The 72,089-nt window shown below is 32.2% G+C and overlaps 1 protein-coding gene and 1 long non-coding RNA gene across 6 annotated transcripts; both read right to left on the bottom strand.

The window, feature by feature from the left end:
- Positions 1-16,421: 16,421 nt before the first annotated feature.
- On the bottom strand, positions 16,422-43,964 carry LOC134271791 (transcription factor AP-2-epsilon-like). Of its 5 annotated transcripts, none has more exons than XM_062754010.1 (8): positions 43,833-43,964; positions 42,466-42,564; positions 28,664-29,131; positions 24,048-24,108; positions 21,288-21,489; positions 20,142-20,260; positions 17,771-17,915; positions 16,422-17,652 (listed from the first exon to the last, which is right to left on the bottom strand). In XM_062754010.1, the coding sequence occupies exons 2-8, from the start codon at positions 42,502-42,504 to the stop codon at positions 17,349-17,351; spliced, it is 1,338 nt and encodes a 445-aa protein (XP_062609994.1). In that variant the 5' UTR covers positions 42,505-42,564; positions 43,833-43,964; the 3' UTR covers positions 16,422-17,348. The 5 variants fall into 5 exon arrangements, with proteins under 5 accessions (XP_062609994.1, XP_062609996.1, XP_062609995.1 ...); XM_062754012.1 differs by lacking the exon at positions 43,833-43,964 and adding an exon at positions 43,478-43,598; XM_062754011.1 differs by lacking the exon at positions 43,833-43,964 and having other exon boundaries at positions 42,466-42,750.
- Positions 43,965-52,712: 8,748 nt separating this feature from the next.
- LOC134271783 (uncharacterized) lies at positions 52,713-58,301 on the bottom strand. The gene is made up of 4 exons (XR_009993091.1): positions 58,216-58,301; positions 57,936-58,055; positions 55,716-55,839; positions 52,713-53,188 (listed from the first exon to the last, which is right to left on the bottom strand). It is a non-coding gene; the product is annotated as an uncharacterized LOC134271783 (long non-coding RNA).
- Between the last annotated feature and the right edge of the window lie 13,788 nt (positions 58,302-72,089).

A 72,089-nucleotide genomic window follows, 5' to 3' on the forward strand; every position in this document is an offset into this window, starting at 1 on the left:
GGATTATGTATGTGAAGTATGAAAGTCCTAGCCATTACCGTTCAAAAGTTATGGCCAAGGTTAAAGTTTATTCATAAGTACGTAAATCTTTAAGGTCAATGTCAAAGGTGTTGATATCCAATTAACAGGTCGAGACCACTAGATTTTCTGACGTCAGAATAAATTTGCATGTAAATTAGCTAATATGTTTACTTTACCTACAGCTGAATGAGCCGCAATGCATTGTGGGCTACTACAAGTACCTGGCTGTGTTGAAAATTAAAGGCAATTTGAATTGTCCATTGGAAACTTATTTTCTATTTTTTTTTTGAAATTTTTGAAAGAAATATTTAAAATGATGTATAATCTTTCATTTTTATGCTCACATTTACAAAATTTGCTTTTTGAAGCCTTATATCAACTTATAATACATCAGCCTAGTATACCATTGTTCAAAGAGACGTATAAGTGCTATCGTGTCGATAAAACATTGAGTTTTTTTCACGTGATATACGTGTATATAGCTTTCGCAGGTAGTATATAGGTCCTTGTTTTTAGACAGCAGGAGAAAGTGTGCGATTATTATTCACCCTTAAATATTATCAGAAAGTGTTTTATGTATATGCAAAAGTCAAAGCGTAAGTACGATATTCGAAGCAACTGTTAATCATCTAAAACAACTCCAATATTAAATGTGAGCATGGAGCAGTGTCTTCAGAATATAATCTTTCAATTTCGGTCTAATAAAGTTATAAAGAAGCTCTACAGTTTTTCCGGTGACGAGTTAAATTTTGTGCAGTAAACCGACGAAAACCACGTGTAGCCATTGAATCGTAAACACGTGGTAGACTGTTATGCTTTGGGAATCTTTCACTTGATTGGAGAATGGGCGTGACGAAGACATCGTCACGTGTTGAAAATTGCCTTCCATATAATGTAGTGGTCTCGACCTGATTAAAGCTCCTGCCACAAAGAATATATATGTGAAATATGAAAGTCTTATTATCTATCGTTCAAAAGTTGTGACCAAAGTTAAAGTTTTTTAAAAGTAATGAAAACTCCAATGTCAAGGTCAAAGGGTGAAAGTTGTTGGTATCCAATGAAAGTTCTTCCCAAAGGATTACATATGTGAAGAGGAAAGCCCTAGCTCTCACATTTCAAAAGCTATGGTCAAGGTTAAAGTTTATTCAAAAGTACGTAAATCTCAAAGGTCAAGGTCAAAAGGTAAAGGTTGTTGGTATCCAATGAAATGTCTTGACTCAAAGAATACATATGTGAAAAATAAAAGTCCTAGTATCTACTGTTTAAAAGTTGTGACCAAGGTTAAAGTTTAAAAAGTAGTTAAAACTCCAAGGTCAAGGGGTAAAAGTTGTTGGTATCCAATGAAAGGTCTTTTTACAAGGATTACATATGTGAAGTACGAAAGCCTTAGTCCTCACCGTTCAAAAGTAATGGTCAAGGTTAAAGTTTTTTCAAAAGTACGTGAAACTCCATGGTCAAGGTCAAAAGGTCAAGGTTGTTGGTATCCAATGAAAGGTCTTGCCACAAAGAATACATATGTGAAACATGAAAGTCCTAGTACCTACCATTCAAAAGTTATGGCCAAAGTAAAAGTTTGGAATTTTTGTGTAAAAGTGGGTTAAACTCAAAGGTCAAGGTCAAAAGGTCAAATTTGGTGGTACCCAAAGAAAGGTCTTGTTACAAGGAATACACATGTGTAATATGAAAGTCATAGCTCCACTAAATCAAAAGTTATGGGCAAGGTTAAAGTCTTTGTGACGGACAGACTTACAGACTGACAGACAGACGAATGAGATTTAATGTCCCCCCGCTTTCGCGAAAACTGGGGACAAAAACAACTGTTTTACATTCAAATCCGTTTTTTTACCACTTTTAGCTAAAAAAATAGTTTCTATTCACATGTTTAAGATCATTTCTGCTGTACTTGTATTAAACATCCATCTTTTATTTCTTTAATCATATTTACAGGGGGAAAAATTATTAAGAATTTCCAGAAATCAGTGAAAAATGTGTTATATTTGTATTGACCCCAAAATGTCTTAATAGTGGTTTTTTCATCAATATATGTCTGAAAAGGTGTGATTCAATCATAATTCGTTTAATATTTATAATATTTGGTCCATTATGGTTGGGGCATATTTAGGGCCTTAATGCCCCTGATTCTTTATCCAAAATCAAAAATGAAGACACTTGCTGTGGCTTTCAACTCGACATTTAGATATATCGACGACGTATTGTCAATTCACAATGGCTATTTCCATTCGTATGTCGATACGATATATCCCGGTGAGCTTATAATAAAAGACACCAAAGAATCGGACACATCTGTTTCATAATTTGATAATTTACTTGAAAGAAGGATATGGAGATAACGAACAGTATTCAGTCTCAAAGTCCATAAAACAATACAAAATAATAGCAGAGCAAACACGGACCCCCGAAGCATCCCCTGCCGACCGGTCACACCCGCCGTGTGCTCCTTGTCATGATCAGGAAATAACGGGAAAAATCCGTCGTCAATTCAGTGTATAAATAATGGACTAACAATTGGTATGAAAAACGTCAGTCAGCATTTGACTTAATGATAAATTGTATTTGCTGACAAAGTCATTGTATCGACCATAGAACTTACGAAATGATGACTTTAATAAACGAGACTGCTGATATTCTTGTTTCATCAACTTGCTTGTCAATATTTTACCTCGCTTTAGAAATTGTTCATATATACGTAGAACAAGTACTTGCGTATCGAAGCAGCTGAGATATATACACTCCGTATGCAGGTGATGAAGGTATATTGCTTCATAAGTAAGGAAAGTTGACGATAGAAAAGTTTAAGTTATTATGTTCATCATATAACATGGTTCTTAGATTACCATTTACCTCCTTTTCAAGTAAAATATCCAAGTTTGAAACAGTTGTGTCAGACTCTGTGGTATCTTTTATCTCAGGCTCTCCAGGATACATCGTATAGACATAGGTATGGAAATTACCATTGTTAATTGACAATACGTCGTCGATATATCTAAATGTCTAGTTGAAGGCCACAGGAAATGTTTCCTTCTTTTCATGCATAAGATTTTGCACAAATTCTACTTCATATGAATACAAAAATAGGTCTGCTAATAACGGAGCGCAATCAGTACCCATGGGGATTCAAACAGATTGTTGGAAGACCTGGTTTCCAAAAACCACATAGATATTGTCAATCAGAAACTCAAGCATCTTTTTGATTTCAACTTCAGAGTACTTGTGTGTGCAATCAGAATGTGTTTTTGCAAAATTATTTTGCAAATGATCAATGACCAATTACGACCAATAACGAGTTCTATTTTTATATGAAAAAGCAGCTGTAAATGATATCAAAAAGCCTGGACTTTAATTTATCGTGGGGAATGGTTGTGTATAAAGTGGAAAAGTCGTAGTTTTTAAGCTGTTGATTTTGGAAAAATCTCGTGATTTCAAATTGTCTAAAAGTTCTTTGGAATTTTTGAATATCCACATCTGATTCACACCACTTGTTGCACAGTGCTCTTGAAGTTTTGCCTTCACTTCTGTCAATATCTTAGTGAGGAGTAACGAAAGTGCTTTATTATAAACTTTTCAATCGTTGAATTTCCTTACCTATGCTGCATTATACATTCATCATCTGCACATGGGGTTTATATATCTCGGTTGATTCGATACGTAAGAGGATGTTCTACGTCGTTACAATTTCTAAAACGAGGTAAATTATTGACAAACAAACAACATCACCATTCTCGTTTGAAGTCGTCATTTCGTAAGTTCTATGGTCAATGCAATGACCTTGGCAGCAAATACAATTTATCATTAAGTCATATGCTTACAGGTTTTTATACTAATTGTTAGATCACCCTAACTAACCAACGGATTTTCCGTTTTTTCCCGATCATGACAAGGAGCACATAAAGAGTGTGACGGGTCGGCAGGGAATGCTCACTCCTCCGTGGCACCTGATCCAATTACCTCTGATGTTTTTAAGGTTAATATTGATTGCTCTGCTCCTATTTTATATTGTTTTATGGACTTTTAAGCTTGAATACTGTTCGTTCTCTCGATATATTTCATTCTGTATACCAATAAAAGATACTCGCTGTATGGATATTCATATACACTGTACTAGTTTTTACCGGTACGACAAAACAAAATAAATAGATCATCTATACCAACACAGAACCTCGCCCCAGCTGACAAGGATGATAACAATATCATTTTTGTTTGCAAGGATTATTTATATGACTGTATGAAACACAAGGAGATAAAGAAAAGTTTTCAAGATCAAAAGTCCATAAAACCATGAAAACAATACAAAAGGAAAATTGTTTTTTCATTTTACTTTGGAAATCTAACCAATACTCACAATTAACCTTCTAATTATGAGTTTTCAAAAAGCCAGTGTTTTATGTTCCTATTACTAAAGGTGAATTCAATCTACCCTACCGATATTGGTTCCTTAATTTCAAACCAAATATTCATGGTATTACTAATAGAAATAAATTGCAAGGTCAAGCAAATGTTCTATTAAACCCCTTCTCTCTTAATTCTCTCCGTGTCAGAAATCACAGAGGGCCTGAACATTGGTTCGGTCTGAGGCTGCACGGCGTGCTTTGTTCCATGAGTTCCAGCCTGCATTATTTCGCTCTCCTTACACCATTCGTCTCCATGTTATCTTGGTATGGCCTCGCTTCCTTCTCCCTTCAGGTGTCCACCCGAGGGCCATGATACAGTTATCTGTTGTATCCTTCTAAGCACATGACTGATCCAATTCCATCTCCTCCTCCTCCTCACTTCTTTACTGATGTTTTCTACGTCTGCCATTACCAGGACTGTCTTGTTTGGGATATGCTGTTGCCATCTGACCTTAAGAATCTTTCTGAGGCACTTGGTATGAAAACGATCAACCTTCTTTTCCTCTGTCTTGGTAATCTTCAAAGTCTTCAGCTTCATACCAATTTTTGCTGAATTTTCTTCTAATCCTCTTGTCTTGGACTGAGGATGGTTCATTGCTAATGATAATGTTCCTGAGGATGAATATCTGATTCACTCTCCCTCTCCGAAACCCTGCCTGCTCTTTCCGAAGGGTGTGGTCAACTCCAGCCTGTATTCTGTTGACGAGGATTCTGTTTAATGCTTTGCTGGCTAGGGGCAGCAATGTCACCCCTCCAGTTCTTGCAGTCCTGTAAGTTGCCTCTCTTGGGAAATTTTCAGATCAGTCCTTTGGTCCATTCTTTGGACTACCTCTCCTCCTTCCATATCTGGTCAAAGGTCTGCTTTAGTTTCAGGCTGTTATTGTTCAAGTCTGCCTTTAACATTTCTGCAGTTATTCGATCTGCACCAGGGGGCTTCGCATTCCGAAGAGTCTTCAATGCAGTCCTTAATTCCTGTGCTGTGGGTGGCTCAACTGATATGTCTAGTTCTTCTCCCTCCTCCTGTTCATCTTGTGGAGGTGATTCAGGAGTATTCCTGTTGAGCACTTCCCCAAAATGTTCCTTCCATCTGGCCAGTCTTGCTTCTTTATTTTTCAGCAGCGAGCTGAATCTTTCTCCATCTTTGCTTTTCACCGCTGCTGTTTGACTGTTACTCTTACTTACTAAACCCCTATCCTTACCAAAATATTAACTGCTGTTAAGGATAAACTTTAGACGTACTGTGCTGCAGTATATTCTGAAGTGTTGAAAATGTGTTCTGGATTTTCAAAAACTCAATAGAAATTCAAGGAAATTTAAGATCGCCATTTTTTTTCCCAAAAGACAGTAACATAAAAACGTATGACTTTTCTACACTTCATAAAAACTAGGTTTTTGATATTAAAGACAACCAGTTCTTCAATAAATTAGTAAAACGGAATTTTCTCTATCTTGTTATTAGTCATCGACAACATTATTTTGTGAAAGATTGTCCACACACAAGTACTTTAATTTTGGTATAGTATCCTGGAGATCCTCCCTGACAACACGAAGTCTTAGGTGACCAAGTCCATGAAACATCTTAAGCTAAATTAAGTTAAAATCTCTGTTTGATAGTAAAATGCTGTAGAAGCCAAACAGATCAATTTTGTTTTCATTATTGCTTCTCATAAGTGTTGTTATCTGCACTTATCGAGATAAATTCCGTAATTAATGAATATTTTATAGGAAATTGAAAATTTGACTTAAGTCTAAGTTTCAGGTCTTCAAACAAATGGTTGGATTCAACTTTGCACTGACTACGCTTGTGCATTAATTGACATAGCTGTTTTACACTCCCAAGAGTTGCCCGCGTGGCGCGGTGGTTAGAGCGTCTGCTCTAGAGTCGCGAAGAAAGAAAATGATCCTTACGTCGCAGGTTCGAATCACACTGTGGGACATAGAGACCGGCCCTTCGGATGAGACCGTGTAAACCGAGGTCCCGTGTCGCAGTGGGTGCTGACACGGAAAAGAACCCACACTGCTCAATGGTCCTGAGTGCGAAGTATAGGACAAAATGTGTAGCTCTCCTCCGGCAAGTGGTGGCGTCTCCATATGAGTGAAAAATTCTCGAGAGGGACGTTAAACAACATACAATCAATCAATATACTTCTATGATGTAGAATATAAACCCACAAACTTATCTACATGAGGAAAAAACCACTTGCGTTTGACTTTATATACGTTGACGATGCAAAAGCAAAAGTTACTTACGTTCACATGTCTACTCGATATATCACAGTAAGCTTGAAATTAAAAACAACACAGAGTTTGTCACATCTTTTCTATTTTTGGATGCTTTACTTAGTACAGGCGATGAGGGCCAACTAGCAACTTATCTTTATGACAAACGAGATGACTTCAACTTTTCAAATGTCAACTTTCTTATTTATTGAGTATTATCTGCATATGGTGTTTACATCTCCTAGCTTATTCGATACTGAAGAGCATGCTCCGAGAACGATAGATTTTAAACAGAGACAGGCTAATGACAGATAAGTTGATGTTACAGGGGTTTCAACAACCTCGATTAAATTCGGCATTTCGTAAATTCTATAATCGTTTTAATGACCATATTAGTAAATATAACCCATTATGAGACTTTTTTCATACCAGTTGTTTAGACCTTTAATAATTTTTAAATCAAGAAATTGAATTTGATTTTTGGAATGTTTCGTCAATGTATAGGGCTCACATTGAGTGTGACTAGTCTACAGAGGATGCTAACTGCCGTTTCCTTCTCTTGAATTTCTAGTGGCCCGAGTTTAATTGCCCTTTTCTGATTCATTTTGATTAGAGAATTATTGAGATCGATCACTGTTATAAAGCTATGCCTTTCTCTTGAATATATTTACTGGTGCAACAATTTAGATCACACAATATATTGTACTATTGATGTGTAAATTTCAGATGTATCTCAAATGTAAGTCTACTGAATATATTGTTTTCTATATTACAGTGTATTAGGTTTATGCAATTACTTTACAATTTAAGAAAATAAATTACTTTTGTCATTTTCTTAATTTTTTTAGGTAAATGCAAAAAAGAAAAGAAAAGAATTCAAAAATATATCACAGTTTATTACCAAGGCCAAATCTGATATAGGATAAAAGCAAGCCTATACAGAAAACAACAAACAATCATTATGGCCCTGTCATAAACACTGTTGATTGATTTAGTTACGCATTATCTCCTAGTACAGCTATTTTATAGAAAATTCCCTTTGAACGGAAGCAATCAGATAAATGGACATCGTTTAAAATGATATGTCCATTTTCATTAAACAAGTGTCATTGCTTGTACACTGATGGCCTCTAATTGAAAGACAAAACCCTCTGCATTCTAAAAACGAATATCACAGAGACGAATTACGTTCGCTAATGTTGCGACATTTGCACTGATTATCTATGGGTTTTAACCTCTTGTGATCGGCCTTAAACAAGAACTTGTTACGGGTCCACATCCATAGGCCAATAACGGTCTAAGAGCCGTATGCACAGCTTGGTTCAGATGGGATGAACAGTCATCAAAATGGAGATCATTTGATTAAACCAGATCCGCGCCAGAAGATAAGCGCCCAATCATTCTAACATATTTTCGATTGCCTTAATTGACAAGTGACTGTCTAGCACACAAAAGGATGCCAAATCGCTCTCTCTATATCTTGTTGAATATTACTTCATAAGGCTCTACGCCGGCCTCTATTATCTGATGAAGCTTTCCTTTTTTGCAGGCCTAATTGTTTATCCTCCGCGTGAACGGTGAACTGTATAAATAACGTGCGCCTTTTTACGACCTCGATCAGACAGTGCTCAAGATATTGATGCAACCGATAGCATATGGATGTGATCTATCGTATGGAAATATTTCTGATCCGAACATAGCCGATGATAAATATCAAATAATGAAAATTGAATTCCAAATGATCCTGCATGTAATATTGCGCGTGCCCCTCGTTGATCACACGTCTGCACCGGAAGTCGTCCTCACCACCATCTTATCTTTTTATTTTACTCAATTTTAAAATCATTTTCATTGTTTCGTTTTTGTTACATTACTGAATTCATTTGCATGCATACCATGGGTGGCTCTAAACTTAACAATGCTAAATTCAAATTAGCACAGCTAAAATTCTCTTTAAGAGATGGTTTTCTATTTGCATTTTAATCACAATACATGTATAATTTATTCGTTCATAGAAAGTACACAGGGAAAAGCCCTTGTGACATTGTTTGATAGGTTGAACCCCACTTCAATTGTAATAACTAATCTACATTCAATAATTACATAATGAATATATTATCTGATCTTAAAATGGAAAGGTTTGATAAATGGACTGAAAAAAAAATGATTGAAAGGATATATTAAACATCCTAAAATGTAACAATTGATATTCTATGGACGAGAGTAATACTACATGCAATAACGGTAAACATTTAAAACATTTACAGTAGGTTGTATAAAATGATACTGTCGACATCGGAAAAAATATTCCCTCTCTTTCCTTATTCTGCTACTGTGTCATCAGGAAAGTTACTCAAATGGACATGGAAAATGAAACAAATATATATAGTTTAATACACAATTATAATATTGAAAAAATAGATAGAGAAAATGCCTTAAAATTCAATGAAAAGGAGTTAAAAAGGAAATCAGAAATGGAAATGAACAAAAGCTCGAGAAGATCTCAAGATAATATTTCATTTGACCAGGCAGTAATATTTCAACATTTCTTCCAAATACGTATATGCCTCATATGCCACAATATCTTTTTTCGATTACTTTTTTCATCTTTTAAACTAGGTGAATTTTCTTAAAATTTTTTAAACACATTTTCTGTCTTAGTTCTGTTCACTCTTTGGGGAACATAGGGCCACAAAAAACATTTTCTGGTTTGATTATATAATTATTTTCACGAGGAATTTCTCTGTAAAAAATCTGAATATGTTTGTAACAATGTGTACTAAAAAGTTATGCATACATTTACTTGAAGGCTAATTTTTACACAATTCAACTTTCCAAAATTTCAGAGACAGACATTGATTGAGCCCTGGGTTAATTAAAGTCGCTTCTTGTGTTAAACACCGTAAGTATTAAGGCTTTGAAGTGACTTGAAGGAACACAGTCTCATTTTTCACTGCAGAATGAATCATCGTGTTCTACCTTAATTCATTAAAAGAAAATTAATAATTTGTTATTTTAACGAATCAGTAAATTTTCATTGTTTTGTTTTTCAGACAAGTACTTTCAATTGAACATGCGCCACAAAAATATCCCAAGATGCATTTTATAAAGTAAAGAGGGTGAATTGCATGAAACTTATGGATCTGGAGCAGAGCAAACATCAGAAGTGGGATCAGGTGCCATGGAGGAGTGAGTATCCCCTGTAGAGTGCTAATTGGCATGATCGGGAAATAACGGGAAATTCATCCTCATTTCAGTGTGTAAATTATGGCCTAACAATTAATATGAAAATGTCAGTAAGCATTTGACTTTATGATAGATTGTATTAGCTGTCAAGGTCATTGTTTCGACCATAGAACTTATGAAATGATGACTGCTGATATTCTTGATAGAGGTATGTCAATTACTGACCTCGTTTTAGATATTGTCCATATGTATAGTATGTTCTTGCATATCGAATCAAGTGTGCGATATTAACTCCGTTTGCGGATGATTAAATAAATTGCTGCTTTAGTTAGGGAAGATGAAGATTGAAAAGTTTAAGTCATCACGTTTATTATAAAGCGTTGTTGTTTGATTACCAATAACCCTATTACATATAATGTACTTGCATATAATGTATTACTTTTTTCATAAATACTTGACTAAAGATTCGTGTATGCATCTGTGGCTGAATTGTGTTAGATATATTTTGAACTCCTGCACTATGTGGGTCGTGAAAATTCATGTATGATGTGGCTAAAATATCTTATCAAAGAGATATTTTACTTGGGTGAAAATTCATCTTAGTACGTAATCAAATAACAGGATATTTTTTAAAAAGCAACATTTTATGACCTTAAGTATGCAATTCAACTTCTTAGAGATTTTTATTTGTTCTTTTGTAATGTATTTGGATTCAAAAGTAATGCAAAGGAAAAAAAATAAGCAAGTCACAAAACCACAGTTAAGGAATCTTGTTTTGGTAGATCGCCGTCATCAGACCCAAACGTACGCTAAATCCCAATTCAAATTGAAAATAACAAGCTGGTCTTATAAGTATGAACCAAGAAAGTTACATTAGGCACAATTTAAATTTAAAATAATTCCTTTATAGTTACTGATTTCTTGCGAAATTTTTCGGCATCTTTGAATGTTTTACACTTAGACACAATTTACAAATGCAGATGAATAAAATGTTTTTTTCCTTCATTGACTTTTTAAACTTTTTAATAAAACGTTAGAGGTACTGAAACTGGAAAACTGGCAATTCAAGTGATTGGTTCACTAAATACCTCTCTGGTCTTTGATCATATCTGTAAGCATGTCTATAAATTGATACAACTAAACATCTTTCATTTCGAAGCATTTTATTTATCAAAATATGATTGAATAATCATTATATTATAAAGTTGGGTCAATTTTTTAAAATATCACATGCACACATATGTTTGCATGTTAATTTGATATATAATATATAATTTTTATGAAACATATTACAATTATAACAATGGCAAAGATGCTTGAGTATTGTGTTTATTGTATTAAGATTCTTATATATGAATGATAGGCAGTAGATTTGGCTCTCTCGTTTTTAACACAGTTTACTTAAAACGTTTACTTTTTTGAAAGAAATAATTCATAAAATGACTTAATTCAACTTTTTATTGCGAACTTCACATATTTATTATAGGATTAAACGTTCTTTTTGAAAAATTTATCGATGTGTAAACTCTTGACATTTTACTCACAAACTAAATAAAAGTGCGAAGCACTTTTATGTTAAGTTTGTGAGTAAAATGTCAAGAGTTTACACATCGATAATTTTTTCAAAAAGAACGTTTAATTCTTATAATTCCAATATCGAATTTTAAAATATATTTAAATTATTTCTCTTTGAGGCCTCCATACAATCCGTTATTTCTGGACGGCGTAGGAATACATTTTATCGCAAAGGAACGTAATCGAGATGAATTTCGATAAAGTTCATCTTTAAGTTGTCAAAACAATCGATAAAGAAACTTATAAAGACTTATCGAATATTGTTTAAGTCAACAAATATCGTAATTATGAGTTTACTTCAGAATAGTTCGTCCTTGACCATGGCCATGTTGACATGAACGACAACTCTCATAGCGAAAGTTGCAGACCGACGATTTTTTATTTGCACTTGTTTGTTAAAAGATTGCGGAACAATGTAGAAAGTAAATATGAATTTGATGCTAATATGGCAAGAGTTTGAGGTACGTTTCGTTTCCCTGTCAAAACGATACAAACTGAGCTAATTTTCTTCGTATTATGAACGTCGAGACAGCGTTTTTTTTAAATTCACACTGCATGGTGATCGGACAGTGACATAAACATTTTCATGGCGTCCGTCAGCTGGGCAATCCAGTTTTTCGCCAGTTTTGTTTTAATTAATTAAATTTGAAGTTTTTTGTATTCATAATTTAGCCAAAACAGACCAGAAATAACTGCTTTCATTCAATCATTGTTTATACGATAACCTAGAAGCTTTATCAAGAAAGTAGTTCTCATTGAAAAATTTTATCGATGTGTAAATTTTTTCTTAAACGTGTTCTCGTCCAATCAAAACACAGGAAATCAATACATAAAATGAAGATTGGAATTATGAAGCAATATACCATTCTCACCTGCCAATGTCCAATTATTTCGATACGCAAGAGTACTGTATGCTTTACCTACAATTTCCTAAAAGATGAAAACTATTGACAAATACAGAAAGTCGATGACACAAGAATATCAAATGTCTCTTTTAAAGTAAACATTTAGCAAAGACTATGGTCAATACAAGGTCTTGTCATCAAATAAAAATCTAGCATTAAGTCAAATGTCAACTGACATTTTTCATACAATAGTTAGTACGTATTTATTTCAAACTGAATTGTTTGTAGACGGATTTTTCAGTTTGTCTGATCACGACAAATCCTGCACGACGGGTGTGACTTCTTGACAGGATAGTTTACTCCTCCATGGCACCTGATCCCATGTCTGGTGTTTAAGAAGGTTGTTTTTGCTCTGGTACCGGTTTATGTTGTTTTAACAGATTTTTGAGCCTGATTACTGCTTGTTATTTCATACTTCATTTGATCACTTTTGGTCTTAACATATCATATTTGGTAATAAACGAGTTTCTTTCATCTTTAAACTTGCTACAACTTAAAATATATTGATGTAGAAGCATCTATCATTTTCAAACAAAAAGCATATTGAATTATCTCTTTCAATACCTTCTCATCCCAGTTTCAACTGAACAAATATGATTTGGAGATCTGATTCTAGATTAACTATTTATTTCTAAAGACAACTCAAGGTAAAATATACATAAAATTGTTATCCAGATTTAATTTTTTTCTGAGGCATTAATAGACAGTGGAATAACAAAATACAAATCTGAATCTGATTCCAGTTATACTATTAAATTATCTTCAGGGAAAAGTAAATTGAATATTTATGAAAAAGAAGATATATAATACGCCTAAAAACATGGCTAAAGATATATAAAGACAGGGTGTTTCATCAGTAAGACATATGAGAGTTAATTCCCCTTTCCTGCCTTATTACACTTATTAAAACAATAATAAGCCCACTTGAATTGCGAATTTTGTCTCTCAATATTGTATTAGGCTCATTGCAGAGCAGCAAACTGCATGAGAATGGCGGTGTAGGGCTGTTATTGGAGGGATGATTATTTCCCGTCTCACCTCCCCAGCCTCCGAATCTCGTTAAGGCGACTAACTTTGAGTCCTGACGCAGTATCTATTGATTTTTTCCTTTATTCGTCATTTATTTGAATTAGATCGTGTTTCATATTTCACACGACACCGATAACTTTATTACGGCAAATCAGTGTCTATGAATTTCAAATTACTGCAAATGACCAACGAATTGCTTTCACGCTGTGTAACCGATGTCCAATGCAACAATCGCTTCTGTTGTATACGGCATACTACGCTTTAAAAGTGTAAAACATTGTTCACGTTAATTCCTCAAAATGAGAAATTCCCTGGTTTTTATTATTATGCATTGCATTTGGAGATAATTCCGCGTGTTAGATGACATTTAACAAAAGGGAGGGGGATGGAACATGGTTAACGGTACTAATAAGGCATTACTTGGGATGAATTGATCCATAAAAATGTTTTTTGTTGTAGGATTTATTTTTTTTTTTAAGAAAAAAGATATTTTTTTTTTATATTTCATTGTTTCAGCATGTGTAAAGTATTTTTTTTTTCGGTATATTTTTTGGAAATATATTTAACAACACGGATAATATTTTGTTTACACTCTTGTTATTTTTGAAAATATTTATTTCTTTGGTTTCATAAATGTATAAAGTTTACTGTAAAACAATTTTGCCAGACTTGTGCATTTCTGACCTCCACCTTAATATATAAATGAAAAAATTAAATAAAGACCAGAATGAAATTATGCCCCTGAGGGCATGTTTGGGTTTATTTCTTAAAGAAAAATTCTGTCATTGTTTCCCATGCAGTCTCATTCATATATTCTTTTGCCTCTGGGAATTATTTTTTTATCTACACACTTCTTTTTCGTTTCTGTGGGCAGAAGTCTAAGTGAAATAAGAAACTTTCCAAAATTAAGTGAATAAAAAGTCGCCATACTTATAAACTCTTTTAGAAAAACTTAAATTATGCAAGAAATAAATGTAAATATAATGAAAATATTTAAAATATAATAACTGTATTTTTTTTTCACTAATTTATGAAATAAGAAAAAAAGATCCTTTATTCGGAAGAGGGGGCTTCTAATTGAAATATTTGATGTAATAAAAATAATTTAATGTTTTGTTCATTCTCTCCCTCTAATAACGACGACATCATTTTTAATTCCACAAGCAGTTCCAGACCCAGTATCTGTTATAAATATAACGTAGAAAAATTAAACATCGCTCTCTTTTTCTCTGTCATATAATAAATACTATTTTCTATTACCTGAAGCGAAATAAGAATTTACTTTATTTAATAATAGTTTTAATTACAGGCATTATTAATAAAAAGTATCTAAACATTTGAACAATATGATTTGCATTGCTTAAAGTAAAAAAAAAATGTCACTGAACATAACAATCAAAACAGTGAACTAGTTCAGATGAACTTAATCAAAACAAACTAAATAAAAAGATATTAAAGTGCTTTTACCTAGAGCTCGAAGGCAAATTTCTAAACTCCTCGAAGGCAAATACTAGCATGCATCTAAACATTCTTCATAATATACGCGAGCTTTTAGCCCCTGGTAATTCTGAGCTTATAACAATGCCCTACAGATATCTTGGTTTTTACTTAATGTCTGAATATGAACGAAGAGGTCTTAGTTTTAATTTTCTCCTACAATACACTCATCAGGAAAACAAAGAAATACAAAATTGTATTGCGTACGTGGCACCGGTTTTGTTTTAACGAAACCCGGCTCAGTCATTTTAGAATTCTTAAATTTCTTCAAAGGGAAGGATTAATTATTTTTCTCTTCTTAACTGGATTTTTACAAGAAAAATGTAATGTAAGTATAACCCCTTTCTTTTCATGGTTTCCAAACAGATAAATTTTAATTTTATTTACTCTTGCTTTAAAATAGTTTATAATGTTATTCACCCAGTGAGAATATTTATTAAGTTATTTTATTCATTCCTTTAAGGAAGAACAGTTTACATAAGAGAAGGTATGTTTTCTGGCTAATATAACCTTTAAAATGAACAAGGACAAGTTTCAGATAGCCCAGTTGTTTAATGTTTTGGTTTCATGACTATTCATGTGCAATTTTCATTTTTTTTTTTAAATCAGTGAAGACACACTGTAAAATTATACCCGGTGTTTTGTCTAAATAATCAATAATAGTTTTTCTACATTTTAAGATATGTATTTACGTATCAAAATCTTAGGTGGATGAAATACAAAAGCTTGTTGTTTTTTTAGTCCATCAATTCATTTTGAAACAGATTTTCCTATTTTTTTAGACCATATTTGAATTGTCATTTCTTATTTTCTGCATTATTGGTGTACTGAAGTTGCATGTATTTATTTTCCTTCTTTAGAAAACTAAAAAAAAATTTTGTAAAAAAAAAAAAAACATTGCACGAATGTATGTGCTTTTTAATAAAAATGTATATTTTAAGAAGTTGCAACAATTAACTAAATTATATTTATTTCTATGTAAAGTAGAATCTTAAGTCCTCTTTCCTCTAATAATTAAAAATAATTTCAACAGTATTATTTTGTACTACCCAACAAACAAAGATCTGTTACTTCTACCAATCAGAGGACACGAATTTATTATATTTTTGAAACATGTTTGAACTTCATTTAATGCCTGTATTTTATACATATGATTTTCAAATAAAATATGGTTCAAACTATACATTTCTTTGAAGATTTTTTTTTGTTGTATCTTACGATTATAATAAAAAAAGCATCTTGAAGAATTAAAAAAATGAAATAATCACAAATGTGCAATATGGTAAAAATCATATAAAGTGATTCTTTAAATTAAATTTCAAATATTTTAATTTACTATATATAAATTATTTGCAGTTTCATTATCATCCTTATACACGCCATGCATCTAAATGACATTTACTTTTTATTATTACTATGAAGACAATCTTGGTTTTAGCCTGGAAATACCAATAAATATTCATAACCTTAACTTCATTTTCATATTAAATCAATTGGCAAGTGTTCTAAAGCTAAAGCATTGTAATGCCATCTACTGAAATCAATTCCACCATCCAAAATAATTCGCTAAACACAGTCATTTGTAGTTTTGTGTATTTTAATTTATTTTCATGAATTCCTTGACCGCTTGTACAATATGATATTCTTTATATGTACTCCAAACTGGAAAATTCTCTCATTCACACACACTTACACTTGGTTACACATAAACATGTTCCTTCTTCACACAAATTTGGTCTCAAGACAATGGCGGTAAGGAATGCAGTGGTGACGTAGGTGTCATCTGGAATTAATATGTAAATCACACTCACTAACACTCTCTCTTTCTCTCAATAACGAGTATTTCCTCAAAATATTTACACAAAATAATAGCATCAATATTATGTTATAAGTAAACATATACTTCTTGTGAGATTCATTAAAATAAAACAAACAAAAATCAAAAGACTAGAACCAGTAACATAATGCTCATTCATATTGATATAATGCTAAATCTTAAAATAATAAGAGCAGTTCAGTATTGCAGCAGAAATCTTCAGATTCTGAAGTCCACTAAGGTTGATTTAGTCTGTATGTATTTCTTTGTTTTGATTTTTTCTTTCTTTAGAAGTCAGTCAGTAAATTGTCTACTGTGACATAGGTTTCTCACGAAGGAAATAACGTGAACAAAAAACACTGGGTGATAAATCGCTCTTGTTGTGTCCTTCTGTGTCGCTGCTCTCAAGACATGTTTTAGAAAATTTATTGCCCAAAGAACGTTTCCTTTGTTTTAGAAAGACAGATGGATTTCTTATGAAAATCGTTACATCTAATCTTAATCTATATGTATATAAAGTTATGACCCTGATAATTTGAACAAAATGTATGCCTCGTTGGTTCCTTCACTATAAGGGTTGACCAATGGAGGCTCTAGTCAGATAAAACCGATTCCACTGCCAGGAACCAGTCAGCACTTTTGATATAGACTGCGTCCGTCCCGTGTGTCGCCTGCACAAACACACGACAATCATTCTCGTCGGTTTTCATCCTTTTCCGACAGTTTAGGTTTTACACCATTTTCCATCTGCTGGCCCTGCACCTGGGCGGTTCCTGTCGAGTAGGATTTGTCCAATATTTTCAACATTTCATTAAGATAGGCCTGCACGGCCGTCAGAGAAGCCACTACGGCTGGCGATCCAAAACCATGAGTAATTAAACTAAAATGAGTTAAATGTCTCTGAATCCCCGGCTCCAGGATAGGCTGGGGTCTCGTGTTGCCGAGCGGAGAGCGGTCTTGGTTCAACAAGTCCATGAATTCCTTCAGGATTTGTCTGAAACATAAACACGGTATAAGAACAGTCTGCTACATTGTTGGGAATGTTTATTTCCTGATATGACAGTTGAACATTTATTGTCGTAAGATGGTATGTGTGATATTTGGTTGCTTACTTTGTGGCTAAGATCATGTTTTTGCGGGCCATCTGGTCTGTAGGATCACTGCTGTACTGTCTGGCATTGTATTCAGCACACTGGCGAGCAGGGAACTCAGTCTCACAAAGATACCCATAGTCACGGGCAAGACGAACAGACTCACCTACAAATATCAACAACAAACATTTGAACAACACTGTAATATGTTATAAGTTTTATTGTCGTTCAATATTGTTCTTTTTATTGTGTCTTGCTACTCTCATCGATCTAACACATTAAAACATTTTTTGCAATATAGGTTCGTTGTATCGTCGATAAAGTCCTTCAAATATCATTTATGAAAAGGGAAAAATATTACTTTTTATTTGAAAATTTCTCTAAATCTTTAAAAAAGAATCTTTAAAGCACAGGACCATAACGAATTCACTCTGACATTAGGGACTGTCTCCGGATATCCTGCTTACAAGTGAAAGCCAAGAAAAACATCGACACAATATCAAGGAAAATTGTTAGAAAACGCAGAGGACCAAACAGGTGACCTAAAAACTGTGTAACAGGTTTTATATGTAGGTAGAACTGCTGCCCAAGCAATGTGACAGGACTTAGACGCAAGGGTGATTGATGACCACATGACGGTTAATGACTGTTAGGAATTCTGGACTCACTCTCTCTCTCTCTCTCTCTGATTTCATGTACTTGTGTATTCTTATTTGATAACAGTTTTCTTTTCTTCACAAATGAAAGTATTGAAAGGAAATTGATAATATATATCTTATTCCTCAGTTCACCTTTATTACTGATCTCTCCAACGCCTCTATTTATTTTTGTTTAAAAAAGGAATGGAAAAAGAATTCTTTTTAGGATCACAACATATGTTAATCATGTTTTAAGTCGCGTTAGTTTTGTTAGGATTGCGAAGGTAATTTTTTTTGGTAATGAACTTCCTTATTTGAATATTAACGGAGACAGGCAACAACTGAACTTTAAAATTATAAATTTTGACATTTACCTGAATATTGATTTAATGTAAAGGCAATATGAATGTTTCATAGAAAGAGATAATATCAATATTATAAATTTCTATTTGTAGCAAATAAAATAGACGCACACACACACATTCTGCATTTAAAATAGGTGATCGGGCTGAACGAAGTGTTCTCTAAATCCATCATGCATGTCCGCAAATAGGAGCGACTTGTAACTCTCTGTTTTTGGCAAGACTTTTTACAAGGGTCACTAAGTTTGTCTTGTCTAACGGCTTATTCTCTTGAATTAATTTTCACAATATTTCAGGATTTTGCTTGAAAATGGACTAAAAAGTACAATATGCATTCTATTTAGGGACTCATTTAATATTGTTATATTTTGATATTTTATTCAAGAGTAACTTTAATGTGAAATCTTCATTATTTCTATAGAAAGGAATTATCTAACATGTTTATTATTTCAACCCAAAACTGCCAAATATATTTTCTGCTATTCTCAGAGAATAAAGAGAAAGATACCTATAGTTACAATGGAGACAGCATCTAAATATGGATAAAGACCGTAAATTAATGCTTGTTTTATTTTTTACTGAATGATGCTCACTAGAGCTTACAGATGATCGGCGGCTTGGTAAACACAAGGGTGTATCATCTGTTTCCCGAGTAACAGATGAAAGGCCAGTGTTGCCAAATAGCTGCCATCAATTTCATTAGATCATCTCTATATATCATTTGGACAATTTTATGACTTCATGGCTTTATCGATATCCGAGGGGCCAGGCTAGGGACCAAGCTTAACTCAGGTCTGGTTTCTATATATATATTGGAGATTACAATTGTTTGAAATATTAAACTTAGCAGAAATCTGACATATAATATCTCACATTTTATTTTACTTTTATTTATTGTATATAAAAAAAGATACAATAAAAACAACTATTTTTAAAAATCTTTGAATAGTTAGATGTAAGATTCTTGGAATAAAGACCTTAATTTATCCATTAATTTTTCATAAAAAAAATTAAACCGTCAAAGAATTGAAAGGATATATAATCATCATTTTAAAAAATATTTTAAGGTTATCAATCATCTAAAAAACAAGTTTCAATAATTCAGGTACAGTATATTAATTTCACGAAAAACAAAGCTTTAATTAAGCGCATTTTAAACAAAATTGTATTTAAAGAGAATTCATAACGATGCATTAATAAAACTAAAATAGATCAATGCACTTTCAAAAACATTTTTGTCTTCTGAAAACTGCCTCCAGACAACAAGACCAAAATATATTTTGATTTTTATATTCTTCATTGCCTGATTTTTACCTAATTTGATATTTATCTAATGTTAATCGAAAAATTTATTTATATAACGCATGAAAAATTAAAGTTGTGCTCACTTACCCTCTACTAGTGACGTCAGCAGCGTGACGTTGGCCGCCTTCCTGCGCCCGGCTGGAAGACTTAGTCCTATCTTGTCTAATTTGTCTCTGAGCGATCGTCCACCATTTTTGGATTTTGCTCTGCAAAATAAAACAAAAATTACTCTGTTAAGTTATAATACATAAATTTCCTCGTTCTATGTTTTATATACCAAAAATATATTTCATAATGAGTTATTGTTTCAGTAACTTTTAAAAATATTAAAACATTTTTTTTAAAAACTCTATATTTAATCCTTTGATTTCATCGCTCAGAGGGTTTTCAAACAAGGGAAAAAGCCGAAGGGACCTTGCAGACATATAGCGAGGAAGATACAGCGTGCATGAGTACTCCAAGTCCCTAACACTGTAAAGTCAATTTTACAACTAGAGGGCCTATAATTCTATTTTGTACAACCCATGAAAAAGCATTTAGTTCTCAAGTTAATTACAACGGATTAAAAAGATCTCCATCGAACAGTTTTAATCCGGTGTATTAATAAAAAATAAGATCATTAGTAATTCAACTTGTCAAGAGCACTTAAAATTGATTTAAAAGTTTATCCTACGTGAGTGTTTTTCTTCCCTATATCACAGTAAAAAATTTTATACGACATTTTAACGCAAAAGTTTTTATATCAATTTTTAATTTTAAATGGTACATTGTAACAAACGCTAAACTTTCCTATTTTCTCTGTTAAAATTACTGTTCACTAAATATGAAGCCTCTCACTCTGTATATTTTTAGGGTAAATTGTAATAAAAAGTGTTAAGGTTAGCATTGAATTTAACGAACAGGTGACAATATGGAAATCGGTGGGTTATTTAAAGATTAAGATGTGTTCTGAAGATAATTGTTTGTAAATTCCTTCCCTGTTGAAAACGTCATTGTTCCTTATGAATGCGCCATAGCTGAAATTCTAAAAGAAGCTTGAAATGAGGATACATCAGGCTGCAGCTCTCCGCTGCGATAAACACATCGAGGACTCTTAATTGGTAGCGTCTAACCGTCTTTGATGCTATTTGTGAACCCTCCTCCTTCATGAAAAAACAGTAGGAGGACACTTGTCAAAGGAAACGGGGGCAAAAATTTGCATCTGTTATTATACCCACTTTATAAATCGCTTACCTTCGGAGCACCCCGCCCAGTAGTGAAGCGTTGAGGCATTCCGGTGGGGACAATCGTCTCTGAACCTCCGCGACCGTCACCTTGTATTTTGAGGTACTGCTGAGGAGGGACAGTCGGCCGGGTACCGAACAGAAGACATCCCCCGGCGAGGTGATCCCTGAAATCACCAAATCTTTACTGTTGTCATTTTTGGGTCTGATACCTGAAGAAAAAAGTATCAGTTCTTTTATCTATTTCAATCGGTTGATGACGACATTTGGACAATAATAGGGAATAATTTTCCGGTGTAGGTTTATGATAGCATCACTACACCAGAGAAACCGTGAACTATCTGAGGCTGATTGAAACCTTTAACTTAAAGAGTAGGATTCCCAAGCTGCTGTATCTAGAACATTTTGTATGAACATTACAGGGCGCATCCTGGTGTGTAATCTCAGTTTATTAAATAACTGCTCTTAGCTCATTATCTGTGTGTTGAGCAAAGACAGATTTCATCAAACTCCCGAGAAACTGATGAAATTAGGCTCTACCCTTTCCCAAGCAGTTCTTTGTAATATAAACGTAATTGGAGGAAATTTCATTAAGACAACCGCGAATGTTTGTCCGTATTTGGTTAAAAGGAACACATATGAACATCACAACTTGTCACGAGAGAGAGAGAGAGAGAGAGAGAGAGAGAGAGAGATTTCTATGTTCTAATGCACAATTGGACTTGTCTTAAAATCTCAATTAGAAAATTCAAAATCTGCCATCTTAAGGAAAAATATCTGAGAACTACTTGAGTTGAAAGTAAATGTAAAGGTTGTGGGGTTGTTAGCCATTGGATAATAAATGACAGGAAAATGGTGTATAGTGCTTAGAGCAAAGAATTAAAAACATTTCAATTCATTATAGAAGAAATCGAAGGACAATATGTAAGACAGATTCGCTTCTAAGTGTAAGATCGAAATAAATAGCATCTAAGGCATTTAATTCCATATCCCGGCCCATTTCGTACTGGTCGGGGAGAGAGCTGTAGATCTTTATTTACTTTTAAATAGATCGTGAAATGCTACTTTAATTCATCGGTGGGCCTCAACAAAATATTCTGGGAGTTCGTGAAGGTGATATAAAGAATATCCGTGTCATATTGTACTACACAAATTGCCCATGCATATTCGCCTGTCCTCCTGTCTTGAGAGATTTCAATTTCAGTTGTTATTTTAATGTTCAGCTTTGAATTTAATGGTTTTATGTCATTTGCATACTATTTTGCATGAAGCTGGATAATTCATGCTGAATGCTTGTCAGAATTAAGATGTAATATACATCATTATCATGGTCTTTCTTTTCTTTCCTTTCAGGTTTTTTTTCCCTAGTCCTAGATATGATCAACAATTACATCCTTTGCAAATTCAAGTGATAAATACACTGGAATCTAATTTATATGAAAATGTTTTTCTTCCTTTTTTTGAAACTTCAGAACCCAGGTACCGAATACCACCAGCTTTCAGACATCTATCAACCGAAACACCCCATAATGTCTCCGACACACAATGCAAGGTCGAATTAACGACTTAATATTCCTAATGTTAGATGAATTATTCTATGTCGGTCTAGATTTTTTTAATATAGACATTTCTTACCGTTTAATTTTTTTAAAGATTTTTTTCCTTAAATTCTCACAGATTTTGACAATATCATGTGCACTATTAATGCGTTTAATAGGGTGTTTGTGCACTCATTCATGTTAAATTTGTATTTACTTGATATGAATTATGATGACTGTTTATTATGTTTACAAAACAAATATAATAAGTGCTTACATTTATACAGTTATCTCCCCTTTGAGGCAAAGTGGGCGTTGAATGTATGAATGAATTCGGTGCCATTTCAATTCAGGTCATCATAGTATTTGTGTGTATTGTTAAAAAGGTTGTGAATGAATGCACAATGAAAGAGTGACAATGTTGCCTAAAGGAACAATTTCTCTGTCTGAATATACTACTCCAGATTTTACAATGGAAGTGTAACGGTGTACTTTACGCAGACCCTAAGGGCCATTGGTGGTATGGCTTCCGCATAGCAGCATGGAGTCACATGAAATAGTAAACAAACCCGCAAAAAAAGGACTGTCACGGAAAACATACAGTATACTGGATAGAGAAAGAAACGTATTTCCTTCCTTTCTTGTGAAGTATTACTGATCTAAGAAAAGGGTAGGTTATCACAACCAGGCAGTAAAGATAAAAACTAATGTATTCAGAATACCAAATCAAAGGTGTTTTCATGAAAGTTCGGAATAAAACGTTTTACATTATATAGCCTTAGTTCTTTCTTTTACTTTTTTATGCCACTTGGCTTTGCCAGATTTTGAGCCTGTGATTGACGTTTACAATTCTTTCTTTGTTCTCTTGCTCAACAACAAAGATTATTTTTATCCAGCACTAAATTATACCATGTAGAAAATTATTTCTTTTCCTCCTGAAATCTTTAACCACAAAGTGTCTCAGAAAATCTTTCTCGAGATTTCAGAAAACCTTGCAACAACCGTCTACTTAGTCATGTGGAGAAATATCAAAGCAGAGTAACTTCAAGCAATGACAAAAAATTTTATTATTTTTTAAGATAACATATCTTTCTGTTTGATATTAATTATTTCAATTTCGTCATTTTATCTTAAGTAATAGGCTTCAATTATGTTCATATTTTACACAAGATAAAAAATGTCTTTCAAACATTTAAGAAAACCGCCATTTTTTGAAAATGAAAAGTACTCACCCTTTCTTATGACCCCGTTGTGATCGGTAGATATGTAGTTACCGGATTCATCTATTGCCCCCTGAAATTAGAAAACAAACGGACATTAAATAAAACTATTGCAAATAATGTTCATATGATTTACAAAACTATATAACAACATAAAACAAGAAAACCCCTATTCGCTTGTTTTATTGCTTGGTTGTGTTCGATTTAAAAACAAATTCTGTCCCCCGAGAAAAATAAAGATCCAAGTGGCAAGAACTGTGTAGTTCTTAATTCCCTGTTTATCAGGTCGTCGCCAACAGTCAATTAATTAAAGTAAGGAAAAATGAAAGCTGGGCCAAAAAAAGTCTGTTTCTGCCGTTGTCATAGAAACAGTAGGATAAATGTCAGTGGAAATGATGGACGTATTGGGGATGATTTGTCACTGGGGTCGATCTGTACGAGTACCCTATCCATCATGTTGATTCAACATACATAAACACGTGTCTACAGCCAATAAGATTTTTGGTTACTTGTTTTTGTACAAGATATTGCAACATGCAGAAAATATCTGAACATACGTTTTCATTGATTTTTCTTTAAAACCATCCTAATTATCTTTTGAGACAATGGTAGAGTAGATAGTGAATTACATTTTCAAAGGACAAGGGATATTGGAATCCAGACAAAATACCACACCCTCTACCTAAAACCAGAACTGACCCAGCTCTATTATTGTCATGTTTAACTTAATTTAATTTTGTCTTCTGAAATGATATTGATATTAAAAAGTCATAACATTTAATGGCTTTAAATTTTGACTGTCCATGAAAGGAAACTAGAGGAAAATAAATTAGGTCGTTACAGACCATAGTCATTTTTCTCTGTTATGTAAGAACTTAGAAGGTCATGTTGAGATGATAGGTCAAATGTCCATTTAATATCACTGAATCAGGGGACGGTAATGGTACCCATTGTCCGCTTGTGGTTTGAAATTTGAAGCTTTGGTCAGTCTGTTCCTAGCACACATTCAAGACGGGAAAATTTTAAAAGGCAAATTTTATTTTTGTGCTTTAATGCGTTGATAGCGAAAATAAAAGCGTTAATATCTAAAAAAAATTTAAAATGACCCATAAAAAGTTGTACTGTAGTCATATTCTTTGAAAGGGTTAGGGAGTCAGAAAGGGAAACCGTATTATGACGGTAGTTAAGAAATCAGTTTTTCCAATAAGGATTACTTTGTTAGAGAAATAGAAGAAAGGTCCCGGTCAATCAATATGGACCTGACAGAAAATTAGGCCCCTAGGCAGCTCTCTACAAATAAGGTGGTAGCGATGATGGTCAAAGAGTCGACGAACAAAATCTTGGCTAATTTCAAAAGTTCATTCTTTCAAGAGATCTGATTTCGATTATACGTTTGATTACTTTATATTTTTCCACGGTATAGTTCTTAGTTGATGTAGATGTGCTCAGATTCAGACAAGTTTACATATTCATTGATTCATGTACTAATACGCACAAAAAAAATATACATATATATAAATAATTGTAAAAGTACTGTATGTGAATATATACCGGTGCATAAATATAAATACAATTATTGTAAACAAAAAAAATCTTTGAGAACACGGTCCTGAATTTCAAATTTCCTCCCTTTGTCCTATCTATAATTTAAGATTCATCTCTAATTGAACAATACTGTATTTCTAGCCTGGACACAATTTGTATTTTCCCATATTGTCGTGGCGTTAAAGCATCCTAACCTGCTTCCCGCCATTATAAACAGCTGTAGACCAGTAAGCGCCATCTATTATCACCGGTACTTGAAATACTTTTATCACTTCAAACACTTGAAAATAAAATGTAAAAAGAGTAATTTAAACAAATTTTATGGATTAAAATGCTTTCCATCACGCCACGCTATTTGTAGGAGAGCAATGAACAGCCTCTATGCAACATAGTTGTGAAAGCCCTGTTTTGTAGACCGTGGGTTTACAGGATCAAAAGAAGAGAAACTTTTAAAATACCTGCATTTATCTTGCATTTAGAAAACAAGAGAAAAGTAAAAAATTAGTATTAATTTATAAACCAGAATTGGTTGATTTCCGACTGAGAGGGAAGGTCCAAGATGGTATCAAATTTAAAGACTCACAGTTTACTTTTTCTGTTGTTTTGTTTATCTATGATGCATTCGTTTACAATATTAAAATTCGGGACAGAAAACCAAAAAATTTGACAGACTTATCTGAAGAATAAGTAATAGATTCATTCAGGTGGAAAATATATTTTGGGTTGAATTTTATTAAAATTTATTTATGCTATTGCATTAGTATTCCCCAGGTGAAGGAATAGCAAAATTGTATGCAAAAGGATAGAACTTTTTTGACAAAAACTAAAGAGGTCTAAATGTGCAAGCTAGCACAAAAAAGTTATTTGAATTCCCTTTTAACATTTTTTACTTATGTACATGGTTTTCCTTGAGTGACTTAGCAACAGATTAATGCAGGTGCATTCGAGTGTCAAAATATAAATACTTGTTCTTATTTATGTAACACGGCTAAAAATATTCAGTGTTGCAATGAAGCTAGGGGTTTACCTTTTTCTTAGCATAAGCATATATTTGATAACAAAACAGAAAAATTATGGGTAAAAATGTTAAACAAGTATATTTAAAATTTAAAATAAAATATAAATATTGCAGATTTTGTTTCGGTGAACTAGAACACGTCTTTAAAAAATTGCATAAATATACAAAATAGGAGGGAAAAAACTTGTGGTGTAACGAAAGAGAGATGTTTGATGCGCACAGAATGGATAAAAGAGACTTTTATGTGAGAGAGAAAAACACGGGAACTGTACACATGTTACCGACATAAAACTAACTGGTCGTACTATAAGCGTTAAGCAGACCTCTACATAGGTCTATGTGGGGACTTGTGAACAATAATATATTAAGTTACAAATAATATTGTTGGTTGACATCGCTCTGTAAATCTTCTGCTATGGAACTGTCACAGCTTTCCCAACCCGACCCAAATGTTATCAGAGGTTGTCCGTGCGAGGCTCCAAACATTCGGAAGGTTACGGTCATTTGCGTTCTTGACTAAAACGTTTGGTAAAAGGGGCTACGGTCCGCTTGTTCCATACTTAGTGGTACTCGATTAAGACTGTCGAATTTAAAAGGAAATGTCCATTTACGAGTTATCAATGGAGATAGGACAGACTCGGGCAAACAAAATGGCTTAAAAATTACTCCTTAGCATCTTGCATGGGTGGGAATTTTAATTAAAGATCAACATTATAAAAAGAATTTAAACAGACTCTTTGTGAAAGAGTGTACGACTGATTTGTCAATCCGGAAACTGTGCCGAGAGATACCTGTCTCCGGTTTATTATTCTATAGTTGTTACATCACGTAAGGACGCTCTAATGAACAGCATCATCTATTCTGGTAGGGAAAGTGACGGAATTAAAGGACACTATTTAGATCCCTTAAATTGATACCCACCCGACTGAAATGTTATAATATGGCAAAAATTTCAAAGATTTTAGAGCCATCTATTATTTAAAAAAAAAACTATAATCACTTCAAAACTATTTTTATGCATGAATAATAAATTATAAATTGGAAACAAAAGGGGGCTTTTACGCGGTTTTCCTCATAAAAAAATAATTTAGATTAATTAAGAAAATAAATAAAGACATTCTTTTGGAAAAAAAATAAGTGCAATGAAAACATAAAGTTGCAACTATGTTGTATAAATGAATATGCATTATTCCTGTCATCGTGTGGTGCCATAAAAGTTATCCGGAGAAATATAAATTATACATATAAAAAAAATTGTTATTTGAAAGAAATACCATAATACATGTACTGCTTTCAATATGTTAAAAATGTATCTTATAATAAATTCCATTCTCAGTCTCTAATAAATTCAATTCTCAAAGTTCTATTTTCTTTTGATTTTTATATTTGTTTTAATGTATAAATTAAAAATAAATTATTTTCATTTTTTCATATTGGTGTATAACTTAGCTTTCGGAATTCGAGACATATTTTGAACGTAAGATGCCTTGACAATTTATTTTTCAGTGTACTATTAGGACATTTCTCTCTATACATGAAATATAGGTGTAATTGTTTTGCCTCGGGGTAAAAATAATTAATTTACTGAACGTTATACAGGCCATAAAAACATAAATAAAAAAATAAATAATTGTACTTTAAATGATAAATCCAGCATATTTTTGCCAAATTTCTTTTTTTAACCATGTCATTAAAGAAGCGATGCATTGTACAGTTTTCTATCCAATTATTCTCAGAGGAAACCACACAAATTTGATGCTTCATTTTATATCTTCTCGTATCAATAAATTAGCAATTAAATGGCAGATAGAAAGAGAACATTTCATAACAATTTGTAGCATTAAGACTAGCTGAAATATCGAATGTAACTAAACTCCTCTTGACGGTTAACTAATGATAGGGTCGAGGAGATGTACCCCTTCACATAGTATAATTTCCAAACAATTTATGGTCACATCTTTCTTAAATCCAGCGACCACCTCAATCAAGGACTACCCCTTATTGAGTTTTCTAAGTGAGAAAATAATATTAAAACCGTAATAATGAAAACAATGGTTCTCCTTACCTGGTGAATTCCGTCTTCAATTCCCGGCAATCCCGCTGAGGGGTGAATATTTAACAAGTTTGTATTCTGATCACCAAATCCTAATGGGTGTCCCCCGGACATAAGAATATCCGGACGGCGGATCCCACCGTAGTCTGAGTGGGGTGGTGTAAGTCCGGGGTGCATATTATGGAAGGGTTCCTCTTTGTAGCGTAGCACATTTCGTTCCGGGGGGTGAAGTTGATGATAATGCTGCTGGGATTGCTGATGAAAATTACTCAAATGTGAATACGAGTCCGCATTGAAGTGAGGGTGGTGAAAGTCCATTGTTTGTTGGGATGGGAGATTATAAGGAGGGGGGAAATAGGGTGGCTGGAAATCTGAGGTCGGTGTGTGAGAAAGTCGAGGGGCGGGGGGGAAAGACCCCGTGGTGGACACACTGCTGACCAACTGTCCCAAACCGCCATGGCTACTGACATCGCGTCTGTCCTGAAACGAAAAGAAAATTTTTTTATAAAATTATCCCCAAGCATAGACACCTATTTAAAACGATAAAATTTGTCACTGAAAAAAAATACATGTATCCAAAATTTTCATCAAGTGTACGTGATCCTACCGTGTATGCATAAGATTCAGGCATTTTTTTCAGAAGGAAGAAAAAATTAAAGAACAATTAAAAACGATTCCATGGGCTGCATCCGCTGCGATATGAACCAAAGCCGAGTACAAATGAAGTATGAAGGGGGAGGGTTAGTATCGGATTTTTAAGTCACTCCCTTCTTTCTGCCTGGAATTCAATTAGTCACAACCTATCTGCTCTCCTGATACCAGGAATGAATTAACACAACATAAATAAAAGCAAAGCACTCAGTGAAAGAAAACAAAAAAGAACAATTTCTCTTTCCATGTGAATTCCGACTTTCCTTTTTACCGTCTATCGGGGGTGTGTGTTGATGGAACCTGTTCAGTTTATATTGGTAGGTCATTCCGGATAGGATTAATTTCTTAATGAACAAAAATATTCTCTTTTCTAGACTTTACTCTTAATCGGTCGTTTAAATATTTTTAAAGATACAATGAGAACACTTGAAATCTTTTTTAGCCCAAAGAAATTACCAAGACCCCTGCAGTTAATTTTAAATGCAAATAGACCATCAGAACTTTTATCTAAACATGAAAATAAAACTTTCAGGTTAAAAAAAGAAATTATTGTATATGCACCTCTGATTCAGTTAATAATCCATCAAACGCTTCGGGCATTTCCTCCTTACGATAATAGTTCTGAGATTGGTCTAAATCAGTTATAGATCCGCTCCCGTTCACTTTAGCCTGCCCCGTTTCCTCCGCAGTCGCAACGTGCCCCACGGGGCTAACTTGTGCCATACTGGGCCGGCACACTCCTACAATCTATCCCTGGGGGTGAAGTTCGATCCAGTGACTTGTAAATGCTTTTAATGTTCCATTTCAGTGACTTCACAATACCACTGATTAGTGTTCAAGTAGTTTAAATGTCCAACACACGTGTACAAAATTATTACCTAACAAACGATTTTCACTGTTAAAAAAATGATGTTACTTTTTTTTCAAATTGAAATCAGCATGAATAGATAAAACAGCGATTCAAGATTCGCTACGGCACATCTAGCCCAAAGGCATATATCCAAAATAAGTCCAACGATCTACGTATGGAATATTTGGGGCTTGTCAGAGCTGAACACGCTTCGGTGAGAAAACAAGTGGGCGTGTCTAATAGGCGGAGTTAACGGTGCTAATTTGAATAATATGTGATGCGTTTATCATAATGTTTATTCAGTCTTTTATGCATCAGCGTTAAGATACTCCCAGGAGTTTGCAATTCAAAGGGGAAATACTCATACACAATGTTGGTCTTTTATTCACAATTTCTACAATTGACTATTACATTTCCGTTTCCATTAGAAAATTTTTTGGTTTTATTTCGAAGTTACTGCAGTACAGTGCACTTGATATATGATAAGTATTTGTCGGACAGTTAAAAAAAGAACAAGATACAGTAAATAAATCAATATAATTGTTACACATGATTCTGCAGGTAAAACAATGTGTTATGCACCGAAACAAAAAAATCAGGAAAATAAAAGGAATCAGTGATATATTCTCGGTATTCTTTTCTTTGTCTGAATGTATTTAATTGATATAGTGATATGTTATGGAAATTACAAAAAAAAAAAAAATTACTTAGGAGATATATTCTAGTTATTCTTCTCAACGAAGAACTTATTTTTTTATTTTTCTTCTTTAATCAGAGAAAAGAATGTTATTTCAGTGACGTGACTCGATACTTTTACGCAGTAAGATAAATTGATTTTTTAAAGTTTATTTATGTGTCGAATTAACAAAATTATACATTAATTAACATGTCGAATTAACAATTTCTTTGCCTTAAAAACTAGTGGAAGAAAACCTTTGAAAATTGCACGGAGCTGTAAAAACAGAAGTACTTATTCTATTATAGTATGACTGTGAAGTATTTTATGTTTTTGTTTAAACAATGGATTATCGGCACTGTCATTGTTACGTCATATAGCACTGACGAGTAATGCTCCATGTTAATGGTTCAACACCACCAAAGAAAACGTAAAAAACACGCCACACGGTCAGGCTAATTGGATTTACTTGTTTTTAAAAGCCTGTTGTTAAATTCCTTGAATTGTTACACAAACAAGAGTATTTTTTTAATTTACGAAATTTGAAAGAATTTTGTTTCACACCAAGATATTGAGTAAAACACCGTGAGAAAATTAGGGGGAGCATCCTAAAAATTAATCAAGTGTATGTAAACACAAATATTTTTCTATATTAAAATTAATTTCTTCTATTAAATACAAATATAAAAGTGTAAAAGCCATTTGACTGTACTTAAGAAAGTAAGCTAAAACAATGGCCCCTGGACAGGGTCCAAATGATAATTAAAGAATTCATGCATGTATAAATAAAAGGTTGGTAGATCACAGATCACGGGGAGATAACTTTGAAACAATTTCCACCCCGTATCACCGATCGTCATCACCAGCCCAGGGGGAGAAAACCCGAACACAGACCCTTATATCTCTCTCTGATAAAATGCTTTACATATTGTCGATACGTAAGTGCGATTACATCTAAAGCATATAGTCATATTTCTTGAATTACTCTTTCGGAAAAGGAAAAATAATATCAGAAGAATTATAAGCTTAATTGAAGTTGCCTTTCTTGAGTAATGTTGGACCAAAAGGGTGTCGATTATTTTTATAAGTCTAAATAATTTTTTTTCATTTTCTCTGAACAGTACATAAAATTGAAAAAAAGAAATATCTGAAAAGAGTTGTGGACGATATTAGACGCGTAAATAAGATCTCTAAAAACTACTTTGTACCCAAATGCAAGAAACATTTAAATGCAAAAGGACAAAAAAAAAAATAACAAAAATATTCGTAAAGTTTGCTTACACGCAATGAAAAAAAACTCTTTTTTTTGCAAATTACTAAAATATAAAATAAGGAGCAAAGTAAATAAATGAATAAATAAATAAATTCATTAATAATCAAACAAACAAACAAACAAACAAATAAATAAATTTGTCTTGCGCTAATGGGTTTATTACAGCGATTATTGAGATACTTGTCTACAAGTCATTTAGAACAGTTCTTAAGCAAACACTCGAGGCGTTTAGATTGTAGTTTAAATCTTAAATATTACTATCAAAAATCAATGTTCAAAGATCCAATTGAGAATCATTAAAATCCTTAAAGAATTGACTTCGTCTTTTTTTTTTACACCTTGGTCCAAGAAATTTATGTAACTTGAAATAGAAAAAGATCATTGTTTAGTCTTTTAGGATTACAATATTTGAATTTGAGATTAAATTCAATAAAGGGCAGAATAAGAAGATTTGCAGTCGTTTTATTTCTTCAGACTTTCTCTTTTGAAGTAGGTATCAACGTTGAATAAAGTCTCTTCATTTTTAAAATGGTTTTCTTTAGCTTTTGCAGTTGTTGCGGTGTTGAAGTGGGGGATCAACACTGCTTGGAACAATAGGTCTTACACCGACTCAGACTGGACGGCGCTAGGTATAGAAAACATACAACAGGGCTACTGGACTCTCAGTACATTCTGCTGTATCCCGCACTGGCTTAAAAACAACTATTCTTACAATGTTGTCATTCAAAATCAGGATCAGACTATTAAAAAGTATTAAGAAAATATCCACTAAATGGCAAGAGAAGTTGCATTGAAGTATTTGGGGATATGGTGAATTGGTATATAGGATTACTAGTACATAGACAGATAGTGGTAACAAGTCCAGACCACATCAAGGTCAAGTATCAATAGAACTCCGCGGGAAGTCGTCTGATCACAAGCACTGGTCCAAAATTTAACGACCATCTCTTAGACTTGTATTGATGGCATGAAAGAGAGTGAAAGGGGTAGAGAGTTAAAAACACATTTTTAAGAAGGAAGCATGACTTTGAAAATTGATGTCATCGCATTGGGGAAAAAAATTCACAAAGCAGTAAGTCTGTATCAAATATGGAGAGAACAAACAGTCATCAAGCAAAAAAGCCAATAGAAACAAATACAAATTAATTTCGAGCAGACCAAAGGACTCTAAAACATAAGAGGTGGAATCAGGTGCCATGAAGGAGTGAGCATCCCCTGTGGACTGGCCACTTCAGTCATCATGATTGGCCTAACAGAAAAATTTCGTAGACAACCCAGGGTATAGTAAATAATGGTCTAACCATTAATGTATTTGCTGATTAGATCAGTCTTTTTTATCAATCATATAATTTGCGAAATGTTGAGTTTCAACTGTTTATATTCTTGTTTCATCAAATCTTAAATCGTACAAAACAATTTGAGAAAGTTAAGTTTCATAGCCCAACTACTTTTGCTATTTGCACTGAACATCACTTCTCTGACTAATCCCTGTCCATTTAAATTAATAAGACCAAAAAATAATTAACTTTGTTGTTTTTCGCATTGTTTGAAGATCTCAAACAAAATATCTCTTAACAAATGACCTGGTGAGTCTAATAATCTCATCATTGTAATTTATTTGTTTTGATATATCAGATGACGTCAGATTAATTAGACTCTGCGAGTCGTCGGTCCTGACATCTGCCATATTATTTACGGATGAAGCATTGAAACTATAGATAACAAAATGCAGGTGGGTAAGATGAAAAGATTCCGGCGTTCAGAAAAGGTGAAGATGATGACATGAAACCTTACAACGCCCAGCGCTATTCGGTAGATAACAAATTACATATCTGTGTAAGAGAATAGTCCTATTCATCCCGGACACTTTCAAAGTCTTGTCAATGAGGTGGTGTTCTCGCCAGTCAGTGAAAAATAGTCCGTCAACTCTCACGAAATCATATGACAAAGAAAACATTAAAAACACACAAAACAAGGTATAAAACTTCAAAAGATCCAAAATAAAGTCTTTTTTATTGAAGATATGATGCACCAATTCTATTTTGGTAGATGCATCTATTTATGGCGGTGGTCTGCAAATGCATTTCTGGAGTAAATATTTCAATATATGACGAATAGCAACGAAGAATGAAGATTCAAGATTATCAAATTTTCCTATCTTATTTCAAAAGGTTATGCTTTCGCAAGGTTAGTTTGGGGCGAGAAAAAAATCTTTTGAAGAGCATACCAACACAAAGCCAATTCATGACGTATCGCGAAGAGCGTGAAGTAGCACAGTCATTGCGATCGAATTAAACCCCCCCAAATCAGGGTGAACCGAAGCTGTGAAAACCGAGATGATCGAACAACCGTATAATTTGGCACTTTTTTCTAATTTAACACTATTCTATCTACAACGCCGTCTTAAACGTTGTATCTCATTTTGTATTCTTTACGCTTTGGAAGTTGTTTGCAAAAGATGATTTGAATATGAAAATAGCAAAGTTGATGAAATTTTACACTTTTCCCTTGATGACAGGAACTCACATCGAGACGATGTCATAGGTAATTTGTAGTTACTGTCTGCGATAGTTCGGGCAAAAATAAGAACGAGCAATCAATTCACATTTCAATGTTTTGAAGTAAGACGGCATTCTATACAATCAAGCTCATATTTCTATTTGGCAAAGAAATATTACAAGGAGAGAAACAAAACGTTCTTTTTATACCATAAAATGTTTTATACATTAAATTTATTAAATAAAAATTATATCATAGGTTGCTTTTCTAGTTGATGGTTTGCACAAATACAAAATAATCTAAAGGATTAGCAATAAGAAATCAAGGTATTGATATGTGTTTAGAGACCTAATTCTTTCTTTATGTACATGAAGTTACTTAATTATTCAGCAGCTGATGTTGGGTGGATAAAACAATGAATGATTGGCAGATGTCAGTAAAGGAAATTGACATCACCCACAATTCCCGCCGCGGGCATTCAGCTTCCGCTCTCTTCACGCGTTAGAGGTATCCAGTCATTGCTACGTAATGTTACTGACTATCCTATGAGAAAAATCCAGAAAGATTTGTAATAATAATGTAGCTGTTTATTAGTACCTGGTTTACGTAGATAATTCATAAAAATGTACTTGGTGTAAGGGAAAAATAAATTACGTCCATGACATGATTTTTACAAAGAAAAAGGTGACCATAACGGACCGTGTTCGATTTTAAACAATGTACAGTCAATTCTCGAATTATCGCCATTCGATTCATCGCCATTTTCGCAATACCGCCATGATTTCCCCAGAACGTTTTTCCTGCTATATAAAATACGCCAAATTCGCATACCGCCATCCGCCACCCTGTTTTCATAACAAACGTCCATTTTTAAGTGTCAATTATCTCGATAATACCGCCACAGCGTGTGGTCATGAAGCGCGGCTAATTGGTTGTGACGCTATCCCTGTTGTAAAGCATGTAAAAGAAAGGTGATGCAATTAAGTAATTAAACAAGAATTAATAAACAATAATTTTAACATGAACTGTTATAATAATTTTGATTTCTGTTTATTAAAAATCATTTAGTCACGGCTTCGCCACGAAAGCGATAGTTGAAAAATAAACAGTGAATTTATTGAAGAATTCATTTTAGCAGATATATCACGAATTCACAGACGTGCAGATTTACAAATACACATGTACTTGTCTTTATTTCATAACTGCACATTTTGTTTTAGCGAAATTATACATAAAAAATTACTTGAAGTATTAATTTTTAAATTTAGAAATATAATTTTATATACATGTTCATGTAATAATAAGAATAGAAACGCTAAATGGTATTTCTAAGAACGGTAACTCTACTTCTTGTTTCCTAAAAATGGGAAATTCAATTCATCGCCAAATTCGTTATACCGCCATGATTTCTAAATTACAAAAGGTGGCGGTTTATCGAGAATTAACTGTACAAAGCTACAAATCTGCGTAAAATAGAGATTTCGTAAATTCCAGAGGTGGGATCAGGTACCTAGTGGGAAAAAACATACAACTGTTGAAAATAAGCGTTTCCGGATTGCTTTGCACCAGAGAAAACCCCTCTAACCGCTTTCTCTGTACAATACGATACTCTAACACATATATAATCCACTAGCCAACGGACACTGTTAATCCTAATTAGTAATAATTGTTTACAAAATATACTTCATAAGCACACGCCTAAGGTAACCAGCCGAAGACATCAGTTAAGACCCACTGTGGTCCTGAATCCCCGGGGGTAGAATCAAGTGACCTTAAAACACTTGACCATATACAACTTCTGATAGCCATTGGTCTGTGGTTTATGAGGTGGACAATAAGCATTTGCTCAATCTTGAACTAAATAATTTAGATTCTGCTAGAGGTTCAGAGTAGGTGTTCAGATCGAAGACATAGCTCGAAGACACTTTACCGTTTTGATCGACTTGCATGTCTTTTAGTTTGCATCATCATTTATATGCACAAAAAGTGGCATTTCTTTACACGTTTTCTAGCAATTCTTGAGACATCACCAAAGAACTGTCTCTTAACTAAAAAATTCTGATAAAACATCTGTTTGGAAAAACAATAAAGCTGTACGGTATATAACTTCATAACCGAAGATAAATGTAGGACACTTGGCAAGATTTAGAGGTTATGCCAAAGTCTCCACAGAAAAATGGACCATTAGCGTAACCTTTGAGTGGACGAGGAACGTGAATCAGACGGGTTCGGAAAACAACACCTTAAATGTAATGCAGATGACCACATCGCAACTAAATGACAAATATACATGAAAAATGACATCAAGGCCGACCGCTAAACGTCGTCCATCACCGCAAGGATGCGGACAAATTTTGACCAAATTTGGGAACAAGGTGAGGGCAGGTAATTCTTCATAGTTCCTGCTGTCATCTGGCTTGACCATCGTTATAAATATCCAGGGAGGGTTTGTGGACCCGAGACGTGTTAGTTACACCGCCAGGATGTGTGTGAGCGGTGATAATTAATATTCAGACAAGCAAAAAGTATTATATCCTCATTAATCTTAAATCTGACACGAGGCTCTACGATCTCCAAGCATGCTGGACAATTTGTTCTCAAATAAGAAGCATCAGCAAAAATTATTATCATAAAACTAATATTTAGACTTAAAAAAAAGATTTCGTCTATACATGTAGTATTTTATTATTATTTTGTTTGAAAGTATCCTAATTTTATTTCCTTGAGATAAAACCATTATATGTTTTAAAAAGAATATTCTCCAACTTTTGACTGGAAAGATCATAAAGAACCTGCTTACATTCTGAACAAGATGTCATTTGAATATGCAATATTATGGTCTCCATGTATACATGGTTATAACAGGAATAATTGTCCTCTGAAATTCCTAAAACTATATTGAACACAATTTTAAGATATGCTTTGATTCTTTCAAGAGACTGTCTTAATAAATATTGCATATTATTTTTAAAAAAAAATCAAAATTGTATGAATTTAATGATTTTGAACTCGTTGGTTTTCGAAACTTTTGGCAGATAATTCGGAAATAAATCTCTTGATCCTAATTTTATTTACCGGAAGTATCTATACCATCTTTGCACCGGCCTGACTCGGAGCGCGGCGGAAACAGCTGGGTGTTTTATACTGTTTGCATCGATCAGTCTTTCTCTCACTGACGTATATGTCAATAATTTTGCTAAATGATAAACGTGGTCTTTTGCAATCAGCGAACGAACCTCCATTTTTATGAGATTTATTTTTTGTTTCTGCGGAATTTTTAACCATTTTTCTGGTCAATATTCGTTAGCATAATTTTTCACAGAGACAAAAGACACGATCAATTAATGAGCATTCATTACTTTAATTTTATGCAGTTTTATGAAGTGATTTGCTAGTATTGTTAAGATTATACAATGATGTAGCACTATCTGATGCTACAATTATTTACTATGACGGTCTATTTCATACAACTTTGAATCGTTCGAAATATTAAAAAAAAAATCAGAAAAATATCCACCGAGCGTTTGATAAAAAGAATCAAATGGCAAATAAAAAAATAGAATACAACTAAAATATTCACAAATGTTTCTTGTTGGAGAAATGCATTGAAAAAAAAAAGCCAAGCAGGCGTATTTGCCCCGATTAAGCGTTACATATTCTTCAAAATCAAATTAGGATCATGATTTTGGTAATTAGCTTCTTACGGTCACGTTTCTGTTCTTTTGAATCTTTTTAGCGACTTTTACGTGGCCTTATAACTAGCGTGACATGCAAAATTAAATGGACCAAACCAGCAACACGGAGACATAGCGATTGAGAAGTTGGATGAGAATTTTAATGTCGTTCGTTTGTCTCTAATCTTTTATATCCTATAATTTACAGAAAAGGTAGCATTTAATATGTAATATCTGAGAAAATTCTCCTTCTGTTTATGACAATTTGATTTCACAAAGATAAACCGGCGTTCGGTTTGCCACGTTCCGTCGCTGGTGCAGCCATACATTAGGGTAGTGGCGCACCGGTTTTTCTAGGATAAGACGCATCCCCGATCAGTCATCAAAACGGATAGCCGCGTAATAAAAATCTGTTACCTTCAAAATTAGTCCAGGTAAAAAGCTTTGCTGTTCCTGACATGACAAATTTACTTTTTTTTTTAAAACAGCTAAATTAAAAGCTTTTTTTACATAGTGTTAAGGCAGTTAGTTTAATGGATATTTATTTATACATCGGCAAATGAATTTTAATTAAAACAAAAAAGGTTTTGTCATTGTTTGAACATATTTTATTGACAAATAATTAATAAGATCGGAAACACGTTCTATTAACTTAAGTTCCTTTCTTTTAAATAAAACTAAATAATTTTTTAAAAGGTTTATAACAGATATAATAACGAAGTCATTGCTAAAAGTACATGCTCTTTGATTTAATTATTAAATGAAGTAATTGCTTTTTGTCGGTATTTTATTTATTTATTTATTTATTTATTTATTTATTTATTTATTTATTTATTTATGTGAAAATGAATTTACATGCACGATCTGGGGAAAATTGACATAGAGAATTGCAATTAGATATGACATTCTATCAACAATATTTCAATGCTATACTTCTAATGAAATTGTAAGAATAAAAAAAAAACCTCTCGTATTTATAAAATTGTTAAATGTTTTCTTGACTACTTAAATCTATTAATATTTTCATTTGATTTAATAACGATTCATCTTTCTTGATTTCGGACGATTTAAACAAAATATAAATAATTCAAACAATATTGAAATATCATATAGGAAACATATTTAAAGCCCAATTCAGAAACAAAAATAACTTTGGGCATCAGAGACAAGATCTGTCAACAAAACTTAACAAATAGTCAACAAAAGTGAAAATTGATCTGGCTTATTTACAATGAAAATTAAACCATCAATACAACACAGATATAGCCCGTGTGTAGATGGCCCCAGGAAAATTCAGCCCTCTTGTCAACAGTTTACAAACCATATTGATTTATCAAGTCATTACACTAGCATTTTAGTCAACTAGTAGCTCTTTTATTCAATTGACAGAGAAATGAAACGATGGATTGTAGAAAAATTACGTTAATAAACTACAAAATACGTGATAGGATGAAAAAGATGGCATTAAGATAAAGACTAGCGCGGGTAACTGTTGGTTTTGACTTGTTTCGCTTTAGGTGTCTATTAATGACCGGGTTAAGCTGATCAGATACAAGGCCCATTCCTGTCTTAGCTTCGGTTCCGTTGCATGTTTGATGGTTCGATCGCAGAATTTATCGTGATGCCATTGACGAGGGCTTCTTTTCATGTCCCTCTTTATCAACTGTATTATATAATTTTGAAATAAAATAATTATTAGGCATTCCCGTAGAAAATTAAGATAGTTTCCACTGAAATAAAATCAGGATAATTGCCGTTAAATGATTGCTAAACCGTTTCAAAAAATGTTCTATATTTGGCATAAATAATGGCGAACTCTTCTTTTGGTGTCTATGTATAGCTCCTTTTGTTTAAAGTAAAAGTACACAGATTTCACAGAAGTTGCTCACTCAGTCGAGATTTTAGTATCTCTCTGATGACTATGAGCGAAAACACATGTATTACACGATCAGCGATAGCCATCTTAGAAGTCTTTAAGAACACAAGGTACAACCATCTGTTGAGTTTCAAAATTTGGATTGTCCATTCAAAAACCTTGTTACTGCAGGGTATGAAGTGACAAGGTCATCGTTACACGTGTCATAATTGGTTGTAAACTGACAGAATTATATAGTATGTCCTCATCACAAAGACAGAGTGATCAGTAATGGTGACAAAGGTAACTGTTTTACCAGTATCTAATACACATAGGGAGATGGACAAGATCACCCTAATAACGACAAGACCTACAGCAACCAAAAAAAAAAAACAAAAAAAAAAAAAAAAAAAAAAAAAAAACAAAACAAAAAAAAAAAACAACTAGTATTCTAATATCTAAAATAAATGTTCTAAGGATTGAAATTATATATTTTCCAAAAAGATAATTTATGTTTTAGAAAAAAGAAAAAAAAATATGGTTGAACGGCAGAAAGTAATTTTCTTTTCTTGAAAATAAAATAAATTCTCTTGGTTAAACTGTAACAAAAGAGGCAAAAATAAGAATTGTGGTACCTTCTAATTTTTTTTGATAAAAAATTAGAAAACAAAGATGATGTTTTCGAAGAGTTACCAAATAATAAAGTTCTGTTGCTCGTTGCGACATGTTAATATTTGGCCTTGCTGCAGCATACTTTCTTAATTATTTAGACTTTATGAAGTCGCCTAATTAATGAAGATACACGTCAGTATGACAACAAAGGTCGAGGATCCTTTGTTCTACGATTCTGTGATTCTAATTCTCTTGTTGAACCGAGCGATCAATCATATCCTTTTTTGCGGGTTTCGCTGATTTAAGAATATTAAATTTTCAAGTGCAAGCAATTGAATTAGAATTTCTTTAATTAACTTTGTATTTGTTTCCATGCACCTAAATCTGTGGTGGGTGTATTAAAACTAGAAACATATAGTTTATATAATAGAAGGTTGATAACCTCTGGACAAATATAAAACGACGACGAAATGATGTAAAAGAATTATTATGAATTATTTATTTATTCGGAAATATACAGGAAATACATATTTACTATTACATATTCACATACCATAGAAAACAAATATTTATATCCCTAAAAATAAATAAATATCCTATAAAGCACGGTTTAGTGATAATCATACTTTAAATCCCGAGAAAGGAAAACCTCTCCAAAGTATCTTGTCCGGAGTAAAAATGAAAAAAATTCTTTTATTCAAATATTTACATTCTGGATAACAAATTGTTGAAAATCACAGGTCGAGAGATTTTTGAAATTGAAGACTAGCCTTACCCTATCAATTTTGTTTTTGTTCAGCTGAAGTGCTTGAGCATTGAGTGATCCTGAGTGATACAACATGAATCTGGTTAAACATTATCTTTTCAATATCGTTCTTTATTACTGTTTGAATAAGGAATTTTGTATCATTGAAAAATGGCTAATCTCTTCGTCGACAATTTAGAAAAACATAAACAAAAGTTCGGCGCGAAATATTTCCACGGGCTATATGTAGAAAATCGTTTAAAATAGCAAAGTTAATACCTTAAATAAAAAGATTGTTCATGGTCCTGACAGTCTTCTAAGATAATCCTGATTCGTAACATGTACAGATTTTCACACCGTAGCAGACACCCCAAGACCGCAAAAACGTGTATTCTCTCTTTAGGAGGAATTTGGAATCATTTAAAGGTCATCCGTCATAGTTTTCCTTCTTGCTAAAAGGTCTATATACTTTACCCAAAATGTATGCTTTTATTATCATTTTTTCTGGGGGGATCGCGCATATGTAAAATATTAAGACAGTATCATATTATAGTACAATCACATTGCTTTAGGTCACGTAATAGAGAAGATGTGTCGTGATTTAACTTTCCATTGGTTATTTAATCTCGAATATTATACGAGATCTCTTGATCGCATTAAAAGATGACCTATAGGCAAGAGGAAATTTTCAACATACATTTCATGTTGTACGTTGGTTGATTATTGTGGCTGCCTTTGCTGGTAATCTTCTAACACATTTATTGATCTTGGAAATTAAACATGCGTATGCATCAGAAAAGTTTTCTACCAATACATAAAATTAAAGAAAAGCCTTCAAGACATTTGTTTGCCCATGTCATATTTTTCAAATTTAAAACAAAATTGTGTTAATATTTTAAAGCTTTCATCATATTAAGTTGAGTTGTCAACATGTACAACATAACCCGATAAAGGTGAGAAAACTAAAAACACTACATACCTGCCACGGGGAATTGGACTCGATGGCCAAAAATGACATCTTTTTCTGTCTCCCTCAAGTAACTCTTCACAACTCTTGCTAACCGTTCCTCGAGGTGCACTGAAAAGGCCAATCAATGGATAAACTTAGACCCTGAGAAACAGTTGGGCATAGGAACGTTCATCTAGATGCGGTTATATGCAGACGCTTGAAGCAAAAATTGTCTCTGGTAGTGTGACAACAATTTCTGTGTTAAGTTTGAAACTGAACAAGACAGCCTGCAGAAAATGCTCCTAAAACCCAAAAGCTGTATTGTTTAAACTAACCCAAAGCATATATCTAAACTTCGTTATCACCATTAATTGAATGTGATTATAATTCAAATTTTATTTTTTGCTCCCTCTCCCTGGCTCGCGCTGATTGGTTGAACGGGTATTTCTCGCATAATGTGGGTGTCACCAATTCATTCAGGTTCATGTATAAATATCTTCGCAATGCATAATAAATCTTTCTCCCGTAAAAACCAAAGCGTTCACTCAGCCGTCGCAATTTGCTACGCGATTAGTTTTAACTAACATGGTTCATACATTAATACACAAGTATTAATGCGTTTGACCAACCCAAGGTATAATACTTACATACCAAAGTAATTGTGCTAATTTGCCTTTTACAACTCTTCATCAGTTTGTCTCCCCCCAAAAATTTAAAAATAAATAAAATAGAATCTATCAAACACCGAGGAAAGAATTCTAAGTCTTATAAAAAGAACTATTTAACGGCCGAATTCCTCCTTTCAATTCAATTGAATTGCTTTAATGGACGAGCTGTCTTTAAAAACGCTGTAAGTTTGTTTTCCCCTCAAATTACCAAATGATAACAGTAGAATTTTCCTGCCTCCTGTTGTCTGCTACAGAGAGAGGGATTATTATAGGTATGAGGCGGCTCAGCTGATACACCGAGAAAGCAGATATTTCTGCCTCCCTGCACAGGAGCTGGACTCTTGTCACACCAGAAAAGAAAGCACGACTCTCACCTGACATCGCTCCGATGACATTTTATAATTCCAGAAATGTAATTAGAAACGAAAATGGTAATTAGGAATTTCAAGAATACGTCCACCATGAAATGTACATCCAAAATTGTATGAAATATGATCGAAATACAAATGTTTGCAAAAGTCAAACTAGTCAGAATTGCCATCTGACAAGAATTCCGAATCTTAATTGAAATCTGGACAGTATGTTTCAAATCCAGAACCATTCTCAAAAGAAAGCAGATTCTCCGCCTTTCTTTCATGCCAAATAAGCAATGAAGTTGGTCTTTCTTCTCTCAGCTATAGACTGGCAATAAATTGTTTAAAAAGAAAAACGATTAGAAAACGATTTTACCTTATGGGGAAAACTTTGCGGAATCACACCTTTGTCTCTGCAGGCCCGGGGCACGTGCGGGCTTCTCGTCTGATTTTGCAAACAGTGGGAGCCGTAGGGAGCGAATCTTGTTTGTATATTTTTGGGCTGGGCTTCACTTTTAATCCCTAGCTATAAGCAGACTGCAGAAATGATAGCCAGCTTATGTATGATCTTGCATCAACATTTGTTTAAGTACAATGGATGGGTTTGAATCACTTCGGTAGTTAACCATAATGTACACATCAGCCATTGCGCACAATATTCTAATATTGGTTACATATTCAAATATGTTTTACAATTGTATCTGGGACATTAGCCCGAACAGCCTTGCTTTGCATATATTTATGGTTTCAAGACCCAGGCAAGGTAAGCTAAATTTACTATTTTATTACTTTAGTGTTATTCATACCCTCAAAATAAAAAAAAAATCTTGACATTGACATATATTTCTCTAATTGGTCATAAGAAAGTAAATTTCGTAAGAAACTCCGACAAACAACAGATGTATTAATAATTGATATTATGCTTGAATTGCAAAATACATTGAGGTTATAAAAATAATCTAAAGACATTATATTTATTTACCGTAAAGAAATTATTAATATCAAATTTAGGAACAAAGACTTTCCACAAGACATTTTTGAAACTTTTCAGAAAACTAATGAAAAAGGTCGTTTTAAGGAACTTTATTTTAAGAATATTTCGTGGAGGTTATACTGTGTATGTTGAATTTCAGTAAGCCAGAGAATTAAAATTTAAGCAATATCCCAAATGATCAGATACTAGAAAATATAATAATGACACAAGATTACAAAATAACATGGTTTCTTTAAAGTATTTACACTTGGTGCAAAAGAAACAGTACCAAACTTTTCTGGAGTCCAATCTTCCGCTTAACCAAAGCGCTGAGAAGACTAGGATAGGAAATGAGTGATCAAAAATGAAAGTCTCAGACAAGATGGTAATGGTGAACAATAAGTTAATCTAAAACACGGTGATGAAAAGCCTTCAGTTGACTCCAGAAATTGGAAATTGTATGGAGGACTCCTTTGATTATATGGAGGGAAAAAAGAGACAAATTGTCACTGAAAGACAGGGAATGACACGAGAGTAATTGAAACAACGAGAAACAAAAAGAGGCAGGTGCGCGCAAAATTTATAGGAATTAGTAAATAATAAATGCTAGCACTGAATTATTTCTCGTATTAATTTAAATGAGGAAGAAAATAACTCAAATAAAATGAAAAAAATATGTACTTTTATGATATTTATTTTCTTTATAAAAAATAAAAAAGGGATCCATGAACCTAAATTCCTTTACAAATAATTTAAAAGATTTTAAAAATATTAATACAAAACTTGAAAGATATTTTTACACCCTGAATTTATTTTAAACTCCCTGCTTCTGAACGGAGCTCATTAATTGAGTGATCATCAATCTTGGTTTTTCTATCAAACAAATTTTTCTATTTAAATGAAAAAAAAAGAGAAAATGATATGGTTTCACGGATTTCTATGACATACACTGAAGACAGCGCTTCTCTGCTTATTTACACATAGTTAAATTGTTACGACACCCGGTGACTAACGTCTGATTTCTGGTGTACCTAACCCGGGATCGAATTACCCAGGCTACACCGTTCGTCCTCAGATGTCTCTCAGGGAAAGAAATAATAATTAACTCGCCTTTCACGTCTTGTTACTCATGAAACATATATGTTTTTAAAAATCTTTTATAATGTCAGGATTTCTTTGAAAAATTAAATTTTACCTTTCAAATCCGCAATGAAAGGTAGTTGGTGTTTTTTTAAGAAGCTGATATTGAATTTTGCAATGATAAGCTTAACAAAAGGAATTGGAAATGGAAGGAAACCGACGACCGAATCTGAAGCAGCAGGGTGTCAGATATGAATGACGGATACTTAAAGAAACACGACACTGCTCCTTGTTATAACAACGAAAGTGACATCCAATTGTGTTTCTAACAATTATACATCACTCTGATTAATAGCGTTAACAAAATGCAACTTGTTGCAATTGATTAATCATTTCTGAAACACGACACAGAATTGCACTTATATCAAACATCTAAGCAGACACCTGCGAGTACTTGTTCATAATACATATAGATAAAATAAGTGAAAATTTGACAAACTATTGAGAAAAAACCTCCAAAGATTAAACAAATTTTGATAAATTTTAAACGAAAAATAGTAAATCACTCAACAACTTCTAAACAAATTGAACGTTAGAAAAATAATTGTTAAAGCAAATTATTTGAGAAATACTATTTAAACAAAGAATTTATCAATATTTTATTCCTAGTCCAGTCAAGTTTAATTTCACTGAACTATTTTGTCAAGTCTAAGTTGTAACTTAATGATAAAGCACCTAAAAAATTGAACGTTTCATCTTTTTTTTGTTTCTTTCATAACAATGGAAAAAAAATAAACCACAAAAAACAGGAATAACAAAAAATGCGAGAAATTTTCCGAAGTTCGCGAGAGCCTCGTCAAATATCGCCGCGAACCGGTTCTTAAGTTCTTTGTGTCTGTTAAAAAGAAACCTAAATAGTGAAAATTACCTGTTTTATCATTTTATTTATTTTTCAACCCTTAACATTTAAAGTTATAAAGCCAAATCTGCAGATTTGAATTTTAATCGGTATTTTTCTCAATTTTTCAGATGCTGTAGGGTGAAATCTGGCCGATACAAAGAGGAGATAAGAAAGTTGATACTACCCATGGCCCCCTTCGGGCTTGAGTTTAAGGTTTGGTTCCGAAGCTCGATAAAATACCTCATTTATGGACAGTGTTAATTGGAAAATCTCTGAATCAGTCGCCGTGAAGCTTTTATAGAAATATGCAAAGGAATAAAACAGATATAGCATAATGAAATCTGTAAATCTGAAGCGTGTTATGGATATGAGTTAAGAAGAAGATTGTCTCTGCAGGACATCTTGGATGCCCTGAGCCAGGATCTGGGCATTTGAAAGCTAAGCACGTGGCCTACTGTCGAGGACAGAAAAAACTTTTAACCAAATTTGGAATTTTGTGCTTCACAAGAAAGTGTTAAATACTAACACTAAAATTTTGACTTTGTCTACAATCAAAAGGAATATCCTATAACCTAAAAAAATCCTTTGCAGGGAAATTATGCACATACATGAAAAACATTTACTTTCACACACACACACACACACACACACACACACACACACACACACACAAAATCTTTTTTTTAGCTGTAAAGTTAAAAAAAATATTATGCACTTAAAAATGTTTAAACGTAATTTAAACATATTAAAGAACAGATAATCATTAATTGTAATAAAGTTACAAATTGAATGTTTTAGCTTTCTGTTAAATTGTAAAAATTGATTATTCTAAAGAATAATCGCATGGAATAATTTTTGCCACCTAATTCCAAGTCCATTTTAAATAAAGAAGAATAATCTTCTTGTACTGGAATACATGTGCATGCATTAATTTATTCTGAAATATGAAAAGGAAACTGGATGTAAAAAACATCATCAAACACTTTAAAAATTATTAAGCTAAGTAGTATTTATTGTTTTCAAATTATTTAAAAATGAATTTTTTCTTCTGATTAAATATATGACATGTATTATAATTTGTTACGTACATCATTATAAGGATTGTATTTAGTACAAGACATTGCTTAATAAAATCATATTTTAGCGTTAAAAGTTTAAAAATAAAAAAAGAGAAAAGGTGAATGTCAAAAATAGTTTTAAATTAACCGTTTTCAAATAAAACTCTTCTTGCCCTTTAAAGTAATTTTAAATCTATGAAAAGAATACACTGTACATGTAAATCAGTTTGTAACAAATTACAGATGTAAATGCTAAAATATAAGGAGGTATTTATTTATATGAGGTTTTATATATTTTCAGAAATAAGTGCCCTGTAATTAATTAAGATTTATTGTTTAACTCCTGCGTCCCTTTCTTTACCTTGAAAAACTAGCTTTTATAAGAATATTCTTCTTTCAGTTGATATACTACGTTAGTCCAGGCTGACAGAGTGATTAAACAAATCTATTTATTTAACACGTGTTGCGGTAGGTCTCTTTTCGACTTTTTTCTTCCAAATGCTCCCTAATGGAAGGCTACTTCCATTGCATTTGTCTTACTCCGTCTATTTACATAAAACAAAACTTCAAAGGATGACTAGATTTGAAATAATGATCTGTACATAGGTTTTCTGTGTACTGCCGGGAATGTCGAGTATTTTTAGACAAGGTTAGCTATAGTTGTGTACCAGGCACGAAGTTATGTTTTCATTGTAGAAGAAAATGCATTTTCCTGTAAACAACCTCATCGGAAGCAAAGATAAAATTTTAAATGTCGACAATTCATACTATTGCATTTTTTGTGGAATCAGGAAGGAAAAATATTTTCAGTTTGTGTAATTTTATTGTTTTTTAATTTCCATGCGACATTAAAACAGTAAAGGAAAAGTGGAGGAAGATTGCAGTTTTTGCAATTACGCAATTTGAGAAAAGAGTTTGAAAGATTTTGAAAGAGAGAAAAAAAGATTCTGGTTGCATAACTGAAATAAAATACATAAACGAATCAAAAGGATGAAATTGCTTTATTCAATCACATTATGATACAAAATAAACAAAAATTTGCAAGATATTTTAGAACCTAACATCAATGTTATAGAAAGCAAAATTTAAAAAAAAAAACATGTTAGAAAGGACAAAACAATTTAAATTATATAGATATTCATTGGATTAGATCTAGAAAATAAGCTACCACTTGTAGTTGAAAATCATTATTACAGAGATAGCAATGATCACTAAAATTGTCAAATCCTAACAATAAACGACATTTCTGTAGCTTAAGTAATTTTCCTCTCACTGGAATAAGCAAGTAAAATACAGCCACCATTTATGATTACATTGCAAAAATTGACAAAAAAAAAATATTTGCTTATATCTGCTGAAAAAAATAGAATTGATTATAAATGAAAACAAATATAAAAGTCACAGGAATGTCATTATTTGTTCAATCTCCAATTTCCAGAATTCTAAAACATATTTTGCCTAAGAAACACGCAGTATGAGCAGCCTAATCAAATGTTCTTACAAGAAGCACGTTGGAGATACATGCATTCTACATTTAAACATTTTGATAGGCCGACACTAGACGTTTCAATAGACCAAAAGTCCAACAATTTGATGAAAATACTTTCATCATTAAGAAAATCAAAAAAAAAAAAAAAAAAAAAAAAATGATAATTTACATTTTCTTGTGGACTTTTGTAAATGCAATATACAAAAATCAAATAAGATAAAACATTTAAACTAGATGTCATTTTATAAACAATAAAAAACAAATTACAATTATTTCTTATACAATAAATGGTTATGTTTACTCGCTTATAACTTGAATTGAATCAAACATAGAATGAATGATTAATTTCTGCTCGCACATTTTTTCTAATATTGAATAATATACAGCTGTATATATATAAATTATCATGCATATCAAACTCAATAAAAATACATACAAATACATTTATGAAATATATTTTGATTCAAAATCAATGAAAAATATATGAAGTATACATAAAAACAGTTACAGAAAAAGGCCATAAGGGGGTTAAATTTTTAAATAACATTAAATGATAGTTTTTTAAATTCTATTTTAAACAATTTTCAAAGATTTATAACTGCAATGGAAATAGATATCTATGGTCATTAGATATTTAGTTATCGACTCTAATTTTAATAGGAAAGTTCCGATGAAAAGAAAATAATGAACAACAATTTTTAAAGTGATATTTTTTAACTACAATTTTACAATTGATTGTTTATTGTTTGCTTAATTTTAATCATTGGAACCATATAATTTTGACCTTTACTCGGCACTCAGGGCCATTGAGCAGTGAGGGATCTTTATCGTGCCAATTTAGATAAACATTTTTAAACATAACATTTCACTACTAAAAATGTTGAATGTTCTAAAAATCAGAAAAGCAAATATGGCATAAATGAAATATCCTTCTTGTTTAACTAAATAGTTTAATATTGTTTTGTCCTTTAGAGTTCAGTTCTTACAACAAAGAGAAGGCAACAACAAATAAAAAAAATCTCTTTGAAAAACCGTATTATACACTATTACAGCAATTATGGAGGTTACTGCATTCATTACGACATGCATTAAAACCACACTTTCAGATTTCACATGTAAGGTACCCCGGAGTCAAATGTGTACTTTCAACACCAATTCACATTTTCGAAAAAAGGGCTCATTTTGTCAAACCTTTGTTATCTTTGTTCCGTATGGGAAAATTTTTGTTAATTTTACATTGAATCGGAAGGTATGAATACTTCTTTCATCACCACGGTTACAGAATCTATTTCACACATCGGTAAAATAAATCCCCTAGAGTCATTTTTCATGTTTGATAAATACTTTGTAAATAAATGAAAACGTTTTGTTTTAACTGTTAATTTACGAACAAAAACAAACCCATAAAAGAAGTCGATCGGTAATACACTGTACAAATAGATTGAAGCTTTTGAAGTCTCCTTGACGATGAATATTTCTCGGAGGCATTTGATTATGATGTTGTTATCGGAGGAAACCTGTCCAGAAGTTTTAATATTATTGTAGGATCTAATAACTATAGTTTTATGCCAAAGTTAATGAATCGGTCCGCGAACTGGAGTTAGTACGCCAGCAATGGTTGCTATAAGCCGCCACGTGTTCCTTGATTTGATAGTTTCTCATTCTTCTTAGAAATTACAAAACGTACAGGAGTTATCAAATATCGCATCTTCCAATCTACTGAAGATGACTGGTTTTGTGTTCATATTCTGCACGACATGTTTTTTTTCATTGCGTTTTGAAATAACTACCTCTCTTACCTTGATTTAACGCTATTCAGGAACATATTCTTCAAGTTTCAAATCAATCGTTAATATTGTTTTTTAAGAATTCGAATGTAATATATTGCATGCACTTTCTACCTTAAAAAAGTAAAATTTTCAAAAGTTTGTTCAATATTTCATCCTTTTTATCCTTTTGCGGTAACACAAAATCCTAAAGATTACAGTATAATCAAGTTGTACTTTAAACAAATTAAGGAAGAACTATCATATTTTAACAACAGAATGATACATATTTTATCATTTCAATACAGATTTTTAAAAATTAAAAAATAAAACATTGAACATGAATTCTTGGTTATTAGAACAAAAACAATGTTAGATATATCTTAAAGATGTCAAAGTGAAATACATGGAGATATAAATAAGCTTTTCTTTTGGTAGATTCGTTTTATCTTGATAAGAATAACGACGAGTATTGATATTATCAAATGATCGTTCCAGCAGAGATAACAAATTAACAATATATCACACAAAATCGCGAGTGGTCAGCATTACTGTTATATGGACCCCACTAGAACAAATTACTGGTCGATTTATATAACTACCACTGAGAGCCGTCAAGTGGCAATCTACCGCCTTCAGGGGGAGATAACCCCAGAGTAGTGGCATCTGACAAGGTAACCAACTGCGCAGGTGCGGAGAAGTTAAGTGGATTAAATGTTATCTCGGGGTATACGAAAAGTATGTGGTTTGACCACTCTTCCGAATACATTCACAATGAATTTGTGTTTCTAATTTTTTTCAAAAATATAATACATTAATTATAGGTATTAAGTTACTTCTAGATTTTTAACATGTACAACAAACATGGTCAATATTAAATATGTCAAATAAAACAATCAAAATTGTACATTTACCTACCTGCTCTTCATAAACCAGTACAAAGGAATTCATACAAAATCAGCAAACTGCATCTCATTTTGCCTGGAATACGCTGAACTAAAATCTGAAAAAAAGAAATGCAATCAGAAAATTAAAAAAGCCTATGAATTTGAAAAAAATCATTGAACAATATTACAAGATTTTAAAAACTTAATCCTTTTACTTTTCTTTCAATCGTGTTCTGCATCTGATGGCGCCAAAAATAATGTTCTCTAAACAGAAGAAAAACAACAAATTATTATAAAAAAGAATTAAACGTAAAATAACAACAATAATTCATGCTACAAATTTTTAGACATTGAAATGATAATGAGAATAATTCGAACTGAATAAAAGCAAAATTTGCTTAAAACTTAAAAGTTTTAAAATTCTGAGATCTTTAGAGAAGGAAATTGTCTTTGTCAAAAAGTGATATTAGAAACAACAAGCATTAACTTGAATCATTTATAATAAGTATGTAAAAACAATGTGGGTTATAGTAAAAACGTAATAAATGACTACATAGACGACTTTATTGACATCTATTTAATAACAAATAATGCTATTTCATAAGGGGAATGGCGTACATTGACATTTATAAAGATAAATTTGCAAACGAATCGTTTAAATCTCAGGTCCCAAAAATCACTGACATTGTAGTCACTTAATTACCTTACATGAACTGTAACATCAAAGAAGGATTAAATATTTTTGATCGTTTAATTATTTCTATCGTACCAATTACTCTTGTAGCAAACTAACCTCTGGACATTTCTCTTATAACGAGATTCCCGTCGACTGCTGCAGCATGTAGCCTTATCGTGATTATCGGGTATTTTCGAAAAAAGCAGAAACCAAATGACACGAGTTCCGTTACAATGGCGTATCTTGTCCGGAAGGTAACTTTGAAATACTATAAATTGCTGTTGATTGTGGCGTAATAACACATGTTATTCATCAGAAAAATAAAATCACTGCAGAGAGAAAAGGTGAAAATATAAATGTTATCCAATTATTTTTACCTATTCATTGAACTTTCTTCACTAAGGAGATATTTTTTGATGATTCATACAGTTTTGATTCTTTTTATTTTGTCTTACAACTTTCAATAATTTTATCTACGATCTTCACAATCCAAATAGAGATTTTATTGTGTTACGCTCTTACTAAATTGACAATAATTGAAATTAATGAATATCTTTGAGACCGTCTGTGATCATAAAACTGTAAAACCATTACTTTTCTCACCCGAGCTGTCGACTAAAACAGTTTACATGTCAAAAGAAATGACCTTATTAATAATGTCAACTTAATTGGCGTAGCTTTTTACACCGAATCTTTTATGCCTTGCTAATGCATCTGACAGGAGATTCATTTTTTGCCCAAGGTCAAAAAAGACAAGAAAGACTCCAAAGCCAGAAATCCGCTTCCGTCCACCATATTAGTCTAAGGTTAAACAAGGCAGTTTCTCTGATTCTCTGGGCAGTTGTCCACCTTTTTTCCCTCCACGACCAAAGATCTTTCTGTTGGACGACATTATGCTGTAGCTGTTATTAAAATTGACATTGCATGGCTTCAAAACGAGATTGCATGATATCAATGGAACAAAAAATTACAATATGAAATATATTATTCGATTGTGCGTTATCTATAGTACTTTTTCTCATTTGAAAATCACATGAGATATCAAAATATTGCGTAATAGGATGATAAATATATATATAAACCTAATAATTTGGCATAGACTCCCATGACAAATGAGTGTGCTTCATAATTTGCTTGATTAAATAACAGTCTGCATTGCAGACATATGAAAACTATTGATCAACCTAAAATAAACTTAAAAAGAGCGTAACCTTTGATAATCAAGATGTGAACCTTGTCAATAAGTAGGGTTGGTCTGACAGGCTGTAAGCTGGTTCCTTTCTATAACTAAGGCTGGGGTATAAAAATATTATGTAAATTACTGGTGATAAAATCAAACAAAAACATCAAATCTAGGAAGAATCCGACAATCCGTTCCAAGCATGATACACAATATCGAAAATGCCTATTGACAACTAGCGTTAAAAAATAGACCATTATGCAATATAAGCAAAAACGCAGACTCTTCCAATTTAATGAAATCTCTGATGAAATATATACTGGTATTTAGCTTTTGACTATATTATATTGTGACTTTCATATACAAAGGTTTGAAGAATAGAGTATTTTGTGTACGTTTTCAAAACAATATTTCTAAAATCATTTAAGAGCTTTGTTCTTTTATAGTGAGTTTCAGCCAGTCTATTTTCAAGTTTTCTTTTCTAAATTCAACTAATTAATGATTCAAATTGTAAACATGAAGGAAATGTCTGTCCTAATTTAACGAAACGGTTTGATTTTTTTCTATTAAAATTTGTTTATTATTTTCAAATGCAGGTCGCATATGCGTGAATGATCAAAGTTTCAAAACTTTTCAAATTGACAAATCGTACGGAAAACTTTAAGTCGATGCGGTGTGAAACATTCAAATTCTCTGCTAACGACCTTTCAAATTTTAAAAACTCTAGGTGTCTTTAATGACTTTAAGACTAAGTATCAGAATCCTACCCCACTCGACTCGGATTAGAGAAATAAAATTTTGCAAAGACTGTCCCCTGAAGGGACATGGGCCACTGTTAAAATGATCTTAAAACAACTTGACGAGGTGAAGATTAAGAATTTTACTTTGGATATAATGGGTCAATTACAGTTAAACTTTCATTGATTTTTGCATTTCAGCACTGCTTACATACTTTAACAAATATATGCTTAAGCCGATTAGGTAAAAGTCTGGTATTCGGTGATCTACATTACGCGTATTTGTAAACTTGGGTATATTAGGAATAGGAGAGGGACAAATTAATAAAAGTTAAGAACCTACAACCAATTAAACTTAATAAGATTACACATGTTAAAAGGTAAATAAAGTCTTGGAATGTTAAATAGCGCGCCAATATATTGAAATGACTACCAATGTATTGGCCAGGGCACGTAATGAAAAAAAAACTGTTAGAAAAAATAGTTATACTTTATTTATTGCGCTGCTTCCATTTTGGGTACTATGCAATGGATGCATTTTCTCTATTGCTCGACACATCACTTTGCATTCTAATTTCTGGGAGCTAGAGTTCTTTAAAAACGAATCAATCTTCAGAAATAATTGAAGCGGGTCTTTTTCAGGACAAGAACTCTCACAAGAGAATAAACCTCACTCACCAAAAGCTAAACCATCTCACAACAGATTCTTAAACATGAAAAACTATAGTTTTTTCGCCTTTTATGCCCAGAAGGTCTGGATATAATTGCTCAGACATGGCGTTCTAACAATGAGCAGAGAGGGAAGGTTTGGCTCCGAAATCAATCCCATTCTTAATTAAAGCAAAACCTAAAAAACTATATAATTGGGAGAATCACCCAGACCCCTTGTTTAGTCGTGGCAAACTCAAGGAAGACGAAGCTTCTTGGTTCTTTAACAACTGATCCTGGCCACAAAGCACCCCACACTTCCCTCAAGACACGTCTTTTTCTATTTTGAAATATTCTAATTAAAGAACCATTTTATCCAAAGCTCTAAACTCTATCGAAGAACAAAATGATACCTTAATTAAGTGTATATCCATATGATTTTAATTTTTCTGGTTTCTTATTACAAAAATATCCCTGTAAATAAATATGATTTCTTTCGCCAAATTATAAGAAAAATCCTCCAAGATATGTTCCTTAAATGTTAAATATTAAAGATAGATTAATAACAAACTAAAATCCAGAGAACCGGATTTTTAAAATTTAAAATTAAAAACTATTCTACATTAAGAAGAAAAATGCAATATTTGAAAGTGAACCTTTTCCTTTAAAACGAGAAAGGTAAACCAAAAACTTGCACCTCGAATAGAGAAAGAACTTATCTAGAAATAGGGCGATTGTCATTGATGTCTTTTTTATATTCGATATATCATAGTTTTTAAAGCTTAATTTGACATTTTTAGATTATACCCATATGTAGCGTCATAAATCATAATATTGAAAACAGAAATTATTTAAACATTGTACCTAGATTTCTGCATCCCGAGGCAGATTTTCGCTGGCTTTTTCCGGAACTATTTTTCACAGCTTCTATTCAGTGTGTAAAAGCTCAGCAAAGATGGTGGTTCCAAGGTTTATAGCAGTGCAAACTCTGCAAAAATAAGTCGTTTAAAGAAATTAAGTCTTTAGTTGATTACAGGAAGTGGGAGAAGAATCCTGGGACAAAAAGGAAATGAATTTTAAACCCAAAATTTTCTGGATGGAATTTATTTCATTAGAAGGATAAACTGACATTTAAGAGCACTGTTTAGTCTTTATAACGGGATGAATTCGCTCAGTGGTAGGAAAAGTGCAGCATAATAAAAAGTCACGCCATGCGTAGGTTAATATGCAATATGAAAAAATATTCCCGTCCTTAATATAAAATTTAGAAAATATTGTTTTATTTCATTAATAATGTGACCAAAATACTTAAGATTTCCATTTAGAATAGCCCACTTGGTGCACAAAAATAAATTCTTAAAATTATTTTTTCAATGAATTACACGAAAACAAAATATGTTTTTAAACGATAAAACTCAATTATAACAACAAAACCATTCAATTTAGCGACACCATTTACTTGTTCTTGATAGAGTACAAAATTTGAAAAGTATCCCGAAGATATTTCCTAAAACAGAAATATGTTACACGTATTGAAGAACAAAGTAAAGTCAAGAGTCCTCCAAGGTAATAGTGCTTGATTTTAATTTGCAATCTGATACAAGTTTGTGATCACGGTTTCTATATATAATATTTTTGCTCGCAGATATTAGATGATTCATTAAATAGTGTGCACGTTATTTTCTACAGCCGAATGCTGAATGGGTCAAAGAGAGAAATAAGAACTATTTTCCATTTTTTGAAAATTAATACGTTTCGGACACTTTCAAGGAGTAAAAATGTTTAAGCGGGAAAATTCTTGATTTTCTGAATACAGTAAGTACAAGTTAAACCATAGGTATACTGTACTTTAAAGGGTGATGTTTTGATTAAAAAAAAACAAAAAACAAATGTATTCCAAGGATCAATAAAAATGTATCGTTTTAAAAAAAGAACGTTGGCTTATCATTGAAACAATGACGTCTTTATTAGTATTAAGCATGCAAGCATAAGAGTTATTTTTATATGACTTACATGAATAAGATGCTCAAAGAAATTTATAGAAAGAAAAAATATGTAAATGTTGAAGTTGAAAAACTACAAAATTACTAGACGTCAGCTTCCTTTATACTTTGAAATAAAAGAAACTAACAATTTTTTAATTTGAGTAGAAAAAAGAGCAATCTGTTACCTTGACAATTAATCAACAGTCTATGTTAATGATGGAGACATTTTGAGAATAAGAGACATTTAATCAATTTAAAAAACAATCTGTATACCATTGCTCTTGATCATTCTAATTCTCTTTTTAGATTTACATGAAATAAAAAATAACATGGCAATAAAGGTAATATTTTTTACAATTTTTTTTTCTATAATGAAAAAAAAATGACATGCTTTAGTCTACAATTTTTAAAATTTGAATTGAATTGAAAGCTTGTGTAAAATATTTTTTCTTAAATAATAATTTAGTATCGAACTTTTTAGAAGCTTGTATCTTATTTTTTTTATCCCTATATTTCTCACATTATTGTTAAAGTTTAAATATTAAAAATATGAAAAAATGAAGAAAAAAGCATTGTTTGTACAATTTTTTTTGGTTGATACATGTGTATTTCAAAAGATTTGTTCATGCAATCAAGGTTTCATTATTGTTGTATTCAATAACTACCAGTAGCTGTTGACAATTTTTCGTATGATTTGATAATTTCAATTAAGTAAGTGAGTTATGCACTAAAAATGAATAAGAAATAATCCTTATCTCACGGGATATTTTACAATCAATTAACAAATAAAAACTATTAGAGATAGGTTTATTTCGCATCAGTAACAGTATTTCTAAGAAGCCTAACCTAACGTGAAAGAAATAAGTACCTTATAGTTTATCAAAGGTCTTTAAAGGTTCAGATGAATGAATCACTGTTTAGATACTTTCAAATCATTGCCATTCTATATACTTTTGGATTGTATTTTTAATGACAAAGTGTAAACCTTATATTTGCATTTTTGTAAAATGTTACTGGGGTGTTTTAATCGTTTCCGTTTGATAATGATTGCTGTATTGTAGATATATTATAGCTGTTTTGTAGATATATCAAGCATTACCTGAACCAGGTAAATCTACCACACCTGGCCCCAGGGTGTCATCAGTGAATGGCTTTCCATCAACCATATGAGTGTACCTACACATCTCATCCAAACCCAGCGGCAAGTAGAATCTGGTCCCTGAAATGACTAAAACAATCATCAAAATGTTCTCCGCAATCATCACAACAACGATATTGTGACAGAATTCCTGAGGGTAGAGGCTTGATAAGGATTTATGGGGCCCGGCTCGGCGGCCGTGCGCGGAGTGGAGGGCCCACCTGAGATAGTCCTATCTTACCGTGCAGGTTCTGGAATCTCATCATCTAATGATTCCTGTCCATATCATTGTCTATGGCGCTGTAATATAACTTAAGAACCATTAAAGCTAAGACCAGACTGCAGATCTCTGTCAAAGACACTTTCATGTTAAACCAAGTAGAAAGATAGAAATGAAAATTTATATGAATCATTTTACTTTATTTTATCTATAAATGGTAATCTTAATTGGATAATGTTACATATGAGATAAAATATTTTATTCAGTGAAACATAAGAAAGTAGAACTGGCCTGAGTTTTGTCTTGGAGTGTTGCGGCGGCTTCAGCTGGGCTGATGGGCATCGATGAAGAATATTGCAACCAATACTCCCAAGCTCTCCAATTCCTGTCTTTTGAAGAAAAATAACAACTGAAAGCATTTCATCACACATCTGATCATTGACAGTGTTTAATTTTCAAATACATACAAAGATATATATAAAAAAGAATTGAAGAAAGTATTCCCTTTTGAAGATGTTCAGTTACGTTGAATGAAGAATAACAGATCTCGATTATTATACATAAAGATAAGTTGTTGTTTTTTAATTTTAAAAGATATTTATATTTCTGATTTGAAAACATCTCTGACATTGCGACATTGTGACTTAAAAAAAAACTAAATATTGAAAAAAAATTCATTTACATTCCACAATAAAAAATATTCAAAACCACAGTAAACATATTTTAATTTTAAAAACTATGCTGATAAACTGCTGCAACATAATTCACAAAAATAGAAAAAGGTAATAGAACTTAAAATGTAAGAAAAAATATTTTACTTGCCTATAATTTTAAATAAAATACGGTTTAAATCAAAATGATTCGTTCAACTTCTACCATCTATTCAGCTTAAAACGAGAGAGAAAAAAAGAAAAGAATCTTGGAATTGCATTGTGGTGAGATAAGATAAGATATGTCTTGAAATAGAAAAATTCTAGTATAGGTGTAAAATATCTTTCAGTAAAATCCATGTATTTTTATTTTTAGGATTTTCTAGCTTTCATTATATTCTAGTCGTTTTTGAATATTTTGAAATTTAATATCCCTACTTATTCCATTCTTTTTTACAAATGAAATGATGTATAAATTAATTTAAATTCAAATATCGCATTTTTATATTACTTTTTTCCGCGGGGTATTAATTTACGCTAACGCGGTTAATTTTAACAAGCGTACTTAATATAAATGTAAGGCAAATAGTGACAGTCTAAGAAATCCGCGCAATTTTCTACCCGCGGATTAATTAGAAATTGAGATTCCGCGGAATTATGACCACGTGGAAAAAAGTACGTGTACAGTATTATTTTTTGTATCAATAATTAACACTCGTAATATGTACACTACAGTAGAGATGTCGTTTTAATCACGTTTTCTATGAAGATCTTCAAATAATTTCAAATCAAAAGGGGAAAAAACTTTATTAAAAATCTTGCATCAACCGAATTTTAATTTTTCTGAGAATTAAGGTTTCCATTCATGCGCAAACAACAAAGAATTAAAACAAATCACAGTGACGAATTAATAGCGTTTGATAACTTGAATTTTACGGTTTTTGATTGATCAAGTGTCATTTTCAACTGTTGTTTCAATATTTGTATTTAGGTCTCGACTTATTTTAATGATTTTCCATCAGATATAATGTTCTTATTATAATAAAGTTAACTCCAGGGGGACTTGGCTCAACATGTGGCTCGAGAAATGATTTGAAAACAAGGTGTTGTTGACAGGGTAAAAAAGGATTCAATATTTCCAAAGATTTGATGATTGTCTTGTGTTTTTAGATTTGTTATTTAAAGTTACGAAAATAAAAGTACTTTTAATTGAGGTTGTTCTTCAAAATTTTTTTTTAAAAAGTGCTCATAACGACAAGTTACATTAGGCTAAATGATGTCTTCCCAAATTTTTTACCAAAATAGAAAGTTTGGTGTTATGAGCATTTTAGTCACAACACCAACACATATTTAATAAAAACAATTGTGAGAAGACAAAAAATAAGTACTTAAATACAAAATTTACAATTTCTAAGATATTCAAGGAATACTTCCAGTACTTCAAAGTAAAACTACTTTAGATATAAATTACATTGATAAATTTAAAATGGTAGACAAAGAGATGAATAAGAAATATCAGTGACTCATACGAAATGAACATCAAGTCACGGTAAATAAAGGTCACTTTATATACCCTATTATACTTATAAAAGTGTTTCAGTCTTGAAGCATTAGAAAATTGAAAATGAAATGTAAATTTCTTGGGTTATGCAAGAGAAAAATATTAACAGTAGGCTAGGTACGATTTTTATGAATCTGTAATTGTTTTACATCCTTAAAAAGACTTTCCTAAACTGACATTTATTGTCAGTTGTTTAGATAATCTGTCTAGAATTCAAAAGCAATAATTATCCATTATTTCGTCACTAAACGGATTTTCTACCTTTCTAAAAGTTACATTTGCATTTAATTTGCAGAATTGATAACTACATTTTAAATGTGCTGTCTTTAACATGAAAGCATTCCCTTTTCGCTCTAGGCAGGGCGTTGTGGTGACAATTTTTACCGAACACTCTCCATCAGATAAGACGGTGAGTGTTGAGGATGAAAGACCGTCAAGTTTACGCTTCCTTCTACGGAAATTCAAAATGTTCATAATTAAGCATAAATTTTGTCTGTTAAAGTAAAAAGTTTAGAATTAATAGATAATCATCTAAATGATATTTTACTGGAAAAGCTGTAATTTTCTGATCCTGCCCTTTATTATATGGCATTTCCATCCTTGTAAGACGCAGTGAAAATGACGGTCGCGGAATTTAATTAATTCCCGTCTTTGTTAGGGTTTCCATTCAAAAGTTGTGACTCTTTTGTACTAATGTAATATGTGAACAAACTTATTAAGTTTCCATGATTATTTAAGTTTTGTCTTTATATTTACTTAGAACACAATATATTTATACCCTTTTCATTGCCCTCAGATGCTAAAACTCAGCGAACAAAAAAAATCAAGTTAATCTCAAGAGCTCATACATTACAGTTTGATTATGCATCTGTCATTTTATGTTATCAATATAAAAATACTTTTTAATACAAAAAATGAATGATGCATGTTATAATTAATAAGACATAGAGTAAAATTGGGGAATCTCTTTTTTTATTTTAAATTAATTTCAACGCCTTGAAATTCAGTTTTAAAAAGGATCTTTTTACTCTTTCAAGAAAGCAGAGAAATATTTAAATGCTGTACAATATTTAAGGGTAATGTCGATCAAGTGCATGAAAAGAAGAAATTCTTGTACAGATGATGCCATTTAATTATTTTTTAATTCTTGTTTTATGGCAATTAACACCAACATGAAAAACTTCACAGGACTACGTGGGTTTATTTCGCACCTCATTTCAGAAAAGGTAGCGGAGCAAATGATTGGATTTGAAATTTGTTCCAAAATTAAGATCAACACTGAACTAAGATTTTATAAGTAGGTATAATCAAATTCTTTGATTACTTTGTTTTGATTTGAAAGTGTTACTAATTCTACCAGAAGATCAACTAGGGCATTCCTGTTAAACGAGATGTCAAGAGTCAAAATGTTAGTAAATTTAAAGATTGTTGTCGGGTATTATTTCCGATTAAAGTGTTGCAGCATTGGTAATCTTGTAATATCTAGGCTTTTATAATGAAATATAATATGTTGCACTGAATGCACATTTAAATCAAGTCATTTTTAAAATGAGCATGATATTATCCTGTATGGAATTCAACAAAGATATAATTTCTGCAAAATTTAATGGTCTTGTATGTTATTTTCAACAAATTGAAATGTTAATTTTGAAAAATGTGAATATTTAACAAACATCCTTAAAACATGAGTACCTTTATTTAAACAACATGTCAACAGTACAGGAATCGTACAATTTAGCAAGAAGTTATTTTGAGGAATTCTTATTAAAAAACATTTTAAAAAATAAACAAACAAACAAACATGAATCAAGATTTGTTTTAAAAAATATATTTTTAACAAAATTACTATGTAATATTGAGACAAAAGATAAAACTTGTGTGAACCTTCAAATAAGTGAAAATTACTACGCAGCTGAGGCGGAGGAATTGGTTGTTGAATCAGAAAACAGGAAAAAGTACCTGGGGGTGTTTTAGATGTAACAAAGAAATGAAGTGCTTGTTCTGTTTTCTCACCAGCATCGAGATGTCTGAACAACCTGAATCTTCAGCTAGTCGGAGGAATTAGCATTAGGATTTCTCTTGCTGATACAAATTATTTCTATACGATAATGAAGCTAGTGTATGTGGCAATTTCAACACTTTTTTCAAGTAAAATTACTTGTATCTTATTTCAAGGGTAAAAAAAAAATATATTTGACATATAATGAGTTGGAAGGAAAGCTATAAAAGTAGACTGAATTGACAGTTTTTATACATACCTAAATATATTTTTTCAAATCTTCCTTTCCTAATTAAAGTTGGATAATGTTTGTTATCAGATATAGTTTGATAACAAACATTCTAGACGATTCAATATGAATTCCATTTACTATAACCTTAAAGTCTTCAAATTAGGTATACCAGTATATCTTCCAGTTATTTCGATACATGTACGCAAGAACATGCTCTACGTAAAAATTATTTCTAAAACGAGTTGTAATAAAAAAGTTAATGAAACAAAAATATCAACATTTCGTAAGTTCTCTGGTCTTTACAATGACCTTGTCAGTAAATACAATATATCTTAGAGTCAAATGCTAATTGGCGTTTTTAGACTTATTGTTAAGGCCATTATTTACATAACGAATTGCCGACAGATTTTTTCCGGGTATTTTCCAAACATCAGAAAAAAGTATATTAATGAATACTACTTTACTAGACCAAATATTCTTTATTTTTCTCAACTGGTGACAAAACAAGATGCTGTCACTTAAAAAACTATGTATGTTTATATTAAAAATATATGATTTAGTCTGTCCTCCATATTTTTTTCCTCACTTATTTCATTATAACGTGTTTTTTCCTCCCTTTTTCCATTTTTTTTTCATTCTTTTCTCTTCATTTTCTTTTTTTTTCTTTCTCACCCATTTTATTGTCATTTTATGTATATCATATACTTATACCTCTGACCTGAATGTATATATGCTGTAAATAGTTTTCATTGTCCTCATGTACCATGTATTTTAAATGGTTTTGAGTGAATAAATGAACTTGAACTTAAAGATCATGACAAGGAGCACACGGCAGGTGTGACCGGTCGGCAAGGAATGTTTACTACTCCAAGGTACCTGATCCAATGTTTGATGTTTTAATGGTCCGCCTGTTCTTGATTTGTATTGTTTATTAAAGGGACTCACGAGTTTGTTTCATAAGGTAAATAATTTCCGTCATTGTGAGAATTTTGTAAATTGTAGAGATTTTACATAAAGTATAGTATAATAATAAATGAAATATCAAAGAAAATTTTGATATTATTGAGATTTTACTTTTCACTTCACTATAGGCATTGCTTCCACCTTGTTAACCCTTCTTCGATCAATACATTTTATTCATGAATAGTATTCATTTGTTTTAATACAAATAAATCTATAATTTGAATTTTAAATTATAGATTTATTTATATTAAAACAAATGAATACTATTCATGAATAAAATCTATTTGAACAGCATCAAAATAAAGTTGGACAAAATTCACCAGAAACTGATCTGATATGACAAAACCAGTCTTCGTGTAGTTTGTACAGTCTTGACACGTGCAAGGTATCTATTGCCACAACAAAAACAATCAAATAAAGGAACATGGAATGGTTCGCTCCTGAACCGTATTAATATCACTCTATCTTTTTGAAATAATTGAATTCGAACGCTATGTCATTTCTCATTAGACTTAGTTTTTGCCTGCCCCGGGGTTCCTGTCGCAATAGCTACCAAAGTTTAGGCTTGACTTCAGAAAGATATTGAAAATTAATTCAATAAAATACAACTTGGCAGAAAAATATGAGTAATGACATCCCCTGTTGCATGAAAACAATCGCTGAGGCCAGCGGATAATCGAAGAAGCTAAATATGTAGATTTAAAAATAAAACTTCAATTTATTCAGAATTATCTCATTTCTTGTGAAGGGGATGAATATCGTTTAGTTTAACACCTGAAGTCAGTTGGTTTATTTATTTATTTTTACAAGGATGTTCCCTTCAAAACCCACCTTCTATGTCTGCTTAATTGGGTAGCTAACATTCATATAGGAAACAGTTTACGATATGTCTAAATTGACAATACGTATCGTAATACAAACTTTCTCGAATTAGGAAAGAATGGTAAAATAATAGAATCCTGGATGGTTATAAGAATTTATTTTCTCTTAATTTTTCTTAACTTGTATAGCCTAATTTTTTCTGTAAATTTCTAGAAAACTCGTTGTTCAGAATAAAACAATATAAAACATTTTAGAATCAATTACGCTAATTGATTCCAGTTATTAGTTTAAAATAAAATATATCTGATCACAATATTTTCTTCAATTCATTTAAAGGAAATAAAACTTACTTTAAGCAAATCATATGCCGTTTGACCAACTTGAGGATTTTTGGAAATAAATCAAAGACTTAATGTTCAGCATCATTTTGAAATTCTTCTTGTCACGTGGAGCAATATCGTTTCTCCTTTTCATTCATTGACATTTTTCCCTAAACCAAGGCTGTTGAAATAACTAAAAAGATATTTTTAAAAAAATTCTTAGAAAAAAGTATTGTTTATCAATTATTAATGAATAATACTGTAAATTAATCATTTTGAAAGAGAGCTTTTAAGCGTATTTAATTGTTCACGAAAAAGTCATTCTAGAGTTATTTGCATTATCAAACATAAGATTTTACTATTACTCAATAGCAAATTCGTGAGTTCTTTCAATCTTGCTCTAAGCCAATATTCTTTTTTTTCTGAAAAAAAAAAATGTGTCTCAAAAGTGATCTTTAATATTTTTCTTTTATTTAAAAAAAAAGAACTAATAATATTCCTTCCATTCATAGATTTTATAAAAATGTGCAAATATACATGTAAATAATTCATATTTAGCGAGATCCAGTATTTCTGGTGGGCGACCTGCATCTTTATTTTTGTACAGTGTATCTTGAACACTCCCTCCAGTCATATCTAGCCGATCTTGAGGATTTGCAAGCATATTAGAAAAGTACAATCAGCATGTTTTTACATTACCCATCTTACATTTCTATACAAACCTACTCAGTGTTTAAATAGCAATCTTATCAGCAGTAATCACATCATTTGGTCAAAACAGCCATTATCTCTTTTTATATTTTTTTCTCTCCGATTTACGTACGAGGCATCAAGTAAATATTTATTCAATGTAAAGAAAAGATGAAATAAACAAAAGACAGGTATTTGGGTTGCTTCAAGCTATTTTTAGGATATCTAATTTTATTTTGAAAGAAAAAGATTTCCCACAATATATGACACTGGAAATATAAAAGGTCGATCGGAGATGCGTTAAGAGTTTTATGTTCCTTAAAATGAATTATTCATCATCGACGCTTTCAACATTACAGCTAAAGATTTACAGATTCTGAAATGTAACTTGTAGTTTTATATTTAAGAAAAATAAACTGTTTCTAAAAGCGCATTGTTATTTAATTTACAGAGAGAGAGACGTTTTACATTTCCCCCCTGCTTGAATCTTTGAAATAAAAAAATTATTAGAAAACTCAATGGCAATAATTAGATGATGAGACCCTCTGGATTGTTCATCTGATTTGTTTTGTCTTCAATAATATTTACAAATAGATGAAGAAACAAGTGTTTGTGTCAGTTCCAAAGAACTTACAAACACCATAATGTGTTAAAGACGTCCGTCCCACTGGGCACAGTGGGTCGAGTGACTGCTTGGTCTAGGCGCACGTCTTTTAGATCTTGGCAGTCGTTTGCAAGACAGAAAGTTCTCGTCACAGAAATTAATAAGGGAGGTGAATTAATCTAAACCGCGTCCCAAGAGAGAGAATAGAAGCCAGTTTTTAGAAACTTTTTTTCAAAATGAATTGCCGAAGGTGTTTTCATTAGTAAGAGTGTTTGTAGGTTATTTTCATCGATGTTTTCTTCTGTTTTCAATTTTATAATTGACCCTGCAACATCAAACAATTTCAGAGAGCTGATATTGAAGTTATTCTCTCTAGAATACGTTTAATATAATGATGACTTTGCTCAAACAATTGCATACATAATTTCAGTATAAAGAGATCGAAGTCAAGTGATAAGTGTGTAAACAGGATTAGTGCCACCATTCAATGAATTGTGGAATTTCGTTAAAAGATTTTTTTTTTCGAATGTACATTTTTTCATATTTTTATTGTTTATTTTACATTAGTTCTTATTCAGGTACAAAAAATTACTTTAAAAATTTTAAGCTATGTATTTTACTGAAAATAAATATTCCTTTACTGGGTTACTGTATTTTATTGTAGCATTGTAATTTTATATGGTATCTTCATTCCATTTTTTTTTTTATTTTTTTTTTTGCTGTCTTGTTTTTACGAAGATTTTGAAAAGTTCTATTTTTGCTATTTATCTTTATTCTTTTTTGGTTATATTTTTTCCCAAAGATTTTGAACCTCCATCGTAATTTGTTTTGCTCTATCCGAGCTATAAAAGAACCATTTAGGATAATTTGTTATTCTGGTGTCTACATTGTAATGATTTATAGAATGTTAAAATCACAAACTCAAATGATATATACATTTACATTTGTACTTGTTTTGTGACTCATGGGCAGTTGAAAGTTTGCGGCTTTCATTTTCAATGACGTAAGACAAAAGACTAGCATAGGTTGACCATTTCGTGAATTAGATTTTATCGTTCATAAATGAGGGTACTTTATATCCATTTACAGTCCATAGCTATGTATCACCGCTATCACAAATGCTGTGACTATGACCTCATCGATTCGGAAGAACACCGCATAAGATATACCGGGTAAGTGGTCATTGGAATTCTTGGACAACCAAGTCATAATAGTATGATAGAATAGTTCATTTCTAATTGTGGTGTCATAATTTAAGGATTAAAATTTGGAAAATTCTCATTAAAGATCAAATATCTTCCACATGTGACATCCAACATGCGAGTTGCAACATGACATACAAATTATGTTGACATACAACTAACTTGAGCTAACATGCAACTTATTTTGACATTCAAATTAATTTTGCCGACTCTCAGTTCTTCATCTGGACACGCAAATTATTTATTTTAATATGAAACTTATAAATATGTTAATATGCAACTTATTCAAATCGACATGCAAATTATTTATTTACATTTACATGTAATTTATTTTTGCTGACATGCAACTTATTCGCATCGACATGTTATTCATTTGTCTAGCATGGTTACATACTGTAATATTTGATACTTTAGAGAAATTTTCTTAGTTCTTTATTCAGCTTACTAAATACCTCACGCCTCCCATATGGTTATTATGGCAAAGTCTTTTTTGGCTCTGGGAGACACGCAAAGCAAACATACACCTCTTAAACATCAGAATTTGGATCAGATGAATTGGAGAAGTAAGTATTCTCTGTCGATCAGTTAACGTTAGATCCGCCGTATGATTCTTGTCATGAACAGTCAAACGGAGAAATCCGTAGACAATATTGTGTGAAAATACTGCAGATTCCTTACTTTACTTTACGCGAGTACTTTATATCGTGAAATGACCCTTACACGTCAAATCGTAGAAAAATAATTCGCAATGGGACGTTTGATCTAAAAAAATTTACATATGGATTTCAGTTTCATAGAATTAAAAGCGAGTAACTTTATTTCGAGATTAATGCATCTCGCGAACATTATGCCATCATTAATTACTTACGTATATTTTGGAATCTACAGTAACGGCCTTACAATTGGTATGAAAAACGCCAGTCGGCATTCAGCTTAACAATAGATTAGCTGACAACTCAGGTCATTGTATCATGAACTTATTTAAGCATAGCATACCTTGTTCATACATTATTCTACGTCGCGGGTTGCGTATCGAATCAACTGGGAGATAAAAAGAAAAACCCACAAATGCTGGTGAAAATGGTTTTCATGTTTTCTTCAATATGGGAAGATTATAGAAAAATTCCAGAAAGTAAGTCAGCATGAAAGGTAATTATGTCTACATGCAAGACAATAAGTTAACAGACAAATGCTGAAAGGAAGGTCTTGTCACAATTAAGGAATAAACAGTCCTAGCAACAATTGTTCAAAAGGTATGGGCAATGTCGTATTGCAAATTTTGAATTCAACGGGTGGCAGTAATCACACAATTTTTATACCAATGCTGGTAACCAAATAAAGAACTTGTACATGTAACAATACAATTGAAATAGGTATGCAGTGATGGACAAGTTTAAAGTTTTTTTTTTTCAGACGAACAAACAAACAAACAGATAAACAGAAAAACATCTTCATGCAATTAAAGTATTGCCCTGCAATGTTGAGTGCATTGCACTCTTATTCTAATTTTTGAACTTTTAATATTTACATCACAAGCTAGCTTCACTATATAGATTTGAAAAATAAATATCTTACAAGTTCATTCAAGAAAGATTCTTTTTTTTTTAATTCGAATGATTTTTATTTGTTGTTTAAATATTATTAAGCAAGTGTATAAAGAACTCTAAACCTTTATAAGACCTTTAAATAAATATGGATATGAGTTTTACAACGAAGAAACACAGGCATATGGCATTTGAATTTATTTTCAATTACCCGTGCCATCTCTAAATCAACACATTAGGATTTGTCTGTAAATGTAAAACAAACAAAGGAGAAAATCAGAATCTACCGAGGAAGGGGACAAGTTAGCCAACAGTGGTGTGTTTTCTCACAGTGACCACGGGATTAGCTGTAGAACACAGACTGGTCACAATTGGCGATCCTCCACAGTATCCCAATTATTGCTTAAAATACTATTTATTTTACATGATAAGATATGTGTCAATTTAAAAAAAAAAATAGAAACAAGAACTGTGTGCATTGCTCAGGGACATATACTAGTAAATCTAAAATATTTTTTGGCTCAGCATTAAAATCAGTTGCAGAGAGATGAAAATTAGAAATGAAAAAACCTTCAAATATGTTTGAATTTTTCTTGACATTTTCTGTGATACTACACATCCTCTATTTAACAAAGGGATGTGTTCATAAACAGATTAAAACTTTGATATCTTTGATGGCTAAGTGTAATACCCAAAGTATAGCAAGAGAAACTTACCAAAGTGTATTCACAAATACTGTACAATTATTGTGGTCGGTTTTTGAATATTTCGAAAAACTTAATTAAAATCATTCCAAATGCAGGAATCATTATCTATACATGAAATCAGCAAATATACGAATAAAAAGATTATGCTATTTCATCTTTAATAGAAAATGACTTATTATTGGAAATATATAAATAATTGATCCGTATTATGTAAATAAAAAAACATACCATTTTCATAATAAGATTTTTCAAGATATTTCAAGAATAAAACTCATTTGAAAAAATGTATTTTATGTTGCAAAATTTTGAATGATAGTATATTAAAAGATTATGAACTCTACTGACGTCTTTCTATTTAGTCTTTCTTCGTGTCCAGTCCAGCAGTGACGAAGCATCGTCTTTAAAAGTGGGGGCCAGCCCGAGAAGCCCCTCCCCCGATGCTATGTGCCCGTCCAATACAGAAAAAAGATCCAACATCGATGTTCCTGCAAATCCCGACTATAGTTAAAGAGTTCTTATGAATTCATATGTACTAAAGAGTTACAATGAGACAATTTTCCACATAATGAAAAATGCATTCATTAAAGATATCGATAAACAAATAATGAGAGTGATAAGAGTCAAAGGTATTATATATAGAGAGATCATATTGAAATCTAACAGCTTATGCAGTATTTTTCCCAACTTGATTTTATATATTTTGTCATTTAAATGACGTCAACCTTCTTTTATTTCATCCACAGAAGAAAAATGTTTTGTAAATTGGTAGAAAAGGAGTGTTGGCTGTACATACCTATACAGGTGGAGATAACTTAATCGCTTATCTTGATCTCTAACTTTCTGTGTAGGTGGAATGTAGATATATGTGTTGTGAGTAGTGTTTATATATTTTGTCACTCTTTGTGATAAAGCAATTACAACCAAAGTGGTGAAAGGGAGATAATCATGAGAGTTGATACGAGCCACGTTCTTTTGAGCTTTGTGTGCTTAAAAAAAATTGGTGTAAATGCTTGAACATGTTAAAAAAAAATGCATACAAAATATATGTCCGAAATATCTGACGTTTCCCTTGCTTTTTCCGAGTTTGATTTTTAATGTGTAAAATAAAAAAACCTGGAAGTCAGATAAAGCATATTTTAAGAGAGTATTGTGAGAGGTGAAATTAACCAGTTTTTGTTATATCTATGTGTTAAGAAAAAGGTGAAGACCATTTTTTTTAAATCTATAATTAATACAGAATGCAACAGAACGCAATCCCGTAACCCCCTGGACCCAACAGTGGTGGGATCAGCTGCCTAAAAGTACTAAGCATCCCCTGAGAACCACTGCATGAGTCATATCCACCATTAGCATTCTGAAATGATCAGTTAAACTGAGTAACTTGATTGTAGTAAAAACAAGAGGCCCAGGGGGCCACATCGTTCACCTGAGCAACTGGCTAGGTAAAAGCAGAAATCAGTTCAGTATTGAAAAGTTTAAATATAAAAGTGGGTTCTGGGGAAGGGGGATTTGAACAAACTTAAATCTACAATTCCTGAGAATGCTCTTGAATGGCTTTGCTGTTTATAAGATGATTTTTTTTATATAGCCTTTATAATTCAGATCTACCCCTGAAGGGTCATGATTTGATCAAACTCAAAGCAACACTATCAGAGGATGCTTCTACACGAGTTTCATCTTTCCTGGCCCAGTTGTTCTTCAGTAGAAAATTTTTAAAGATTTTTCCTATGTATTCTTATGTTAAGCTTTGATACCCCAGTTTGGCCACATCGTACACCAGGGGGTCATGTTTAGAACAAACTTGAATCTTCAATACCAGAGGATGCTTCTACCCGAGTTTTATCTTTCCTGGCCCAGTGGTTCTTGAGAAGAAATTTTTAAGATACTATTAATTTATCACTAATTCATAATTATCTCTTCTTGGAAGAGGGCGTGGTCCTTTCTTTGAACAAACTTGAATCCCCTTCACCCATGGGTACTTTGTAGCAAGTTTGGTTGAAATTGGTCCAGTGGTTCTCGAGAAGATGAAAATGTGAAAAGTTTTCGACAATTTCGGCTCAGGTGAACTATTAAAAACCCCTAAAATTATTAGTAGTATAAAACAATGCATGATCTATCAATATTGTTAGGAAATGTGTCAAAATGCGATCCGTCTAATTTTACCGTTTACCGAAGTGTTAAAAAGGAAGATAATAAGACGAATCCGATATCATATTTTGAAAAGACACCTTTTTTTATTCACATTCTCAGATAAAAAAAATATGTTACCTGTTTGTTGGTTTCTATATTATTGACTATTTTAAGTATTTTTTTCCTTCTGAATATATTCGTAGAATATATCTGGTTCTCTGAACTTGCTTCTAGTCGTTTTTTTTTTTTCAGGGCGCTTGCGCCCGTTAACCAGTGTCAGGGTACCCGTCTATTCGAAGGATCACACAATCTCCCATGCAGAGTTGTCGTTCGTTTCTCTCTAAGACACCTCTGTAATGGGCTCACGTCAAGATTTTTGACATAACGTTTAACTCCTTTATTATATAGCTCAAACATTTCCTCATAATAATTATTCCAACTAAGCAAGAGGCCCATGGGCCACATCGCTCA

Source organism: Saccostrea cucullata, unplaced genomic scaffold, assembly GCF_032062105.1.
Source record: "Saccostrea cucullata isolate Sc308-1 unplaced genomic scaffold, CSIRO_AGI_Scuc_v1 ctg263, whole genome shotgun sequence".
NCBI lineage: Eukaryota > Metazoa > Mollusca > Bivalvia > Ostreida > Ostreidae > Saccostrea > Saccostrea cuccullata.

What these genes read in the sequence shown, in the direction of transcription:
- LOC134271791 (XM_062754009.1), bottom strand. Translation starts at nt 30,025, where the DNA reads ATGGCACAAGTTAGCCCCGTGGGGCACGTTGCGACTGCGGAGGAAACG. An exon ending in TTGAAGACGGAATTCACCAG is followed by an intron (nt 24,109 to 28,663) that starts GTAAGGAGAACC and finishes TTCTAATTTCAG; the next exon opens with GGGGCAATAGATGAATCCGG. An exon ending in GCTGACGTCACTAGTAGAGG is followed by an intron (nt 17,916 to 20,141) that starts GTAAGTGAGCAC and finishes TGATATTTGTAG; the next exon opens with GTGAGTCTGTTCGTCTTGCC.